A 72,089-nucleotide genomic window follows, 5' to 3' on the forward strand; every position below is an offset into this window, starting at 1 on the left:
TGGGCTCACTGAAAACACTATAGGTTGCAATATTCCAATAGAAAGCTCCCCATCTATTTGGGCACTATGGGCTAATCCTCACGTGTGTGTACTCATATACTTGTGCAGCTGTAAATTGGTGTTTCCCCTCACTGATGTTCTCAATATAATTAGCTGTTCTCAATCTGTTGCTGTCAACATAATTTAACCAACGTCCTATTATTATTCTTGTATAGCCAAGTTCATTTACATATTGACTGGTACCGAGGTAAGTTTTTTGATACAGCAGATAATTACTAAAGTGTCAGCTTCACTCTGACATTAAGGGTATACATAAACTGGGTTCCCTCAATAGAGCCTGGGGATACTTGTAACTTATCTCTGACTGTATAATTGTCGGAATGTATAATTATCAGAAAACTAGTCAGTGTCACCTTTAGTAATTGATCATAATAATCATGAGTGATGTTATTAATGAGAAGCACTATGCTGTCCAATAATACATGTATAATGACAGCTTTCAACAATGCTCACCACTGCTGTAGTGTAATATAGGTCACAGCTGTGAGGCACAGAATTTAATGAGCTATTTGAATATTGCAATAATGCAGTATATTGTGACGCTCCATCAGCTATTAATAATCATATAGCAGTATGTCCTGGCTGGCTATTTTATAGTTGTCAGCTGTATACTACTGATAATATATACCTATATATCTAGTAGATAGCGTTTGACCTAAATAGCACACAGGTTTTATTCTATGCTTGTAGTATAACAAACAGTGCTATAGAAATGTCACAGCTGCTACAATAGGCAGTGTATCTGAATCCTGCTACAATGTTGCTAGCACATGTAGCTTGCTGAGTCATATGTAATTAAATGATCATCTCAGCACAGGAAAGATTGTGAGCTCCGTCAGTGTCATGTAGCCTCACAATAGCCAGCTCTGCTTAAATATAAGTCGCACTCTATTCCTAACAACACAATTAAATTAGCACATTATTATTGTACACAGTAGCACAGTGTGAATCGCCGACAAGCGTTTCACAGTTAAGTTTTTTCAGGGCTCAAGGCAATATATATAAAGTGATACGGAAAATCATAAGTGTTAATAAAGTGTTCGGGTCTGCAGATATACGCAACTAAGATCTCCGTATTATCTGATTGTTATGTATTATTATTTTTCACTCAGTGTGCATTAGGGAACACAAATTGTTTTTTTTTTTTTTTACACAGAATTAACGCTCCCTTTAGCACCTGAGTGACATCCCAATCTGATTGAGCAGCTTACCAATAAATGTGCATTGTAGTTAGAGAGGCATGGATGGGTCAGCATTAGGAGGGATTGCTGACTCCAGAGTGCCATTGGAGAAGCTAGGGGTGTCTCCAGGTAAGCTGACTTTCAGATGCTGTAGGAGCCATTATCATGTGGCCTTACACTGGGCATTCAGATCAAGACATATGAGTAATTATTTATGGGGTGGTTGTGGGGTGCGGTGGCCCCTATGTCAGTATGGCTGGGTGTCTTCAGGTCGGCACACCCTACCACTTTATTAACACTTATGATTTTCCCTATCACTTTGTATATTTTTTTGTATTATTTTAATCACACTTCACTTACATAGCACTTATGTGCTTCTTATTAACCCTTATTAATTTTCACCTGTGTGCTGACCTGGGTTAGCCGACCTGTGCCGACATGATGGGGTCCTCCACCCCAGACACATACCTAGTATTTGGGACCCCCAGTGCCATTGGAGAAGCTAGGGGTGTCTCCAGGTAAGCTGGCTCTCAGATGCTGTAGGAGCCATTATCATGTGGCCTTACACTGGGCATTCAGACCAAGACATATGAGTAATTATTTATGGGGTGGGTGTGGGGTGCGGTGGCCCCTATGTCAGTATGGATGGGTGTCTTCAGGTCGGCACACCCTAACACTTTATTAACACTTATGATTTTCCCTATCACTTTTTATATAGTTTTGTATTATTTTAATCACACTTCACTTACATAGCACTTATGTGCTTCTTATTAACCCTTATTAATTTTCACCTGTGTGCTGACCTGGGTTAGCCGACCTGTGCCGACGTGATGGGGTCCTGCACCGCGGACCCATACCTAGTATTAGGGACTCCCAGTGATGGAGATGCCTTGCCGATCAGCCTGGGGGCTTAACCCTATATCTGCAGATATATGCAACTAAGATCTCCGTATTATCTGATTATTATGTAGTATTATTTTTCACTCAGTGTGCATTAGGGATAACAAAATGTTTTTTCTTCCACAGACTGACTCTCAAGGATTGTAATGGCTCATAACTTCTATGTGTGAGAAATGACGCTTATACTTATGTTTTGTGATGTGTAACAAATTCCTGTATATGCTTATAAGAACCCCTAGACAATAAACTGTTTGAGACTCATCTTGTGGAAATTACTTTGTGTCATGTCTACTTTGTGAGATCCCAATCAATTGGTCCAAGGTAATTTAAGCAGACAACCGAAGGAACTTGATTTAGTAGAAGGTTTTATCTCCAAAGGTGTTAAGGATGGAAGTGGAATGCTTTTCCAGTACTGTGAAGCCTCAAGTTATGCCTGAGACCCATCTACGTGATGCACTACTGACTCAGGCCATGGGAGGAATCGTTATACATGCATAGTGGAATCTCTGGTGGCTCTTAAGGCTTAGAGGCTGTAACAGAGATTTACTGCACATGTAGAGGCACTTCTGGGATCTTTACATACCACGGAGCCAGAGGACACTTGATATTTTTTTGTTGCTATATGTTTTAGTCATATTCTTTAGCGCAGCAGCCACAGCATATTTCTAACATTATTGGATACAAAAATAAATAGGGAAATATTTTACTTAAGTTCTGTACAGATTATATCCTTTCCTCATATATTGGTCCCACTAATGCAGAACATGGTTGCCTACCCTCCCTCATTCTGCAGGAGACTCCCTGATATAGTAGCAATCTCCCTGTCTCCCTGACTCCCTGAATAGACAAGCAATCTCCCTGGTTGCACCTTAACAACATTATGTAGCTGTTTCATTCTTGGGGGGGGGGGGGGAAATAAATCAGGGATACATAGATTCAAATGGGCTCATCAGTGCCATTTCCCTGTATTGGATATAAGGCACAATTATCCCTATGACTACATGCATTTTTAATATCAGTGTCTTTTCTTCAACAAGTAGATCTTACTAACTATGGGGCTCAATTACATTTGGGTGTAACTCATTTATATGACACATCTCCCCGATGTAGCAGTACACGCCCGTGTTGATAGGTGTTACTTTCACAATCTACCTGAAATGCTTTTTCAAACGTAGGCAAGTATGATGCTGAATGCTATCCCACCTGTAAAAGTAGATGTCAGTACTGTCATTGATCTGATTTAATATGTTTATTGATTGACCACAAGAGGTCAGTAAAGAAAAGCCAACAGAATGGTTTCCCATGCTGCAGCCAGATTCACGCCCGGTTTGTTATGTGCTACACGGTTCCTTCTGATTATTTCATGTCTATACTGCAATGAGAAAGTTCATGTCCCTCACTAAGGACTTTTATTATTTTTACCTATGGCTCTACTTCAAGAGAAGATGAAACCATATGGTTTTAGGTGATGAATGAAACTAAAACCCAGGGATTTGGGCAAGTTGATTATATTAAGATGTAGTCATGTGACCAGCGGTCAGCAGACTTATGGTCACAAAACATTCCCCTAAATCCCGTCCCCTCACAAACCCCACGGTTGGCATGCCAACCAATGGGGACTTTTCCCACTCGTGGGTGTCCACAATATCCATAGAGTGGGAATAGAACCCATGGTAACTGAAGCTTGCTGCACTCACCCCCCTCCTTTCCCATCACAGATTTCACTGCCGGTATCCCGGCGTCAGTATACTAACCTGCGTTCTTCTGACCGTCGGTCACACATACCACACCAGTTTATTTCATATAAAAAATTCAAACGTAGGAAGTTTACTCATTTTTGATAAGTCTGCTGAACTACATGTACCAGCAGACCATGCATGTGCTGTAAAACAGAGACTTTTTTTCAGCCCAGGTTAAATGACACCCAGTAAGAACCCCATGTGTTATTTTTGGCATTTAGATCATTTGTAATAGTTTACTGTGTACTGACACTGGGATTACTCATGGTAGATGTTTTGGAAGATACGTTACCTGTTTCCTTCTAGGTATTTAATATATGCCATTATGTGAGACCAATCAAATGCTCCAGTATGTGTGTTAATCCATCTGTTCAGCTCCATAATACATTGCTCAGAGCTCTTCAACACAAGGATCTGTTTGAAAAATCCACTGGCTGTATATAGATGATGAATGAAGGATCCAATACTGATGTCAATCAAAAGGTCTCCCTTAATGTGACCGGCAGAGAAAGATCCCAGTGATTACAGAGTGTAATATGTTATGTAGCATCTACTCTATGTATCATACTGTAATGTCCTGGTACAGGTAAGCAACTGCCTCACCACACACCTGCTGCTACTTCAGTGTAATGTATGAGGGGGTTCGTTATTAAGAACTGATTATCGGGATGGCTGCGGCCACTTGACCGATATCGGCATCCCAGCATTGAAGATCCCAATGTTGGAGGGGGCAGGTATTTTTACACCTCACCCTAACCCTTAGGGGTTGTGAATTGGACTAACACTCCATGGGTAGCAGCTAGTGCTAACCAATCTAGTGCCGTACCCTAAACCCATCTAGTTCCTAACCCTAAACCTCCCCACAAATGGCCCCAAACAGTTACTCCGATACTTTCCATCAAGATGTCGACTGTTGGTGTTCCACTTCCTGTCTCCTGAGTGGTGTCAGGTTTCCTGCATTGGTCACACGACCACCGCCATTCCCTCTATCAAGATGCTAAATGCAATGTAAATACTTATTTAAGCAGCACTTCCTGTAACTGGGGCCATATTTCCTGCCTAAACACACAGACATTTACAGACCTCAGGAGTGTCCAAAATGTGCTCTAATGTAAACTCTTAGAAGACCTGTAGACTTGAAATCAATTATGTCCACAGTGCTTATGATAAATGGAATCACTAGAAATGTGCGCCAACCCCGTGTCTTGGTTTTGGTCTTGGATCTGTATTTGGTTTTGCCAAAACCATCCTTGAGTGTTTTGGTTTTGGATCTGTCTTTTTTGTCAACAATTAATAAAAACAGCTAAAATCACAGATGTTGGGCCTGTTTTTGTTCCTATGACATTACTAAACTCAGTAACATTCATTTCCATTAATTTCCAGTCAATTTTGACCATCTCACAGCTCACAATATTGTTTTAATCCAGTTTAGGCCTAAAGGTTGCACTGCAGTGGCAGACAGGGTGGCAGTTTAATAAACTATGAAAATGTTTTTCTTCTACACAAGAAGACATGTTCAAAACAGTGCATAATGCAAATAAATAATTCATTTTGATGAACATCATCTTTTCCAGAGTTTGGGGAAGTTACCTCCTATGCTGATCATTGACAACATTTCCGGCTGCACTAAACACTCTTTATGAGTACTGTACACACTGGAGGGTGGGCAACTTAAGTAAAACAAAGCTAGTTTGTGCAAGGGCCTTCAAATTGCTTTTCTTGCCTACAAGTAGTGAAATGGACTGTCTGACATACCTATTATGATGCTATCACTAAAAAAATAATCACAATTTTTTTAAATGGTATCCATATCAGATAGTCACGGGAGACACATCACACATTGTAGGCAGTTCTTTTAGACCCAATCAGATGTCATAAGGTTTTGCTGACTGCTCTGCATCACCATAATCAAGTATGGTCACCAAAATATAGTGATATGATTTCAAGAGATAGATGACCTTTGGATCCTTGTGAAGCAAATGAAGGGCTTGATCTACAAGTCCAACATGCTTGGTGCAATCAATTCATTTCACCTCCTCCTTCAGTGTCTCCAGCTCCTTTTCGAAGATTCTAATAAGAGGAATAACTTAACTCAAGCTAGCAGTGTCTGAACTTACTTCACCTGTGGCAACTTCAAAGGATTTGAGAAACCCAACACATGTCATAATACCAAATGCAAAAAAATATTTAGTCAGAATCACTTGAGCAGCCCACACCCAGTGAATAGGTATCACCATATATCTCAGAAAGAACCTTTGCCAGAAAAAAAAAAACACTGAATATATCAGGCACTTCACACAGAAAGTTTTTCACAGAAAAATTACAAATAAGTAGGATTTTATCCAACCTGAGATCCTTTTGTACATAAGAATGGTCAACAACAATTTCCAATAAGTCCCAGCGTCTTCCGCACTAATGGTCTATCAAGATAGTAGACATCAAGGCATTTTGTACAAGGATTGGTCAAAGCCAGTCTCGATTATTACCAGTCATCAATTAAACATCCATAAAAAAGAAGAAAACTTTGAATAGTGTATTATCAAATGTAATAAATATCCCATAAAAATCTAAAAAGCATATGGTCTGAGTGGACTCTTACCAAGGGTTTTTGTCTACATGCAAGCAGAAACATAGCACATTATGACAAATCCACAGGCGTCCCTGGAAAGATGGTTCAATGTCACAGCAAAACGTCCACCCGGATCCCATTCCTCTTAACCTTGTTTCAAAACCAAACGGTTTCTTTTTCAAGGTATAAAGAGGAAGTGGAACATACAGGTAATTAAACCCCCAACTATAGTTCTAATTGTCAGCATTCATCTAACCATCCTTAACCAGGCAGAAGACACAGCACCAAGTGAATTATATTCATGCAAGAGGATGTGTTCAGCATCCTAGTGGTCAGTGTGCCGGTGGTCATGTGCTGAGGTGACACAAGGTGCAGCCCCATAAAAAGGGGGTGGGACTTGTGGGGCTTTGCAGGAGGGGAGGAGCTTTGCATACCGACCCTGTGTTCGTCACTCCGGTGGTTCGAGAGATGTGGGTTGCCTGCTGTGGCTGCAGTGCTGGCTCCTATACAGTGACAGGAGCTGAGCACATGATGTTACAGTGGAGCACCTGCCTCCTGTCACTGAGCAGGAGCTGGCATTTTGGTGCCACCCCTCGGTAAGTGACACCCATGTGCAGGTCACACACCCTTGTGATGTCACTGGTCATGTGACCAACTTCGGAATCCCAACACCACTGAGGAGACTGGCACAGAAACACTGACAAATGACATCCTGAAGGTAAGTATCAGGGTTTGTCTTTAGGGTATGGGCCTGGGGGTTAGGGATAGTCACTGGGGGTTGGTTAGCCTTAGCTTCCACCCCCAAGGGATAGCTCTAATCAACACCACCAATAAGGGTTAGCCCTAGCCACCAACACCAGAGGGTTATGGTTAGGGTAGGGGATGGAGGATGATAAAAATACTTACCCCTCCAATGTCAGGATCTTCAAAGTCAGGATTCCACTGTTGGTCATGTGACAGTCAACATCCCCGACAGCCAGGATGCCACACCGAGCCCTGTGCACTAGAATCAAAGCCATCGACAGGATAGAATTTATCTGTGCTGGAATCCATGTTGTATTACTGTTTCACAGACTGGCTGACTCTCATGTCTTCCCTTTTATTTAGTGCGTGATTGGCCCAGGAAATCTGTGTACAGTATACTCTCCAGGACCCAGTTATTTATATTCATCAGTAACCAGGATATCAGTGTTATCATATGATGGTTTATCAGCCTCAGGAGCTGTCATGGGAATGCAGGTGACAGTGTGATCATCTACTAAAATAAAATAAGTTATAATATTGATTTTTCACTTTCATATTTAAACTAGCGTGGACGTGTCTGATACTGTGCATAGGGAGTCTGTTCGCAGTGCCAGATTAAGGACCACATGGGCCTGAAGCTGAAATTTATGAAGTGCCTATTGTGTACCGTCAAAGGGGATGTGACCAGCAACAGCGGGGTTGTGACTAGGGGTTGTGTCATGCAGCGCCACACATTGTTCCTTGGGGTAAATTTACCAGAGGTTCTAAAAATGAAAAGTGGTGATGTTGCCCACAGCAACCAATCAAATTCTGTCTAACATTTCTCTATTGCGTCCTAGAAAATTATAGACAGAATCTGATTGGTTGCTATGGGCAACGTGGTTTTATGGGAATTCTGAGGTGTGTTCTGGGCATCATTATATTGGACACCTATCATTGGATCTGAACCAAGAGGCACTTCATACAAAAATTAAGGGACATATCAGTATTACTACCACTGTCTAGTGCTCAGCGTGTACAATGGCTTCAATTTGTTGTATTTTATAAATAATTTTGATTTGGTTCATGATAAATCAAGGGACCCCATTTTACTGCAAGACCTACACATTATTGAAAACCTGATAACTACTCTCACATCAGAGTCAAACTTTAAATATGCTCAATGGTTAAACGCTCACCTGTCAACTAAAATATATAGCACTTTTCTCCAAAAGAGCTGAAGATGCTTCACATTTGTAGAAAATAAAGAAACAATGAACATAATACAGAGATGATGCAGCCATTTTAAGTAATAAATTCCATGGATTCTACCATCATAGCCACAAAGGTTATTAGTCAGAGGCAATCAGGGCTGCAACTAGCAGTGGGCTAGTGGATCCTGACACACAGCGCATATGCTGTGGGGGAGTAGCAGTGACTGCCAGTACTAGAGTCCAAGGCCCTGACAGCTGAGTGGGCCTGACCACCAGCATTTTAATCATTGCACTCGCACAGTGCAAGCTTCTATCACTGGCCGGAGAGTGATATGACTCACCACATTGAGAGTGTCCCAGGCCCTGACAGCTGAGAGGTCCTGGCCACCAGCATTTTAATCATTGCACTCGCACAGTGTAAGCTTCTATCACTGGCCGGAGAGTGATATGACTCACCACATTGAGAGTGTCCCAGGCCCTGACAGCTGAGAGGTCCTGGCCACCAGCATTTTAATCATTGCACTCACACAGCACAGCACAAGCTTCTACCTATGGCCGGAGAGTGAATGACTCACCACACAACTAAGCTGTGCTACGAGTCATTTATTAATGAATTCACCAACCAGTGTTTGCATCAGCATCTGTGCAACGATCCAGATCTTATAGTGTGAATCAGAAGCACCTGCTGCAGGACCAGATAATGCATCAATTTTGCCACCATAGTTGCTCCACCTGCAGTTCTTCTCTCCTCCCCCGTTCTCATTGGCTGGTTAAGGGATCTATTCATAAAACAGACAAAGGCACTGTTTTGTGGAAAACAGGGCTTTTCTCTGGTTTGGGCTATTCACAGAGTGGGTTACTGTAGAGAAGTTTCTGAATTCTCAAGCGACACCCCTGCTCCATGCCTGATTCTCTTCAACATACTTTTGTATGGTGACTGGTTTATGAAGGAACAGAAAGCTCTACATTCCTCTTCTCCATGGAGTTCAGGTTCACCATCCCATGATGGTGTGATCTGAACTTTGGTGCAGATCTGATCAGATCCCATCTCATCAAACCATTAATACATTAACTCACTGAATGTTAATTTGCATAATAGATTTTCTGCTGCTGCAATAGTAAAATCAGCTTGATACAGTATATACTGATGTTATAATACAGGGTTTAATGAGAGCATTTGTTCTGCTGCAGTATAAAAATCAGTTAATATATATGGTGGTACTAAAAAAACAAATACAATTGACAGCCTTTATGTTGCAGTATTAAAACCAGTGTATATACATCACTCCCATCATCTGCTATTAGATCAAAAGATCTACTTGGTATTCATTGCAGCTAGAATACCAGCCTAACAGTTGTCTCTATATGAAAGAATGACTCACATTCATTATTATAAATTCATGCTGTGAATGTAAAATTGAATCTTTGATGTACATTTCGACACCAGGAGGTGTTTCAATATTGTATTTTTCATGTTTTTATATTACATGGATATTTTAAATGAAAAATGTCTGACTGTTAGCATTTTTCATTTGGATTTTTCTAAGTTCTTAAGAAATAGTCTGTCGTTCCCACACAAGCAAGGACCTGGTTTCCAGGACAGAGAGCAGGGCCAGAAAGCGTAGACTACAGAACAAATTGCAACATGAAACTATCACCGGCAAGTGAGTCCTGTGCTGGAAGCTTGATAACCGGAGCAGGCACTAATCAGGAACTTCTATCCAGCCCAGCTTTCTCATAACAAAATTAGTGCAGCTGTGTGGCTGCACGTTCTAACAGACAGCTGCTTAGGACAATGACTGCATGTAACGCACAGACTTGGAAGTGACTGCAGCCAAGCTGACATAGCATTCCGGTTGCCAGGCAAAAACCGAGGGGTAAACTGGAATGACTGCTCCTAACATTTCTAGATAATAAACATTTGGATTATAGTGATATTTCAAACTAATTGCTTTGTTGAATTAACATAACACATATCTTCAATCTGTTACTCAGTCATTCATCCTATTTAAATGGAAAAAGAGAAATCACTGCTATTTGGTATCCTCATGTGCACCACACTGATCAAGAACCAGAGAAAACAAAGGAAGAAAACAGAAAGAAAAGCCATAAACAAGCATGTTACAGGTAAAGGCTATACAACTTTTTCCAAGCAGGTTGATGTTCCTAGGACTGCAGTTGTAAATGTTTTTATGTAGTTTAAAGACCATTGGATTGTTGTCAACATCTATAGAACTAGCTGCAAGAGGAAATAAACCCCAGATTAAACAGAAGGATAGTGAAAATGGTAAAATAATAGCCAAGGAAAACTTCAAAACAGATATAACCTGTTCTCCATGGTGAAGGTAGATTAGCTTCTGATCACACAACAGACGTGACAGTGGCTCCATGGAAGGTCACTCAAAAAGACAGAGGAGGGCTCCTCTTTTGAAAAGAATAAAAAAATTAATCCAAACTGTATTTTACAAAAATAAAAACTAACACAATGCTTCTAGGAAAATGTTCTATTCACTGATTAGTCAAAACTGGAGTTTTATGACATGTTACATTGGCTCAGTGTTCACAGATGAAAAACGAAGCTGTAAATGAATAGAACACCATAGCTACAGTGAAATATGGATGAAGCTTGGTTGGGGTTTGGGGCTGCTTGATTCTGTGCAGAGTACAATGAAATATCAAGACTATGAAAGCATCTTGGAATTAAACATCCCAGTGTCATTCAGAGGTTATGAGTCCTCCAACAGGAAAAAGACCCAAAACACACAGCTAAAAGCACCCAAGAATGGATAAGAAAAGAACATTGGACTGTTCTGAATTGGCCTTTATGAGCCCTGACCGGAATGCTTTCCATCGTCTATGGAAAGAGATGAAACATTAAGGCTGAAGAAGGCACCCATCACACCTGAGACTGCTAGAGCAGTTTGCTAAGGAAGAGTGGCCAAACTACCTGCTGACAAGTGCTGAAGTTTTATAAAGAGCTGTAGAAATTGCCTGATTGCAGTGATTGCATCTAAAGATTGTACAACAAAATTTAATGTTACTGTAAGTGTCCAATCATTGTTATATATGCCATTTTCATTGGTTATTCAAAATATTATGTTGAATAAAAAATTTAAGGCAAAGTCTGATTTCTATTATATGTGGAATACGCAATGCTGGATGCAAATTCCTGGTGTCACTTGTAAGTTATATCAGTGAATAACATAGGTTCTTCTCTTTCCCCAGAAGGTGCGACCAGATGACCTCGCTCAGCCGGATTATCACAGATTTTGTCTACTGACTTGGAATAAAGGGTGGTTACTTGTCCCTGTGTAACCTGAGTTCGCTTACTGCACCATCCCTAGATATTCCCTCTCACCATCAGTAACACAGAGTACAGTATGTAGATGATTTGGAACTGATTTTTCAGCTGCTTAGTAGGGTGGGACCTATTAGAAAGACGTGGGGTCTTGCTGTAAATGTATGTTGACTGGAAGAATTGGGAAGTAACTTACTGTAGATGGATCAAAGTTGTTATTTGGTAAAATATTTAACTCAAAAATGTTACAAGGTTACATTACAGTAATACACAAACAGTCTCTTGTTCTCTGTGAAATGAATCCTCATCAATTACTCATCTCTGTGTCAGATATCATGGGATAATAAAATGATATGTGGGTTATTGTAGTAACTACGAGTCTGCAGAGCGGATGACCACAATGATCCCTGGTGGGTGACAGAAACACTCACAGATCACACATGAATCACAGGCTCTTTAATCAAACAGTAAACTGCAAAAAGTTACCAATTACTTTATGTGTTGATCAGGTTTGAGCATCAATATGGTCAGCTCAATACAAATTTATGGTAATTTATCTGATTATTAATAAAGGTTTATCATTTGCAAACTGAAAGGAATATCTGGTATATTTATGTTCTATTTGCTTCTGAGAGTTAGGGGCTGATCTGAGTCACACACTGCAGCCACTTCTTTTACCGTAGTTGCATCTGCGACTATATGCTAATGCTGGTAAAAGCCCTTCTCCCAGTGTACAAGTGTGTGTGTGACTGTGCCCGGACTGAGACGCTGACTTCAAGGGCTGGATTAAGAGCCTCATGAGCATGGGGCTGAAAATGTTCAATGGCATATTATGAGAATCAGAGGGGGTGTTTCCTGTGCTGTGTGGGTGTGGCCAGTGCTTTTTGAGTATGGCTAGTGCCATGTAGACATGTACACCCCCTATACTATCATTCCCAATGTCTCCCTAGATATGTTAAAAATGAAAAATAACATCATTTTGTGTGGGAAATAGAAATAAAATGTAATACTAATAATTTATGACCAGCTGGTGACTGGTGATGGTCAGGCCACCATGATGAAGGGCCTATTTTTCTATGGAGTCCTGGAGCTGGAGCTCCATCTGCCCCATTGTTAATCTGGCCCTGATACCACCATGTGTCTAAAATTGCTACTACAACCCTGTACAAACACAATCAGGATGCATGTGTGCTGCAATTTAGATGCATGCACAGTAAAAACAAAAAATGCTCAACTGCACAACATGAGACTCAGAACCAGGCCCTTGTTACTGTCTGTGAGCCATGATAAATATAGCTGACTCAAAGTCAGTAAGGTCACTCACTGATGTTCTTTTCTGGACTGCACAGTCGTCCATAATGAACCCCTCATCAGCAAGAACTTTTCTTACAAAGTTCTCATTATATTTCAAAATATGTACTCTGTCCGGCCCAATAGTGACAAAAGATGCATTTAAAACTCCAATTATTAGCAGATGTCCTTCAGGCTTCAGTAGCTTCGTAAAGTTCCTAAAATTCCTTATATAATCATCTTGGTCTTTGCTGATTAATTCTAACAGCACTACACTGATGACACAGTCTGCTGGTGGGAGCACCTCCGGGTCTGTCAGATTCTCTTTGTCAAAGTCACATTTCACTGTCTTTGTTATTGTTGTCTTCAACGTTATGTCTTTGTCCTGACATAGGTCACTAAAATATACAAACACAATAAGGTTAATTTGGACCTCGGACAAGCCATGCCACCACATGAGAAATAAGATATACAGGGATATTTAATTACCCGCACTTACTGTCGGGTTTAAAATATTGCCAGGGGGCTATTAAATTATCCCTGATAAGCCGGTACATGCCACAGCTTTACAGGGATTTGTTTCATCTGCCTCCAGCAGGCGGAGCAAAATCCCCCAAAACAGCCACGTTTTCACTCAAAAATGGGGCTGTTTCTCCTGAAAACACACAGGTTTCACTGAACCTGCATGTTTTTGGATGAAAAGGATTTTTTTTCTGGATGAAAAAATACCAATGAAACATGGGAAAATATCACCCAAAGCTACATCAGCGGTAATTGAATATCCCAGATAGTTTTAAGACATAGTATGTATGCAGATTATACTCAAATCTACCTCTCCTCCCCAGATTTGTCACCATCTGTATTGGGCCGTGTCACTGAATGCCTTTCTGCAATTTCATCTTGGATGACATCTCGCCACCTCAAACGTAATATTTCCAACACAGAAGTAATGATTTTCCACCAGCCAGTAGTAGTTCCCAACCTGATATCTCTATCACTCTTGATAACTCAGCAATAATCCCTACCCCACAAGCTTGCTGCCCAGGTGTCATTCTTGACTCTGAACTGTGCTTTGTTCCCCACCTTCAATCTGTCTCAAAATCATGTTACATACATCTAAGATTGTATGTATGTGTTTATATAAGTATATATATATATATATATATATATACACACACACACACATACACACAAACACACACACACAATACGACCATACCTTACACAAGACACAGCAAAAACCAAAAACTATCATCCATGCTTTCATTATCTCCCGCATTGACTAATGTAATAGTCTCCTGACTGGACTTCCCAAACATAGAATCTCACCACTACAATCCATTTTCAATGCAGCTGCGAGGCTAATCTTCCTCGCTAGATGTTCATTGTCTGCAGATCCGCTCTGTCAGTCCCTCCATTGGTTACCGGTATTCTACCGTATAAAACATAATATACTTTTACTTACATTCAATGCTATTAACCAAACTGCACCAACATACATCACTTCACTCATCTCAAAATATCTCCCTACCCGATCTCTCCAATCTACAAACAAAAGATCTGTGTTTCTCATCCACACGTATTACTTGTTCCCACTCAAAATTACAAGACTTTACCCGGGCTTCACCCACTCTGTGGAATGCTCTCCCACGCACAATAAGACTCACCTCTAGTCTCCAAACCTTAAAATGTTCCCTGAAAACTCACCTCTCCAGACAAGCCTATCAAATTCCACACCCACATAATCTTCAATGCTTCCCTATCTAATTACATCCTCTCTGTACAGTACACATAACCTCACATATCTTGTCTTTCTTTACTCTCAGACCTTCCTGACCCTTTGCCAACATTGGCCCTCATTCCGAGTTGTTCGCTCGCAAGCTGCTTTTAGCAGCTTTGCACACGCTAAGCCGCCACCTACTGGGAGTAAATCTCAGCTTATCAAAATTGCGAACGAAAGATTCGCAATATTGCGAAAAGACTTCTCTGTGCAATTTCTGAGTAGCTCGAGACTTACTCTTCCAGTGCGATCAGTTCAGTGCTTGTCGTTCCTGGTTTGAAGTCACAAACACACCCAGCGTTCGCCCAGGCACTCCCCCGTTTCTCCAGCCACTCCCGCGTTTTTCCCAGAAACGGTAGCATTTTTTCAAACACTCCCATAAAACAGCCTGTTTCCGCCCAGAAACACCCACTTCCTGTCAATCACATTACGATCACCAGAACGAAGAAAAAACCTTGTAATGCCGTGAGTAAAATACCTAACTGCATAGCAAATTTACTTGGCGCAGTCGCAGTGCGAACATTGCGCATGCGCAGTTAGCGGAAAATCGCTGCGATGCGAAGAAAATTACTGAGCGAACAACTCGGAATGACCACCATTGCTGGGTGATCATATTATACAACCCATTTAGAAGTTAGCAATCTGGTTGACCATTATGCAATAGGTAGCATCTATCCTTGTGTATCAATGCCTTTTTCCCTATAGATTGTAAGCTTGCAAGCAGGGCCTTCCTACATCTGTGTCTGTTGGTTACTACCCAGTTTTGTTCTATTACTGTTGTTCTTAATGTAAAGCGCAACAGAATATGCTGATATGCTGCGCTATATAATTAACTTAATAAATAAATAGGAGATTCAATGGTGGGAAAGTAAAATTTAGGGAGGCATTGTTTGTTTTCTTTAAGGCGTACTTGAACATGATAGAAATTGGGCACTATTATATACTTTCACTGACGCACCCCTTTAATCTTCCAGGTACATTTATATGGCAGTAGTTGGGAACAGATGGTCATTGGATACCTCTACCTGGTACACTCAGCTTTTCCAGATTTACTCCTTTGCACAAACTTATTCTCTGCTTAAAACCCAGCTATAATCAATTATAAAGCAGAGAATAAGACTGAAGATGATCAGAGCATCAGATTCTTCATTGCTTATCCTCATACAATAGAAGGACCATATGTGGATCTCAGAGCATTTGTGGCACTTTTAGAGTAGTGGGAACATTTAGTTGAATGTACTATTATGATTGGCATGTTGGCTGGGCAAGTGCGAGGTTTATAGTTACCCTACTGTAGGCAAAGATTTACATTATCACCATAATTTCACAATTTCTTTTTTAAATTCACCCCCAGCTCTTGTTTTCCTACCTGGAGCACCCATTAACCTCCAAACCCATAAGCACCTAAAAGTATGTTTGCTCTCAGCAACCAATAACCCCCTTCTCACAGCACCCATTAACCTCAATCACACACCAAGGAACCATTAAAAGTTCCCTTTGCTGCCTGGCTGCTGCTGATCATTCAGCTCCTCACTCTTGTACATCTTGTGGTTTGCATAATTCTCTGTGTCAGAGGGATGTGGAACACAGGGAAGGGAGCGGTGTGCCCACGCTGCCTTTCTGCTGTACCAGGCTGATTGCACTGATGGCCAGAGAAGTCTGCCGCAGGTATAAATTATAGATGGTCCAGCTGCAGACTGGCCATCACCAGAAGATTGCATAATAATGATGTCATAGACATCCATTGTTTTTTTCACAGGCAGCCTCAGCTCCCATGCCCTTAGGTAGCTGCCTAAATCTGCCTAATGGAAGCACCAGCCCCTTATGGTTTGTGCCTTGTAAGTGATTGCCCCTTTAAATAAATATCAGAGATTGGCCAGCATCCCACACTGCCACCAAACTCAGGCGGAACTACATTCCGACCTATTGTTAGGATTCACCTGACATAATGGTTGGCAGGTGAATTGTAAGACAGGGTTAAATGGTGGAGCAATTATTGCAGGTAAGACAATCTAGCAAGGGAGTAGTTTACAGAATAATCACTGGATACTGAGTGTCCCGGTTCTAGAACAGCTGGGAACAATCAGAATTATGATATGCAGGCTATGAATGTGTAGCTGTACCAAAGACGTAATAAGAGTTCAATAATGTGTCACAGAACTAAAGACACAGGTGACTACAGCTGGGGAATTAGTGCCCAGATCTGAATTAGAATATGGATGCAGCACGAAAGTAAAGACAATGGTGGTAATTCCGAGTTTATTGCTTGCTGACGTTTTTCGCAGTGCAACGATCAGGTCTCTACTGCTCATGCACCGCAATGCGCATACGCATCGTACAGGTACAAAGCGGAATGTTGCTGAGCGATGGATTTAATGAAGAATCCACTCACACAGCTGATCGCAAGGAGATTGGCAGGAAGAGGGCATTTGTGGGCAGCAGCTGACCGTTTTCTGGGAGTAAAATAGAGGTAAATACCTGCGCAGGCTGCACAAATAATTGATAATAATTAATAATAATTAGTAATTAAAGGGATGGTTTGTTCTGTATAAAAAGTAACAATTTATTTATAAATCATATATAGACAGATCTAAAAGAAAAAGGAATTCCTGTTACCACAAGGTGGCGATAAAACTTGAAATGTCTTTCTCAGAATAAGACTTGGTGGATTTCACATTCTCCTGCATGAAAGATTTTCATTCCTGAAGGTTAGGGCAACCTCCCCTTGTGCATTCACTGTGTTAAGTGGATAGTTACCAGATCCCCACGTTGTTAGACATCAGCATAGGAATGAGTCCATTTGTAGCTGTAGGAGTGGATCCGACCTATTTGTTTAAAGGTCCAGTGATGGGAGAGAAGTCCAAAATTTGCCAGAGAATGAGTGAGGCTGTGCAGGCCAATTAGGAGAGTGAAGTCCAATCATATGAAACAAGCTCAACGCGTTTCACTGGTATAATCCAGCTTCCTCAGGAGCGTTTTCTGGGAGTGTTTGGAAAAACGCAGGTGTGTCCAAGCGTTTGCAGGGCGGGTGTCTGAAATCAATTCCGGCACCAAAAAGACTTAAGTGATCGCAAGGGCTGAGTAAGTCCAGACCTACTCAGAAACTGCACAAAATGTTTTTGCAGAGCTCGGCTGCAAAGCCATTTGCACACTTGCAAAGCAAAAATACACTCCCCCGTCGGCGGCGACTATGCATTTGCATGGCTGCTAAAAGTAGCTAGTGAGCGATCAACTCAGAATGAGGGCCAATATCTCCTGCTATGAAGAATGACCATCCACAGGAATGATGACGTTTGTGATGACTTTATTAACTGCAGAATCTATTTCCAAGTAGTAATCCTTCATAACATAGCAAAACCACATAAAACACAAAAATCAAATGAGAGATTGCAGAGGTTAATAACTTGAGAATCCATAGAGCATAGTTTAAGTCCACAGTAAATAAATAAATAGTGTTCTCAGTATAAAGGGATTAATTGAAAAATCCACAAAGTACAGGTAAAGTTTGCAATACTTAACTAAAGTAGTCCTGGAAACATGATCAGGCAGGGACAGGAGTAGCAGGAGGGCATTGACTGGCAATCCAGACTTTCAGTATGAACTAGAGCATGGACTCAGAGAGCCAGGCAATCCAGGTAGTTCTGGCACAAAATAATTATAAAATAACCAGCGTGCGAGAACTCAGCTGGCTGTTTTATAACAGCCACACTAACCAATGAAAAAAGCCAGGCTGGGAGTGTTAACGCTAATTACAAACCCTGGGGGTCATTCCGAGTTGTTCGCTCGCAAGCTGCTTTTAGCAGCTTTGCACACGCTAAGCCGCCGCCTACTGGGAGTGAATCTTAGCTTATCAAAATTGCAAACGAAAGATTCGCAATATTGCGAAAATACTTCTCTGTGCAGTTTCTGAGTAGCTCGAGACTTACTCTGCCACTGCGATCAGTTCAGTGCTTGTCGTTCCTGGTTTGACGTCACAAACACACCCAGCGTTCGCCCAGACACTCCTCCGTTTCTCCAGCCACTCCCGCGTTTTTCCCAGAAACGGTAGCGTTTTTTCACACACTCCCATAAAACGGCAAGTTTCCGCCCAGAAACACCCACTTCCTGTCAATCACACTCCGATCACCAGAACGAAGAAAAAACCTCGTAATGCCGTGAGTAAAATACCAAACTGCATAGCAAATTTACTTGGCGCAGTCGCACTGCGGACATTGCGCATGCGCATTAGCGACTAATCGCTCCATTGCGAGAAAAAATACAGAGCGAACAACTCGGAATGACCCCCCCCTGTGCACCTGCAGAGCTGCATGTACACAGAGAGCCTAAAGCTAGGTACACACTATACAATTATATGGCAGATAATCTGACATCTAGCTGGTTGAAATGAAAATCTAGTAATGGATGAGACCAAATAACAGTTGATCATTTGCTCCCAAACCCTGGAAAACAGACAAAAACAGCTGTTCATCCAAGTTGGTTCAATTTGTGTTTGACCAATTTATATGAACGACTGGTTGTCTTCATTTTCCAGTGTTTGGTAGCAAATGGTCGATTGTCATTTGCTCTCAATTATTACCAGATTTTCATTCCAACCAGCTAGATCCGGCAGATTATCTGGCAGATAAGTGTACAGTGTGTACCTAGCTTTAGGAAAAGAAAACACAGGAAATACACTGATAGATTGTTAATGTCAGCTAACCCCAGGTGCATACTGAATAGTTAGTCAGCTGACCCCAGGTGCATTCTGAACCGAAGAAATACATGCACCAACAGAATCATAACACCTATAAGTGTCTTTAGTGCTTGATGATTTGTAGCAGAACATAGGACAGCCATATCTCAGCATATGCAATAGATCACAACAAAGTGTGTCTCAATAAATTGTGTATTATGATAACAGTGCCCTAGCTGAGAGGCTTCTATATACAGTAGGCTTCAGTATTGCCAAGACTGACAGTTGGAATGCTACAAGGATGAAGAAGGTTCCTGCAGTATGCTGAGGTCAGAAGATGTGGGTCCGGGATGGAAGTGAAATGCTTTTCCAGTACTGTGAAGCCACAAGTTATGCCTGAGACCCATCCATGTGATGCATTACTGACTCAGGCCATGGGAGGACTCATTATGCATGTACAGTGGAATCTCTTGTGGCTCTTAAGGCTTAGGGACTGTAACAGAGAATTACTGCACATGTAGAGGCACTTGTAGGATCTTCTTATAACATGGAGCCAGATGACCCCTGAGATTTTTTTAGTCGCTATATCCATTAGACATTCTTTAGCACACCAGCCGCAAAATATTTCTAATATTATTGGGTACAAAAATAAATAGGGAAACATTTTACTTAAGATCTGTGCATATTATATCCTTTCCTCATACAGTATACTGGTTCCCACTAATGCAAATTGCTATATCCCACCTGTAACAGTAGATGTCAGCCCCTTCATTGATCTGATTTAATATGTTTATTCATTGACCACAAGAGGTCAATAAGGATCAGCCAACAGAATGGTTTCCCATGTTGCAGCCACACTCATGCCCGGTTGGTTATGTGCTACACGGCTCCTTCTGATTATTTCATGTCTATACTCTACGAGGAGAAAGATCATGTACTTCACTAAGGGTTTATATTATTTCTACCTATGACTCTACTTCAGGAAAGAAGAGAATAAGAATCCATATGTATTTAAGTGATGAATGAAATTGAAACCCAGGGATTTGGGCAAGTTGTTTATTTAATGTTAAAGATTTAAACAGTAGAGGGTTTAGTAAATTTAGCTAAGTCTTCTGAATTATGTGTACCAACAGACCATGCATGTGCTGTGAAACTGATATTTTTTTCAGCCCATGCTAAATGGTGCCCAGTAAGAACCCCATATGATATTTTTGGTGTGTAGCGCATTTGGAATAGTTTACTGAGTACTGACACTGGGTTTAGATGATTTGGAAGATATATTACCCATTTCCTTCTAGGCATTTAATATATGTCATTATGTGAGACCAATCAAATGCTCCGGTACGTGTGTTAATCCATTTGTTCAGCTCCATAATACATTGCTCAGAGCACTTCAGCACAAGGATCTCTTTGAAATATCCACTGGCTGTATAGAGATGATGAATGATGGATCCAATACTGATGTCAATCAAAAGGTCTCCCTTAATGTGACCTGCAGGGAAAGATCACAGAGATTACAGAGTGTAAAATAATATGTAGCATCTACTCTATACTTCATTCTGCAATGTCATGTTACAGGTAAGCAACTGCCTCACCACACACCTGCTGCTCCTTCAGTGTAATGTATGAGGGGGTAAGTTATTAAATACTGCTCATCAGGGTGGCTGCGGTCACATGACCGATATCGACATCCTGGCATTGAAGACCCTAATGTTGGAGGGGGTAAGTATTTTTACACCTCCCCCTTCCTAACCCTTCGATAAGACTAACACTCCATGGTTGTGGCTAGTGCTAGCCGGCATTCCATCTATCAAGATGCTAAACGTAATGTAAGTACTTATTTGAGCAGCATTTTCAGTAACTGGGGTCATCTTTCCTGCCTATACACACAGACATTTACAGTCCTCAGAAGTGCCCATAATGTGCCCTAATGTAAACTCTTAGAAGACATGCACACTCGAAATCAATGATGTCCACAGTGCTTATGATAAATGGAATCACTAGAAATGTGCACCGACCCTGTGTTTTGGTTTTGGTGTTGGATCTGTATCTCCCTCGTATTTTGGATCTGTATTTGGTTTTGCCAAAACTACCGTTGCTTGTTTTGGTTTGGATCTGTATTTTTGTAAAAAATTCATAAAAACAGCTAAAATCACAGAATTTGGGGCATGTTTTTGTTTCTACGGTATTACTAACTTCAGCATCATTCATTTCCATGCATTTCCAGTCAATTTTGACCACCTTATGCTGAGGCTTCTAATACTATGCTGTAGAAAGAGAGATGCAGATGCACACTCTTAGCACTAAGAACACTGATAGTAAAAATAAACCCTCACAATTAGCATGGAGTATAACTGAAGTTCATAGCAAACATTTGTTCAAATATGCTGTCCCATGTACCGCCACCAGGTGACTTCATCACATGAGTCCCTAACATTCCTAATACTATCACATTATATAAATTTATCCAGGACTTACCTCTAATTGTGCCCTTATCAATGTGTGATCTGAAGCCTTGCCTTCCAGTGTACAATATATACACGGGTGGCAGTTTTATAAGCTATAAAAATGTTTGTATTCTATACAAGAAGACAGTCATCAATGTTCCACACAGTGCATAATGCAAAGAATAGAGGTGTAAGCTGGAATTGTCCTTGGGCCCTCTAAACAGTACATGCACAGTTTAACAATCCAATAATTTAAGTGACAGGGACTGCCACTTGTGACTGAAATGATTGGTTTGTTTGGGCCACCACAAAACAAGTAGCCAATGGGCACTGAACATTGCTGGCAATGATCTCTACATATGTCTACATAGGCAAGATGAGGTCATCATCATCATCATCATCATCATCATCATCATCATCCGATTCCTCATCCCCATCAGTGTATACATCATCTTCTTCATAAAATATTAATTTGTCCCAGCTGGAATACATCATTACAGATGCCTGTAATTGCCATTAAATGCTGCTTCTTTTGGTGCCCCTGAAGACAAAAAACCTACACAGTGGGCTGTCCCAGTCATGTAATCTTTAGTTAGCCCTGTTCTGCTTGTCCACATATCTGTTGTTAAGTGGACAGTGGGTACAATGGCATTTTGGAGGACACTTATTAAGTTTGTGTTAATATCCTTATACATACTAGGAATTTCTTTTCTAGTAAAGTGGAATCTAGATAAGATTTGGTATCAGGGACATAGGACCTCAATTAACTATGTTATATCCACTGCACTAATGACAGAAACTTGACACACATCTAATACCAGCCTAGCAGTTATTACAACAGTAATTCACTGTGCAACTGGGTGACTGCTGTTATATCTGCTTCCCCTTGCAATGGATTGTTTAACAGTCAACTGTTTGATAAACTGCTACGAGTAGTCTTCCTGGTACCTTTCTGGGATGAAGATTCACTAGCAGCAGCAATAGGTGTAGCACTCAAGGATCCTTCTGAGGAACCCCGGATAGAAGCGGAGTCAAACGTGCTTATGAGATTGAGGTTATTGATGATGTAGGTGTTGGTGCTAGATATTTCAGGCACTTGGAGAAAAGGGAGCTTGGTGACACTGGACTGATTGTAGTTTTGTTTTTAGCCAATGTTTCTGAATTTTAAAAATAATGTTTGATGAATGTGCTGAACAGGGGGGAGGTTCCTAGATGGTTAAGGTCTATACCTCTACTTAAAATGTCTTTTAATGGCTACAGATGGCTTTACACTTGTTGTCTGGATTTGCGTAGAAATAATTCCACACAGAAGAGGTAGATTTTTCCCAGGCATTTGTCAATGGGCTTTTTCATATAATGGGCAACAACTGTTTCCATTCATGCCTGATTTACACAAACAACATCCATATCAACATCCTTATTAGCCCAGCTACAGTACATAAATATCCTCCTCATCCTGCTGCACTTCCATAGAAGCATTCTAAATTTCTATTTCAGCATGTTGACTTGTGCTGCTCATTCTCATATTTAAGAGGGCGCACAAATGGTGGAATGAGCCTCCTCTTGAATACAGTATTGAAAAGGTCAGGCTCAGCTTCCTGCTCTCCTCCTAATTGTTGATCCTCCATATCTATCAACAAACATGAACGAAGTGGGGTACAGCAAATGCCACAATTATTTACAAAGCATGTACCACCTATAGTGTACAATAAATGTACGGGTCAGAAATAATAATCTAACACTCCAGTTTACGTTCACCTACAGTGTCACACAATACGTGTATGAGTCAGAAATAATAATGTAACACTGCAGTTCACTTTCACCTACAGTGTCACACAATATGTGGCCTGACCGGCAGTGTCACAGAAAAATAATAGTATAGTACACCTCAAAAAAAATATTATTTTTAATCTAGATATTGACTTTTAATTTCGATTAAACAGATACAGAGCACCTATAGATTGACAGAGCACCCCTACATTGACAGAGCACCCCTGGAGGACACAGCACCACTTTATGGATGGAGAGTAGCCCTTGAGGACACAGGACCCCTTTATGGACAGAGAAAGCACCCACGGATGACTATCACCCCTTTATGGATGAAGAGATTTCCAGTAGCATCCCTGGATGGACAATACTGCACCACTTAATGGACACTGCATTGACACGTCCATTCAATACAAGCTCCACCGCAGGAATGAAGATGGCACGATCACCGAAAACCTTTATAGAATCCAAAAACTGTGAGAAACTGACATCAAGAGGGTGGCGTTTTGCCTCATTTTTGAATACGAGTCAGATGGTAAACCCAGAGCCATTCTTGTGGGGTGATTCAGAGTTGATCGCAGCAGCAAATTTGTTAGCAGTTGGGCAAAACCATGTGCACTGCAGGTGTGGCAGATATAACATGTACAGAGAGAGTTAGATTTGGGTGGTGTGTGTTCAAACTGAAATCTAAATTGCAGTGTAAAAATAAAGCAGCCAGTATTTACCCTGCACAGAAAGAAGATAACCCACCCAAATCTAACTCTCTCTGCACATGTTATATCTGCCCCCCCCCCCCCCCCTGCAGTGCACATGGTTTTGCCCAACTGCTAACAAATTTGCTGCTGTGATCAACTCTGAATTACCCCTTTGGATCTCAGCTCAGATTGCAAAGATTTGGTCTGTCTGGTTCCTGGAGAATTGGACCTGCTTATCTCTAGAAATCACTATTTGGCTTCTCAGTCCTTGCACATTTAAGGATGTACACCAGAGAAGGGTTTGTAGTGCAATTTGCAAAAAGTGGCACAAACTAGACCAGCAAATGATGCAATCACAGATGCTGTAGGGTCGAACGTAGAATAAGGTCATTCATGAGCTTTTATTTAGTACATACTTTACCCAGCATTTAGCATTTACAAAACTTAATATGCAACACTTTGATATCCAGAGGTGACGAGAGGGGGAAGCAGGTATTATTTACCTGGGCTCAGGCCTGTCAGAGGGGCCCAGCAGGGGACCAAGTTGCCATCTGCCCTCCTCCCTTACATGGCAACAACAGCTGCAGCTCTTCTCCTCAGTCCAGCATACGATCCTGTGTGTTGGTCTGCACTGTGGCCAGGGAGATGCTTAAAGTAATGTTTTTCTATATTTTTTTCAAAGGAAGCAGGGCCATGCCTCCTGTGATTAGGCCACCATGGCCTCTGAAAAGTACCTGGGCCCAGCCAGGCTCTCAACTGCCCTGTGTATATCTGTGTGTAACTGTGGGAGTAATTCAGAGTTGATCGCAGCAGCAAATTTGTTAGCAGTTTGGCAAAACCATGTGCACTGCAGGGGAGGCAGATATAACATGTGCAGAGAGAGTTAGATTTGTACAGAAACAGAATAACCCACCCAGATCTAACGCTCTCTGCAAATGTTGTATCTTTGCCACCTGCAGTGCACATGGTTTGCCCAACTGTTAACAACTCTGAATTACCCCCTGTGTCTCTATATGAAGCACAAACAGTACGTAGCATGAAACAAACGGTTGCCGCTGCTTTGTAGCACTTTGTATACAGATTTAGATGCTATTTATTAAAACATAAATATCTCATAGAAGCTGGAAAATGTGATATTTATGTTTTCTGGACATGGAGATAATGATCTCCTCAGCAGAGGCAGTTGCAGTGCAGTCCACAATTCAAATAGGGGAGCCATGCCAACTGCCACCCCAAACACTGCCAGACATGGCTGTTCGGGACTCACTGGCAGTTGGTGTGCCCCCCTCACATGCGCACACAGGGGGGGTTTCCGAGTACCTTGAAAAACCCCTGGACGTCGATCTATCATGCAGAAGTTGACAACAGTTGACACCATCAGGCTTTCTTCCTCCACCAACACGTTTATGACAATGGTCCTTCCTCAGGGTGACACCATGAGGAAGGACCATTTTCAGAAACGCACTGGTGGAGGAGGGAAGCCTGATGCTTTTGTGGACCTGAATCCTTTTTGTCATCTCTGGAAGACATTCTTGCACCACTCAGACCGGGTGAGAGGAAGCAGTGTTTGTTGCCAGGTTCTCACCTGCACAGGTTTTTTGGGGTGATACTTTTGTAACTTTTTCACTTTATCTTTTTTCACTTGTTTTTATCTTGCTTGTGTATATGATTGACTTGTGTATATGATTGACTGTATATGACCACCTTTTGCTGTGGAATGAATGTTCATTTTTTTACGAATGGAGATGTTTTGGACCTTTTTCTAAATACATTATTGAGAGACCAGCACACAGGGAGGAAAGGTGAATTATTATTTTAATATTACACTGGGGAAGAGACCCTGGATGGATGGATGGATGGACAGATCACCCCTTTCTGTCACAGCAGGCAGAGACATCACCCCTTTTTCATATACAAACAGGATTTTGGTACACACTTTCAGTAGCGCTCCGTATAACAACAATACCGTAAATGAGATAAATTATAAATTCTCGTGTGATTCTAGAGGGTTTTTTTCATAAAGTCTTCTACTGATGAGGTATTTTCCAGCCGTCTCCGTCAGTTCAGATCATGGGAGGGAAAAAAAAAGGAAATAAGAAAGAAAAATCTCAGTCCCTATATCCTACACGGTTTGATATGAATATATCAAGGAGTGAATCCTCAATCTTCCTCCATATGGGTGGTGTTTGTTTCTTAAAGTTCTTATGGGGTCACCCTTGTGATAAACAGTCAATTGTGTGCTCACAATGTTCTTACACGGAGCATAGGAGAAAATTCTTGTAAAGGTTTCTTTTCCCGTCACTATTAACCGTACAGAGACTAGGGAAATGCTCACATGTATGCTTACATCAGGTAGAGTGTGGATAAACACATCAAGGTATCTTTTATTGATCCTCCCTGGTTCCTTCAGATAATTCCTCGTGATTTCCCAAGTGGGGCCACAGAAAGTAAAGCAGAAGGAAGTGGTTAGTTAGAGAATATCTCAAATAGTTATTCACCTGTTGAGGGTACCCTTATTTGTCAAGGAAATGGTGCAAAGGAATATATATATGGGACCACCTGTTCAGTGAAGTTAGATAGAAGAGATAGCTTACATGGAGGCTTACATGTAAACATATATGAAATCACACATAAAGGTATCTTGTTTCCAAGAGTTCAAATCTCACATTTGATAATCTGAAATGCTTACTTTATCTGCTTACATCAGCAGGAGTGGTTCAAGCTCATAAAGGTTTCTTTTCCCAGTATCAGATGGGTTCAGACGGTACCAAAAAAATGTTATGAAATCCTCGTGATAAAAACAGTTCTTTGCATTTATTCCAAATATAAAAGTACAAATAACACAATAAAATGTGAAAGACCTCTGGGTTAGATGCCAGATGGAATCACTAACCAAAGGGGAGAAAAAAAGTTTTTTTCTCCCCTTTGGTTAGTGATTCCATCTGGCATCTAACCCAGAGGTCTTTCACATTTTATTGTGTTATTTCCTGATACTGGGAAAAGAAACCTTTATGAACTTGAACCACTCCTGCTGATGTAAGCAGATAAAGTGAGCATTTCAGATTTTCAAATGTGAGATTTGAACTCTTGGAAAAAAAGATACCTTTATGTGTGATTTCATATCTGTTTACATGTAAGCCTCCAAGTAAGCTGTCTCTCTATCTAACTTCACTGAACAGGTGGTCCCATATATATATTCCTTTGCACCATTTCCTTGACAAATAAGGGTACCCTCAACAGGTGAATACCTATTTGAGATATTCTCCAACTAACCACTTCCTTCTGCTTTACTTTCTGTGGCCCCACTTGGGAAATCACAAGGAATTATCTGAAGGAACCAGGGAGGATCGATAAAAGATACCTTGATGTGTTTATCCACACTCTACCTGATGTAAGCATACATGTGAGCATTTCCCTAGTCTCTGTATGGTTAATAGTGATGGGAAAAGAAACCTTTACAAGAATTTTCTCCTATGCTGTGTGTAAGAACATTGTGAGCACACAATTGACTGTTTATCACAAGGGTGACCCCATAAGAACTGTAAGAAACAAACACCACCCATATGGAGGAAGATTGAGGATTCACTCCTTGATATATTCATATCTAACCGTGTAGGATATAGGGACTGAGATTTTTCTTTCTTATTTCCTTTTTTTTCCCTCCCATGATCTGAACTGACGAAGACGGCTGGAAAATACCTCATCAGTAGAAGACTTTATGAAAAAAACCCTCTAGAATCACACGAGAACTTATAATTTATCTCATTTACGGTATTGTTGTTATACGGAGCGCTACTGAAAGTGTGTACCAAAATCCTATTTGTATGTCTAACCCTTTGGAGTGTATTTGGTGATATACTCTTGTCCACACTAACTATAGCTGCCCCTAGAGCGCAGGGATTTTCTCTAAACTCTACTCTTTCCTTTTTCATATACAGCAGAGAGAGAGAGCACCACTTTTCAGATACAGCAGACACAGAGAGAACCCCTTTTTCAGATACAGCAGACACAGAGAGCACCTCTTTTTCAGATACAGCAGACACAGAGAGCACCCCTTTTTCAGATACAGCAGACACAGAGAGCACCCCTTTTTCAGATACAGCAGACACAGAGAGCACCCCTTTTTCAGATACAGCAGACACAGAGAGCACTCCATTTTCAGATACAGCAGACAGACAGAACACCCATTTCAGATACAGCAGAGAGAGCACCCCTTTTTAAGATACAGCAGACACAGAGAGCACCCCTTTTTCAGATACAGCAGAGAGAGAGCACCCCTTTCATTTACAGCAGACAGAACACCCCTTTCAGATACAGAAGCACCCCTTTTAGATGCAGCAGTGCACCTGCCCCATGCCACGCCAGACACAGTACTGGAGACGGAAACATCCGTCCAGTACACTCTCCAATGCCGTAGTGAAGATGGCGCAATCACCGGTGACTTATATAGAATCCAAAGCCCATGAGTATCCGACTGCAGGATGATGACATTAGGCATCGCTTTGGGATCCAAGTAAGGCAGGAAGTCCCAAACCAGACTCGGATCCTGGCTCAGAACACAAAGTTTGGGGTGGTTCCGTTCCTCGGGAACCGAGCCCTTTAATCCCTAATATATATATATATATATATATATATATATATGTGTGACACCCATATACAGCTGATATAGATTACTGTGAGCCAGCAGCAGGTCACATGACATGGAAGCTACTAGAACCAGTTGCAGCCAGCTGAGGTAGACAGGGCAGTTACAGACTGTCTCCTGAGGGTACCATTTTATAGGAGAGAGCTGTTTAGGCTGAGTACCACCTCAGGGCGCATTGTGACTACTTAACCCGGGTAGTGAGTGGGTGAACACTGGGATTAAGCCGCAAGAGGAGTGTGGAGGAGGACAGAGATGGACCAGCTGGCTCATCTGTCAGTGAATGCAAACTTCTGAGCAGGAGGCAGTGCTGCTTGTTATTGAGATGCAGGGGATCGGGCATAGACTTCTACAAAAGTTGGAAGCAAAATCATCCATTCTCCAGAGACCGACAGAGAGCAGGAAGGAGGTGGGGCAGAGACATGGTTAATGGAGGACACTGGCAGTGTGGAGGACACAGCACCAGCACCTAGAGCAGTCTGTAAAGCATATTTGTCCTAGCCTCAAACACAGCCATTACTCCCCCTGTTTTGAGGAGCATACAGTGACTTACTAGATAAAGCAAAGTATAGTTAAAGCTTCAGGAAATACAAGGCTGGCTCTACCATTAGGCAGCTTTAGGCAGCTGTCTAAGGGCGCTGACATCTGGGGGGTGCCACTGAATTCATTGAGCAAAATACTGTGCACAGTCTCCTCCTTTTACCCAGTGCTAGTCACTGCTCATGTCTAATCAGGTGCAGCTACCACTATCTGGCTCTATCACAGAGGGTCTCGGTGCTTCCACTGTGCTGACATGTGTAACATCATGGTTAGAGTTCGAGAAGCTCCCGCACCAGAATATTACATAATTAATAATTTATAGGGAATATTTTGCACGTGATATATTGTATTAACAGAATGAGTGTTTTAATATGAAACACGTGTAAGTGGTGCTGCTTGCTGATTCAATATACATATGAAGACTTTGAAGAGAGAAAAAGGGAATCACCTTGATAACAGCAGCACTCCTTCCCTTCCACAAGAAAAATAGTTTTACTTTTTAATAATAATTTTAATCTTTTATTAATAGACTGTATAGCAGGGATGGGGAACCTTCGGTCCTCCAGCTGTTGTTGAACTACACATCCCAGCATGCCTTGCTACAGTTTTGCTATTTGGCCATGCTAAAACTGTTGCAAGGCATGCTGGGATGTGTAGTTCAACAGCAGCTGGAGGGCCGAAGGTTCCCCATCCCTGCTGTATAGTATCTCAAGGAAATTCAATACCCATATGTGATGTGTATCTCTTTAATGGTGTCACATATGATGTATTATATCTCCCCTTTCCATGTAGGGGTCATGCAAAGTGAAATATACAATTTGATAGAAATAGGATAACGTAAAAAAATAAAGGAATTTTTTTTTTGGTGCTGTCAATAAAATGTGATTTAAAAGAAAATGCTTGTGCACTGTCTTTATTCTGTGTCATATTTTTTCTGTGATGTTTCAGATTTATTGTTTTGCTGTAAAATAACTACTTAGTTGTTTCCAGCAGTAGTATCTAGTAAAGATTACAAATGTAGCAGTACTGCTCAATATTTACTCATTCTTCCTTCTGTGGTTCTAAATGTTACATTTGTTTCTTTCATGTGGCATAATAGAAATATTTCTGGAAACACTGCAATATTGGTTGTATTCCTGCTGTGTACTGGATTTATTCCTGATTATTCAATACTGAATAATTCCAGTTATTACTATAGCTGCTGATTCCTGTATGGGGATAATTTCTACTGTTCATAAACGTTATACCCAGTTATTCATAAACATTTTATCCAGGAATTATGGATAAGGATATCCAGAGTTACGGGGCATAGTCACGCACTATGGTTATTATAAAAAAGAGGGGTAAATCGTAACGGCAGTCATCAACTTCAGTCAAATTTTTTTTATAAAATAATAGTGCATAGGAAACCACAAATAGGTTGAACTTGATGGACAGTTGTCTTTTTTCAACCTTAGATACTATGTTACTATGTTACTATGCCACCATGCATGGCTATACTCCTTACAATTTATTATATACAAAACAGGCTTGTTTCTTCCTCCTATATCCAGATAACAGTAATTTCTACTGCATACTGCTATGTGAATCACAGGATTATTTTATATTGAATGACATGGGTATACATTTGGTACCTCTTTATAACATATTCTTTCACATTAGGATTTTGATATGAGTTCACTAGTGTTCTTAGTATAACTAACTATATTACAAATGGATCATGCTCAGATCCTTATGGTGGCCCACTTAACTCTCATATAATCAGGGAACTGCGCAACACAAATGTTCGTGTTTCACATATACATAAATGGATACACAGTAGCACATTTGTAATAGCTGTTCCATAGGAGGATTTCTAGTTATAAGCTAGATGATTGTGTAGGAAACGTGGCATGACACGTGGAGATTTAAACTCCCCTTTTTACATCCATATTGACAGTGTTAATCTACCTGCTACATACTTTACACAACACTAGTAATTATTATTATTCATGTTCTATTATAACAGTGCAAAGAGCACACAGCAATGTGTAAACTCATGTCATGAGAGTGCACATGGGAGGCAAATGTTTGTGTGGCTCCTGAGGGGTACTTCCACAGTCTCTCATCATAGCCCTTTTGCAACTCCTCCAGGCCCCTGTATCCCAGCTTTCCAGCAGCAATCAGCACATTCTGCACTTGCAGTGGAGATTCATAACTCCAGGCTTTCTGGATTGCACAGCTGGAAGTAAAAAAAACAGAAGTCTGGGTTTTCCAGTTTTCCCAGAGCTAACAGTAAGTCAGAAGCAGGAGAGGAGTTTAAAAGTCACATTCACCTAGAGTTCTGTTCACTGATTCCCTTTAGGGTCCAGCGAGTAGGACACAGTTTTATAGTGCCAGGCAGGGCTGCCATCAGAAATTGTGGGGCCCGGGATTGACAAAATAGGTAGGGCCCCTCCCCCCCACTCTTCCTCCTATTCTTTACACAAAATCATCCAATCTATCGGTCCATGTCTGGACTATTGACTACTCTAGTGGTGTAGAGTATCACACCTAAAAGAGTCATCCAAGCAGCACACAGGACTGGACTATTGTGTTTTAAATTGTGTTTTATGTTCTTATATGTTCATGTAAGTGATGTATAATGGTATTAGATAATTTGATATATATTTTTTTAAATACAAGAGATATCTTATGAATAATTTTTAGACATCTGTATCCTATATTAAACAAATAGAATTTGATACCAATTATAGAAATGTATAGCGGTCATTATATGGTTGCAAAGTGAGCGCTGGGAGTCTCCCCTTTTACAATATAACCAATTTCTGGGAAGGTGTTCCCTTTTCTCCCTTAGCAGCCCCTAGTCAACCAGTGGAAAGCGTAGCCTTCTGACCCCCCTATTGATGAGCCCTGCACTGCAAGTAGAGCCCCTGAGCCATAGACGTTTATTCCCAGACAGCCCTCGGCCCCCTTCGGCTTCTCTCAGCAATTACACAATTACCACCCTTATTGCGTCTTTCACTGGCTGTCTGACTCCTATTTTTCTTCTGTACCCAGCTGCAGTTGTTCCTTTTCTTGCAATTCTTCCTTTTTTTTTAACTTAATAATAAAAACAAATTCCTGATTAAAAAGAAAACCCTATGGTTAAATTATCTTGATATTAATAATTGCATTAAGAACTGTGGAAACGGTGATACATAGGCTGCCATACTGTATCTCTTATTTATTTTCACTGCAAGTATCAGCAAGACCAAATCTACCGCTATTACTCTTTATGCAGACTTGAGAAACAACTGGTAGGACTACAGAGCCCAGCATACTGTCATGCCTCAAATACAGCTCTGTGTATTGTTTATATGAACTAAACAGTGCCTGAGGTGGAATTACTGGGAATGATGGGACCTGTAGTTCCACAGCATCTGGTATCACAGGCTGCAGAGATAAAACAGTCCCTGGAAAGCACAGAAAGTGACTAGAGCTACATGAACATCCAATGTCTCCAGTACATGGGACATTTTCCCGTGGCTGGCTGTATAAGGAACCCTGCTCTGTGGACTACAGGCAAATGGTGGCTGCTGAAATAAACTGGAGACATTGTCCCTCATTCCGATTTGATCGCTCGCTAGCTATTTTTAGCAGCCGTGCAAATGCATAGTCGCCGCCTACTGGGGAGTGTATTTTAGCATAGCAGGAGTGCAAACGCCTGTGCAGCAGTGCGGCTGCAAACACATATTGTGCAGACCTAGACCAGCCCTGTAGTTACTCATTCTGTGTGATGATTGCTGAGACGAATGACTCGGTAATGACATCAGGAAATGCCCGGCCACACCTGCATTTTTCCAAACACTCCCAAGAAAACGGTCAGTTGACAGCCAGAAACTCCCATATCCTATCAATCTCCTTGCGACCGCCTGTGCAACTGAAAGTGTCGCTAGACCCTGTGCAAAACCACGATGCTCATTGTACCTGTACGACGTGCTTGCGCATTGCGGTGCATACGCATGCGCAAATTAGCCCCGTTCTGCCATAATCGCTGCGCTTCAAAAATCCGTAGCGAGCGATCAACTCGGAATGAGGGCCATTGTGTAATCCCTATACTCCGCACTCTAGCAGTGTAATCATGTTGTGATTGTGCCAGGCCATTCCCCGAGCACCAGCATCACCAGTGCCCACTTCCCCGGATCCCTGCAGTGCAGATGAGTCTGGGAGAGATGGGACTGTGCCTACCATGGAGAACTGGCAATGGAGCCGGCAACAGCAGCAGCGGCAGGCATTATGAGTGGCCCGGGCCCTCCATCAGGGCTGCCATCAGAAATTATGGCGCACAGGACTCACAAAATAGGCAGCCCCCCCAAAAAAAACATACAAATAATAATAATAATAATAATAATAATTTATATATATATATATATATATATATACACATTTAAAAACAAAAAGCATAAAAAAATAAAAACATATACACATACACACACACTTTCTCTCTCCCACTCACTCTCTTACCTATCACGGGCTGGCCGAAGCTGTAGCAGCCTGGTCCTGTGTAGCTCTGCTCCTCCATTCATGTAGCTCCTCTCCCTTATCATGACAAAATCTGGCACTGTCACAGGAGGGGGACAGTATGCTGCAAGCTTCTATTGAAAAGTTCTGCCAAAATGGCCGCCGCCTCAGAGGAGACAATTATTAAACATACTAGAGGAGCCTTCTCTAGTATCTTTAATAATTGTCTCCTCTGAGGCGGCGGACATTTTTGGAGGGATGTTTACAATATAAGCTTGCAGCATCCTCTCCCCCTCCTTTGACAATGCCAGAACTCGGTAATGAAAAGTGGGCGGAGCATCGCGGCGGGCAGACGGCGGCATGAGCATCCCGGGCCCTCTCCTCTCTGTTAGAGAGGCCGGGCCCGGGACATCTGTACCCGCAGCACCCCCCTGATGGCGGGCCTGACCTCCACTTTCTGTCAGAGTGGCCAGGCCCAGGACAGGTATACCCACAGTACCACCTTGATGGCGGCCCAGGTGCCAGGGACTGATGACATTGGCTGTGCTAGGAGAGCATGGCAGACTGCTGAGCACAAGGAGTGCTAGTACTTTTTATGTTTGTTGGTTTATTTTCTGTATGTACCATTGTGACCAGGCCCAAGCCTGAGTATTCTTTGCACAGTGTCTGATGCCAGTAAACATAGTAACATAGTAACATAGTATCTAAAGTTGAAAAAAGACAATTGTCCATCAAGTTCAACCTATTAATGGTCTCCTATGCAGTTTCATTTTAGGACTAATTTTGCCTCATGCTGATGTCAGCCGTTTTGTTTTAGTGACAGCCGTTTTGTTTTAATAACTATAGTGCGTGACTAAGCACCATAACCCAGAATATCCTTATCCATTAGGAATTTATCTAACCCATTCTTAAAGGTGTTGACTGAGTCTGCCATTACTACTTCCTCAGGCAAGGAATTCCAAACACGTATTGTTCTTACTGTGAAAAACCCTTTTGCCGCATTCTGCGGAATCTCCTCTCCTCTAACCTAAGCGAGTGCCCACGTGTCCTCTGAGCTGATCTTATCAAAAACAGGTCCCGTGCATGCTCTGTGTATTGTCCCATTACATATTTGTAAATGTTGATCATGTCCCCTCTTAGTCTCCTCTTTTCCAGTGTAAACATGCCTAGCTTTGCAAGCCTTTCCTCGTATTCCAGATTCTGCATTCCCTTAATTAGTTTGGTCACCTGCCTCTGAACCTTTTCAAGCTCCATGATATCCTTTTTGAAGTATGGTGCCCAAAATTGTACACAGTATTCAAGGTGTGGCCTCACTAGTGATTTATATAATGGTAGTATAACACTCTTGTCCCTTGCATCAATTCCCCATTTTATGCATGCTAATATCTTATTAGCCATCCTTGCTGCAATCCTACTTTGGGTACTGCTACTTAATTTGCTATCTATGTGAACACCCAAGTCTTTTTCCAGTACAGAATCCCCTAACATTACCCCATTTAGTATGTAGGTATTGTTTTGTTCTTGCTACCTCAATGCATTACCTTACATCTCATTCTCCATTTAGCTGCCCATGCGTCTAGTTTCACTAAGTCACACTGAAGAGACTCGGCATCCCCCTCCGTATTTAAAACCTTACACAATTTTGTATCATCTGAAAAGCTTGACACCATGCTCTCTAGACCTACTGTTAGGTCATTAAAGAAAATGTTAAACAATAGTGGTCTAAGTACAGACCCTTGTGGTACACCACTTAGCACTTCAGTCCAATTTGAAAATGAACCATTAACCACAACACGTTGCTCCCTATTATCTAACCAATTTCTGACCCAAGTGCATATTGTGCTACCTAGCCCTATTTCCTGTAGCTCATAGATAAGTCGCATGTGCGGTACTGTGTCGAAAGCTTTTGCAAAGTCTAAAAAGATTATATCCACCTCCTTACCCTGATCAATGTTCGCACTTACTGTTTCATAAAAGCCAAGTAAGTTGGTTTGACATGATCTGTCCTTTTACAAATCCATGTTGGTTCCTTTTAATGATCTTATTGTCATCAAGGAACTTCTGAATACTATCTCTTAGAATACCTTCCAATACTTTCGCCACTATAGATGTAAGACTAATTGGTCTATAATTACCCGATTCGGCTTTACTTCCCTTTTTGAATATTGGCACCACCTCCGCTATATGCCAGTTCTTGAGAACCATACCTGATATAACTGAATCTTTGAAAATCAAAAATAGTGGTCTTGCTGGTTCAGAATGAATCTCCATAAGAACCCTTGGGTGAATTCCATCGGGACAAGGTGACTTATTACATTTTAATTTTTTTAATCGGTCACGGACTACCTCCTCACTTATATAAGCATTTAGCAGTGGGACATTATTTTTGTTGAGATTGTGTGTTAGACCCTGCATTTGGTCTTCTCTGGTAAATACCATTGAAAAAAACTCATTTAGTTTGTTCGCAATGTCATTATCATTTCTGATTAAGACCCCCAACTTATCTTTTAAAGGGCCTATACTCTCCTTCTTTAATCTCTTGCTGATGATGTATTTAAAAATATTGGGATTTGTTTTGCTTTCCTTTGCTACTAGTTTTTCAGTTTCTACCTTAGCCGCTCTAATTTTTTTTTGCATATTTTGTTACAATACATATAATGCTGAAATGACTCCACATTCCCTTCAGATTTGTATTTTTTGAATGCTCGACTTTTTTTGCCCACTAGTACCTTTATCTTTTTGTTAAACCACATTGGTTTGGGATTTTTAATCCCTTTTGTGCTGCTTGTGGGAATAAATTTGTGAGTATTTTTAACAAGCAGTGATTTTATTACCTCCCATTTCTCCGTAGTATTTTCTTCTTGAAATAGAATCTCCCATTCAATGTCCCTTAAAGCTTCCCTCATCATGGCAAAGTTGGCTTTGCCAAAGTTTAAAGTCCTAGTTGAGCCATTATAGGACTGCTTATGAAAACTGAAAATGAATGTGTTTTAACCGGAAGACCTGCCTCACAAGTCCATTACCCATTTTACATTTGGTGGCCTGTACGAGAAAAATGTTGCTATATTGAGTAACCGCACAATAGCCATACACCTCTGACGTGGCACAGTATTTAATCACTTGCCTGTCATTTTCGCATCAGATGCAACCATGCCGACAAGTGCTTTATCTGACCTGGTTGCACAAGATGCAACCAGTCAGATAAACAGTACTAGCAGCGGCAGGGAAGGAAAACTTCCCTCCACTGCTGCTGTCAGTGGGACTGGCAGGTCCCTCTACCTCTCCGCACTCTCACCTACTGATTACTGTGCTGCCAATCACTGCTGAGCGGTCAGCACAGCAGGACCCCTCTTCCAGCGGCTGCTGATAATAGCAGCTGATGGGGAAGTGTAAATGAACCCCCCCAAGTCCCCCTGTTTACCTGGAAGCTGTGCCGGCTTTCAAAATGAATTTCGGAGCAGTTTTTTGGGGAAAAAAAATCAGTTAAAAAATAATCAGTTAAGTGGTTAAAGTAGAGATGAGCGGATTTGGTTCAAGTTCGGTTTTACTCGGATTTACTCGGATATCAAAATGGCATCTTATTGGCTCACGGATGTCACGTGTTTTGGATAGCCAATCAGAAAAATCCAGATAAAACCGAGTAAAACTGAACCTGCTCAGCTCTAATTTAAAGTTAAATATTCCACGTTTTCCGTAGTCATAGTAAAGCACTGAGTAATCTGAGGCATAGCCAGATTAAGGGGGGGTGCAGGGCATACTGTACCCCGGGACCCCTCTGTCAAGGGGCCCCCCAGCCAGAGCACACTAACATCACTAGCTCTCTATCTTGTGCAGCACAAGAACCAGGCTATCAGGATGTGAGCAGGGCAGCATACATTGCAGGCAGAGACAGGTTTCATAAGATACTGAGGAAGCTACCTGACCAGAGGAGAGATAGAGCAGAGGGGAGAGAGCTGTAAGTGACCCAGGGATCCCAGATTCTCCTCCTCCCACCTGGGTGTCAGGGTCCTTTGTAACCTGTTATCTAATGAGAGCATTCACGTCTAGAGAGAGACACACAGAGAATCCTCCTGAGTCCTGTCCCAGTGTGTTAGTAGTACAGAGGCTGCTGCTACTGCATTTTGCAAGATAAATTATAGATTTTTTTTATGTGTACTTTAAGGTTTTTTAAACTGTCTTTTTTCCACTACAGGAAAACATTATAAAATATTTGTATCTCTATTAGGAGGAGATATAAACAGTACCCAGGCCTTATTAAACTATTAGTTTAAATCTAATATACACCAATGGTTTATATTTAATATACACAATCCATACCTCCCATTCCAGGAGGGACAAAATGCTCTCTACCTGGACTTTCTTCTTAATTATGATTGTTATCACTTTTGTTGAAATATCTTTTTTATCAATGAAATAGTTCAACACATGTGATGCCAATCATATATTAAAAGGGAGGTCCAGGTAGAGAGAATTTTGCCCCTCCCAGAACGGGTCATGTTGAGAGGTATGCACAATCTAATATACACCCTCCCCCTTCACCAGGGCCCCCCTGTCTTAAGTGCCCTAGGCCACCTCAAGGCTTAATCCGGCCCTGATCTGAGCTATATTATTTTACCTTGCCACTGTAAAGTTAAACAGTTGCTTGTTTTTTTTACCTTTCTCATAAATTCAAATGCTGTCTGCGATTCGAAAGCTAAGTTTGGCTGCTGGGTAATCAAATGCACCTGATAAGTGAACAGAGCAGAGCACAAATATTAAACACTGCACTGCTGAATAGGAAAAACCACAATTTTTTTCTATCTTCTGTTTAACTTATATAATGCTGAAAAGAAAAAAATCCAGTGTTTTGTTTTTGTGTGCAGTACTAAAAAGCTATTTGTGAATATTAGCTTAATATTCAAAAATACCAAAGTTTGTGTATACTCCTCCCACTGCAAACATAAAGCAACTTTTTTGCACTGTAGTACATTTTCTAGCTTCAGATCAACAGACAGAGGAGCAGATGTTACATTTAGTGACCCAATCAATGGGCACAACAATATTGTGCCCATTGATTGTGGCACAGCACTTAAAGGGTGAAACAGCGCTTATAGGACCTAATTCAGACCTGATCGCTGCCCTGCAAAATTTTTCAGGGCTACGATTAGGCACACTGATATGCAGGGGGATGCCCAGCACAGGGCTAGTCCACCCCGCATGTCAGGCCCAACCCCTCGCACAGAAGTACAAAAGCATTGCACAGCAGCGATGCTTTTTTACTTCATGAGTAGCTCCCGACCAGCACAGCTCCTGCGTGCTGACCGGGAGCTACTTGTCGCTGCCTGGGTCGCAGCAGCTGTGTGTGAATTCACGCAGCCGCTGCGGCCCGCCCCCCAATGGTCCAGTCACACCTGTGTTGGCCAGACCATTCCCCCTAAATGGCAGCTTAATGCTGCCTTCCTGCCCCCTCCTGCCCAGCGAACACCTCTGCCTGTCAATCAGGCAGAGACGATCGCTAGGCTACAAAAGCCGTCGGCTGTCAGCCATGCACCGGCGCACTGCGGCACCGACGCATGCACACTTCAGACCGATCGCTGCTGTGTGAAAGCGCACAGCAGTGATCGGGTCTGAATGACCCCCAAAGTGTCTAGTTGATACTTGGGCTTATAACTTTGCCAATATATTACCAGTGAGGCTCAGAAAGCATATGCTTAGAAATATGACATGGTTAAAATACTATTCTGGTGCGGTCAGATCTTACTCTTTCTGGTAAAGCACAGCGCTTCCACGAATGGGCACTATTACCAGGTGTCCCAACTCAGAAGCAGGTGGCAGAACTAGCCAGACAGGGGTGGATTTGACCCCAGACAGAAGAACGCACTGCTGCTCAGACTGTAGAGATGGTGTAAATCAGGGCTGTCTTAACAGCAGTGTAGGCCCCTGGGCACAGCAATGCACTGGGCCCATACCCATCCTCCAGCAGTAGGGGTGGAGGATGCTATCAGTGGCAGCTTTGATGTCCAGCGGGGGTGTTCTATCTTCCGCTCAGCATGTAGGACCTGGAGCAGTAATTTCTGCTAATTACTCCTATACTGCACAAATGGTGGAAGATGGGGTGGTAGGGAGAACGCTAAACTGTAGAATGGGGCATTGGACTGAAAAGGGGCCCTAGTACATGACTTCCAGGGTGGTAGGGGTGTTTAATATGTAGGGTAGGGGTGGATATTGGAGTGGGCATAATATTCATCATTTTCCGGTGGGAGAGCAGCTTACTTGACTGCAGATATCTCAAGTAACTGAAAATAGATTTCTTAGCTTTGTATTGGATAAAACACTAGAGAGTCCCACCTTTCATAAGGTTTTGGGGACTTGGGGATCAGACTTCAGGAGCCAGAGCAATCCACCAACGAAAATATAAAACTGCATACCAGGCGTGTGGAGCTGGAGCAGGGACCAGCTGCTGGAAGGCTGATATCTCTGGTTCTGGGCATAGTAGAGACAAACTGACAGAGTCCACCAAAAGGGGAGAGTCCCAGCTTTTAGAGAATGCCATCAGAAAAACTCTAAGTCAGATATAATTCGAGATGTATGGCTGGGAAGAGCAATTAACAGGCTTTGACGGCGACCACTGCTTTGAGGTCAGATGTCTCCGGATCCCCAGTGCCAATTTTCTAAAATCTGGTACCACTGTTAAGAAGGGACCCTCAGCTATCGTCCTAGGGCCCTTATACTCCTGGGATCTTTGGGCAAGACATATATATTGGTAGATGCTCAATTAGCTTAGTGATATCATTCAGGTGCTCGAAAGGGAGGGGTATTTCTAAGCAAGAAAAAAGTTTTGGGGTGCCACACCCTGCACCTAGATATAGCGTTAGGGACCCCAAATATACAGAGACGCCTTGATGCGGCTTTGGGGCTTATTCACACATTTGCGCAAATATGTGTAACGAAGATCTCTGAATTCTATTATTATGTGGAATTTAAATCTGGTTACGGTTATCATTCAGGGTGCTGGGGGAAACAAATGGCTTTTTTTCTTGCTTAGAAATACCCCTCCCTTTCGAGCACCTGAATGATAGCACTAAGCTAATTGAGCATCTACCAATATATATGTTTGTTGTGAGAGGCAGAGAGGTTCCTGCATTAGGAGGAGGTGCAGGCCCTGCCACATGGAGCATTATGGGGTTGCTCCAAGGTAGGTAGCTCTTAGCTTAGACATATTGTAGTAAGGAGCCATTATCATGTGGCTCCTTGCTGGTTAATCTTAGACCCAGATTGGGGTAATGGAGGTGTGAGGTGTGGTGCCTCTGGACTGGCTGAGCTGGATGGCCTTAGTGTGGCATACCCTTACATTCTATTAACACTTTTCACTTATTAATTTTTTAACACTATTTCTCTATTTTAATTGCATTTCATTTTTGTATCACTTTCTCTATAGCTTCGGCTTCTTAAATACTAATTTATTAACACTATAGTTTTTTCACTGGTATGCTACACTGGGCTTTCTGGCTTATGCTGGTGTTTTGGGGTGCCACACCCTGCACCTAGATATAGCGCTAGGGACCCCAAATATACAGAGACGCCTTGATGCGGCTTTGGGGCTTATTCACACATTTGCGCAAATATGTGTAACGAAGATCTCTGAATTCTATTATCATGTGGAATTTATATCTGGTTACGGTTATCATTCAGGGTGCTGGGGGAAACAAATGCCTTTTTTTCTATCTTTGGGCAAGAGCCCATTGAGCCCATACAAAAAGATGTCCTTGTTGGTAATTGAGCAGTGTATAAGTCCACTATGTCATACATGCTGATCCTCAGTATTTAGAAGAGACCTCTGGAAATACAGTATGACAAAATATGTCAGAAATTAAACCAGGGAATGACTAGTTAAGATTGCACCCCAGTGGCCTGTGTCCCCGTATGTCACACTCCTCAAGGAAAAAGCTCTGGAGATTCCACGGTCATTTGTTATGAATGTGGAGAGCCAGGTCATATAAGGTGGGACTGCCTCATAAAAATAGAGCCTGGGAAGTGTGGTTGCCAATAAGGGCACTGCATATCCCGCTTTTTGCACAACGGTACCCCTGAATTTCAGACCCCCATTAATGTGAAAACTGTGTTTCTAAATGGCTGAGAACTCCCAGCTATTATAGACTCAGAGAGTGAGCTGACCCTGATCTCAGTGGCTGTGGCCCAGGCCACTGGAAAAGGTGCCATGGTAAGTTGAAGTACATTGCATCCATGGGTCCACAGAAAACTTCTCCAGTGTGCACAAAGGGGAGCACTTATGAGGTGGTTTCTCAGCTCCCCTATCCTCTCATATTGCGACACAATTTACCAGGATTTAATGAGCTAATAAAGGAACCAGAGACAAAGCCAATGTAAAGTCTTCTAAGCCCTACCTTGTAAAAGAAAGAAGAGTGGGAAAGCAAGGCCAGTCCTATTTGAGAAGGAACATCTGACTTACTACTTGTGAATGAGGATGTCCCCAGTCTGGATTGGGATATTCTGCTAGCTGACATAGACCTGAGGAGTTTTACCCGGGATCAGCAAAATGATGCTGTTATTGGGAATGTCATGTCTAGTGTTATAGAAGTTTATGGCATGGGAAAAATTGCCTACACACACTCCATATTTTGTCCTAAAAGCTGATCTTGTATATAGCATCAAAGTGGAGCAAGAAAAGAAGATTAAGCAATAATTGGGGCACAGGGTAATATATCACTAGTGTAGCAGAGGAGCCTCCACTATTATCTTTAATAACTGTCTCCTCCGAGGCGGCGGACATTTTTGGAGGGACATTTACAATAGATGCTTGCAGCATCCTCTCCACCTCCTGTGACAGTGCCTGAACTCGGTAATGAAAAGGCGCTGCAAAACACATGTGGCGCCTTATAAATAAAATTGAATAATAATAATAATACTAATAATAAGTATCTGTTTGCTTTAGGGTTTTGTCACAGGGGGTTATGGTTAGTCACTAGGGGGGTGTTTAGCCCTAGTCAACCCTCCAAGGGTAGGCCCTAGCCACCAACCCCAGAGGGTTAGAGTAAAGGAAGGGGAGGATAAAAATTCTTACCCCCTCCAATGTCAGAATCTTCAATGCGATAATCTTGACCAGGGAAATGCAGTGGATGTGATCTATTTAGATTTTGCAAAAGCCTCCTACACAGTGCCTCACAGGAGACTGATTTTCCAACTAAGTGAGCTTGGTTAGGAAACACTATTTGAACTTGGGTAAGTAACTGTCTGGATAACAAGGAACAGCAAGTGGTGGTTAATGGGATGTTTTCCAAATGGGCCACTGTATTCAGTGGAATACCACAAGGGTCAGTACTCTGGCCACTACTGTTCAATATATTTAATAATGACCTAAGAGAAGGTCTGGAAAGCACACTGTCAATTTTTGCAGATAATGCTAAACTGTGTAGGGTAATTAATTCTGATGTGGATGTTGAGTCTCTTCAGAACGACTTATTTAAACCGTAAGTTTGGGCTGCTAAGTGGAGAATAAGGTTCAATATATAAAAATGTAAAGTTATGCACTTCAGGACTAAAAATAAACATCCTACCTACTGTACAAATTAAATGGGGAAAATATAGCCAAAACCATAATAGAAAAAGATTTTGGGGTGCTCATTGATAATAGACTTAACAACTGCATCCAAAATCAATCTGCAGCAACAAAGGTAAAAATGGTGTTAGCATGCATAAAACGGGGAATTGAGACCAGGGATGAGAATCATTGGTACGGCCACACCTTGAATACTGTGTACAGTTCTGGGCACCTCACTATATAAAATATATCTTAGAGCTTGAAAGGGTTCAGAGGCGAGCTACAAAATTAATAAAGGGGTTAGAGGCACTGGATTATGAGGAAATGCTTAATAGGTGATATATGTTTACACTTGAAAGGAGGCGTCTAAGAGGAGACATTATTAATATTTATAAATATATAAGGGGACAATACATGGAGCTATTAGGCGATTTGTTTAATGAGAGATCTCTTCACAGGACATGTGGACACCCTCTGAGTTTAGAGGAGAGAAAATTTCATACCCAACGAAGGAGCGGGTTCTTCACAGTAAGGATTTGGAAATCTCTGCCAGAGAAGGTAATAAAGGTGGACTCAATCAATATGTTTAAAAATGGATTAGATACATTTCTAGCTGAAAAAGATATCAAGGATATAGCATTTAAAATGAATGTACTTAGTAAAAATATGCATTATAGTTGTCAACACTTGAGTCAGTATGGTTAAACCTATGGTTACATCCGGAATAGTGTAGGGTAATTTGCACAGGTTGAACTCAATGGACAACTTGTCTTTTTTCAACCTCATTACCTATGTTACTACTAGGTGATTCATCGCGCCCTACGGGCGCTCTTCACACCGTCGTTAGGGGCTACGCCCCATTAACCCCTGCACGCCTTTGAACATACGCAGGCCGGTAGATAACAGAACCAGAAATGCAGGGCAGTATAGAGGGCATAAAGAAATGGGTTCCGGTTGAGAAAAGGTAGACCGGTGTAGGGGTGGAGAAAGGGAATGTACAGAAAAACGCGGTGCGATGGGTAAAAGATAGGGAGAGGCAGGGTGGTAGGGAGAGGATAAAAGAGAGGGAAGGTGTTAGACAGAAAATAGCGTTGCAAGAGGCTACGACCTGTTAAACCCTGACCTGTTAAACCCTGCACGGGCTTCAGCTGTGCTATAATTGTTATTATATGGAGTATTACCTTCACAAAAGTTTCTGCTATTGGGTAAATATTGCAAGGGGGAAAGGCATGCAATTGTCAAGGGGACATAGCCCTTTGTGAGGGCGTGAAGAGTGTCCGCAGGGCACAATGAATAACATAGTGTAGTATATACTGCTAGTGTATGTAGCGCAGCTTATACACACAGTGGCCACAGGTATCAGAGCCGCATATGCACACAATGGACACAGGTAGCTGACCTGCTTATACACACAATGGCCACAGGTAACGGAGCCACGTATCCACACAGTGGCCAGAGGTAGCAGGCCAGCTTATACACACAATAATCACAGGTAGCAGAGCCGCTTATACACACAATACCCACAGGTAGCAGAGCCGCTTATACACACAGCGCCCACAGGTAGCAGCGCAGCTTATACACACAGCGCCCACAGGTAGCAGCGCAGCTTATACACACAGTGGCCACAGGTATCAGAGCCACGTATCCACACAGTGGCCACAGGTAGCAGGGCAGCTTATACACACAATACCCAATGGTAGCAGAGCCGCTTATACACACAGCGCCCACAGGCAGCAGAGCCGCTTATACACACAGTGCCCACAGGTAGCAGAGCCGCTTATGCACACAGCGCCCACAGGTAGCAGAGACGCTTATACACACAGTGCCCACAGGTAGCAGAGCCGCTTATACACACAGTGCCCACAGGTAACAGAGACGTTTATACACAACGTGCCCACAGGTAACAGAGACGTTTATACACAACGTGCCCACAGGTAGCAAAGCAGTTTATATACACAATGACCACAGGTAGCAGTGTTGCTTATACACACAATAGCCCCCGGTAGCAGTGCCACTTCTACACACAATTCCCATAGGTAACAGAGGCGCTTATACACACAGTGGCCACAGCTAGCTGAGCCGCTTATACATACAATGGCCACAGGTAGCAGCACCACTTATACACACAATGGCCACTTTTAGCAGCACCGCTTATACACACAATGGCCACTGGTAGCAGTGTCACTTATACACACAATGGCCACAGGTATCAGCACCACTTATACACACAATGGAGACAGGTAGCAGTGTCATTTATACACACAATGGCCACTGGTAGCAGAGCCACGTATACACACAGTGCCCACAGGTAGCAGCGCCACTTATACACAATTGGCACAGAAGCAGTGTCGCTTAGACACATAATGGCCACAGTTTAACTTTTTTTAATTAATCCAATGTCCACTGGTGGCATATATACTCACAGAAGTTCAGTGTGTGTGTGGGGTGTTTGGAAAGGGGGTGGGTTCAGTGAGGTGGAGGTGCCTATCCATGCCGCTGATCACCCTGATTTAGGGAATCACTTGTAGCGGCTGAGAATGGTGTCCGAGGTGCTACGTGTGGTGGAGGTGTGGGTGCGGGAGGGGGTCCAGAGGTGTTGCGGGTGGTGGAGGGGTGGGTGCAGTAGCACGGATGGCGGAAAGGGTGCAGAGGTGCTGTGGGTGTGTGAGGGGTAGATATGGAGGGGGCGCGGATGGGGGAGGGGGTGCGGGTGGGGGAGGTGTGGGTGTGGAAGGGGAGTGTAGATGCTGTTGGTGGGGGAGGGGTGGGTGTGGGGGGGCTGTGGATGAAGGAGGGGGTCTGGAGGTGGTGTGCGTGGGAGAGGGGCGATGTAGTGGGAGTGTGTTTGGGGAGGTGGGGTTGCAGGGGGGGTGAGGTTGGGTTCTAGAAGTGCTGCGGGTGGAGGAGGGGTGGGTGCAGGGGAGCCGTGGATGGGGTCCGGAGGTGCTGTGGGAGATGGTCCAGAGGTGCTGCGGGTGGGGGAGGTGTGGTAGGTCCACGAATGGGGGAAGGTGTCTATAGATGATGTGGGTGGGGGAGGGGGCCGAGGGGCTGGGGTTGGGGGAGTGGTGGCTGCGGGGGCGTGGTGGGGGTCCGGATGCACTGTGGGCAGGGGAAGGGGCGGAGGGTGCTGCGGGTGTAGGTGCTACGGTTGGGGGAGGGGGCGGGAGTGCAGCGGGTGGGAGGGGGATGTTGTGGATGGGGGGCGTGTGCCGCGGGTGGGGGGCAGATGTGGTGGATGCTGTTGGTGCCACGGGTTGGGGTGGGTGGGGTGGAGGGTGTGGGGGTGTAGCGGGGGGGAGAGGTGGGTATGGGGGTGCCGTGGGTGGGGGAGGGGTGGCGGGTGCTGCAGGTGTGGGTGCTACGGGTGGCGGAGGGATGTGTTCCGCAGGTGGGGGGCGGATGTGGTAGACGCTTTGGGTGCCGCAGGTTGGGGAGGTGCGGGTGGGGTGGAGAGTGAGGGGGGGAAGAAGTGGGTATGGAGGTGGGTTGGGGGAGGGTGGGGTGGAGGGTGCGGGGGTGTAGCGGGGGGAGAAGTGGGTATGGGGGTAGGGGAGGTACGGGTGTGCCGCGGGTGGGGGAGGGGCGGGGGTTTTGCGGGTTGTGGGTAATACGGGTAGGGGTGGGGGCCAGATGTGTTGGGTGATGCGGGTGGGGAAGGGGCGGGGGGTGCTGCGGGCGGGAGTGCCGTGGATGGGGGAGGGACGGGGGGTGCTGCGGGTGTGGGTGCTACGGGTGGGGTAGGGGACGCGAGGCGGATGTGGTGGATGCCGCGGATGTGGTGGATACTGTGGGTGGCGCGGGTGGGGGAGGTGCGGGGGTGCAACAGGTGGGGGAGGGTGCGGGAGTGAGGCGGGAGTGCCGCGGCTGGGGGAGGGGCGGGGGGTGCTAAAGGTGTTGGTGCCGCCGGTGGGAGGGTGCGGGGTGGCGCGGGGCGATGGAGGGTGCGGGGGTGTAGAGGGGGGTGCTAGGGGTGGGCAGGAGTGCAGCGCACGGGGGAGGGGCGTGTGCCGCGGTTGGGTGCTGATGTGGTGGATGCTGTGGGTGCCGCGGGTTGGAGAGGGGCGGGTGGGGTGTATGGTGCGGGGGTGTAGCAGGGTGGGGGAGGTGCGGGGGTGGTGCGGGTGGGGTAGGGGGTGCTAAGGGTGGGGGAGGGAGTGCAGCGGGTGGGCGTGTGGTGCTAGTAAGGGGCAGATGTGGTGGATGCTGTGGGTGTCGTGGGTGGGGGAGGTGCGGGGGGGAGAGGTGGGTATGGGGGTGGGGTAGGGGCGGGTGGGGTGGAGGGTGCAGGGGTGTAGTGGGGTGTAGTGGGGGGGAGAGATGGGAGTGGGGGAGGTGCGGGGGTGCTGCAGGTGGGGGAGGGGCTGGGGTTTTGCGGGTTGTGGGTTATACGGGTGGGGGAGGAGGTGGGAGTGCCTGGGGTGGGGGAGGAGCGTGAGCCGGGGTGGGGGATAGATGTGGGGAAGGGGTGGGGGTGCTGCGGGTGGGGGAGCGAGTGTCGCGGGTGGGGGAGGGGCGGGGGGTGCTGCGGGTGTGGGTGGTACAGGTGGGGGAGGGTGTGGTAGTGGCGAAGTTGGGGGCGGATGTGGTGGATACTGTGGGTGCCACAGGTGGGGGAGCCGTGGGTGGGGGTGGGGGTGGGGTGGAGGGTGTAGCGGGTGGAGAGGTGGGTATGGGGGCGGGAGAAGGGGGGGGGTGCCGCTGGTGGGGGAGGGGCGGGGGGTGCCGGGGTTTGAGGGTGCTACGGGTGGTGGAGGGGGCGGGAGTGGTGCGGGTGGGGGAGGGGCGTGTACCGTGGGTGGAGGACAGATGTGGTGGGTGTTGTGGGTGCCACGGGTGGGGGAGGGGCGGGGGATGCCGCGGGTGGGGGAGGGGGTGCTTCAGGTGTGGGTGCAATGGGTGGGGGATGGGGCGAGAGTGCATCGGGTGGGGGAGGGGCGTCTGCCGCGGGTGGGGGAGGGGCGGGAGTGCCGCGGGTGGGGGAGGGGTGGGGGGTACTGCAGATTTGGGTGCAATGGGTGGGGGAGGGGGCGAGAGTGCCGCGGGTGGGGGACGGGCGTCTGCCGCGGGTGGGGGAGGGGAGTCTGCTGCGGGTGGGGAAGGGGCGGGAGTGCCGCGGGTGGGGGAGGGGCGGGGGGTGCTGCAGATGTGGGTGCAATGGGTGGGGGAGGGCGTACCGCGGGTGGGGGAGGGTCGTCTGCCGCGGGTGGGGGAGGGAGTGCCGCGGGTGGGCGAGGGGCGCTGCAGGTGTGGGTGCCGCGAGTGGGAGGGTGCGGGGTGGTGCAGGGCATGTGCGTGCAGGGCGGGTGGGGGGCGTATATTGTGGAGGTTGTGGGTGCCGCGGGTGGGAGGGGGGCGGGTGCGGCAGGCCGAGTTCGTCCACAGCATTCTCAGCCGCACTGTCTGGCAAGACTCACCGGCTGCAGTGTCACAACTCACCAGGGTGCAGGGTGTGTACGGGGAGGAGGGAAAGAATGGACTGGGCGAAGATGGGGAGGGGACTGGGCGGAGATGGCGAGGGGAATGGGCGGGGATGGGCGGACCGAGGGATGGGACTGTTCCTGGCCGGCATCCAGCCACCCAGATCTGTGCCTGTGACTCCGCCCAGCGTTAGAAAGCCAGGCACCGAGTCACAAGGCTATTATATAGGAGATGTTACTATGTAAGGATGCTGCTGTCGGTCATGTGACAGCCGACATCCCAACAGCTGGGATGCCATGCACCAGTTTTAAAGACCTTATTAAACCTGTTGATTAAACCATCTTGATGCAGTGTTACATGTTCTTTACTCAATTGCTTTATTGAGTTTAAAGTTGTTATTGGGCAAAGTGGAATTTAAAAGGGTAAAGTAACGTAAATGTTTATTGTGATTCAGTGACTAGTCACTATACTTGGAATGTGGAAATAACCACCTTTAATAGAAAAATGTTTACATAACTAAGCAAGGTTGGTAATATTAATCCTTTTTACAGGCATTTCAAGTAGCAGAGAAAATGACAGGTTCCCAGTAAATAAAATTGCATCTTTTGTTTAGTATTGTATTACTGCTATATGATTAGAGTGTCATTCCGTGTATACAGCAGAACATCAATTAGCTTTAGTCTTCTAAAAACATGTGGTGAGTTAGAAACATTGGTATCCCCCCAGCACACTGAGTGACATTAGCAACAGGATTAGATAATTACAGTACATGGTAGTAGACATTTTACAGATCTCAGTTGCATACATTTGCAAAGGTATGGGAAGCCCCCGGGCAGCTTCAAGGTGTCTCCGAGTACTGGGGGTACCTAATACTAAGTCTAAGTCTGGGGCGTGAAACCGCAAACACTGGAAAGGGCTAGACACCCCAAGGCAGCACACCAGTGTAAGGTTAAAGTGTAAATGAATAGTAGGAAGCAGAGGCTATATTAATCTCACACAGGTGTGCTGCCCTGGGGTGTCTGGCCCTTGTGGGGTGTGGGGTGTCATACCCCAGACTTAGACTTAATATTAAGTCTCCCAGTACTTGGAGACACCTTGAAGCTGCCTGGGGGCAAATGTATGCAACTGAGATCTCTAAAATTTCTACCACCATGTAATGTAGTTATCAAATCCTGTTTCTGATGTCATCCAGTGTGCTGGGGGTATACCAATGTTTCTTTTTCTGAATAACCCCTCCCTTTCATGCACCTGGATGACATTAATAATTGAATAAGAGCAGTTACCAAACTTCTTAAACATGTGGTGCGTTATCTCATCCAATAAATAGAATTAAAGTTCAAAATTCTTGCCATTAATTTTCAAATATATATGTATATATATATATATATATTTGTATATATTATTGTATATATTGATTATTAAGTTATAAATATATATTCAAACTTCAAAAAATTTTGCAATAAAAAAATAACCATTAACTTTTATATAAACATAAAAATATATATGATACTTCCATCATAACATATCTTTATTATTTATTTATATCGCTCGAGCATTTTAGGCAGCATTGTGCCAAGAATATGTGTGTCATGTACAGTACATAAGTCCCTCTCCCACTGGAGAATAAAGTCTAAATCCTCTAAAACAACTACACACATGCATGCACCTACATTAGAGTAAGTTGGTCAGTACAGTATACATACTGTCAGTATAATATACATACCATCACTGAAAGCACGGTGTAAACATTCCATTGGAAATTTCATTGTATCATCTAAAAAGCCCATTTCTTGTTTGTTAGAAAAATATGTTTCCAGTAATTCTCTAGAATCAAAGCCGTGTACAGGATAGAATTTATGGGCGCTGGAATCCATCTTGTATTACTGTGTCACAGACTGGCTGACTCTCACGTCTTCCCTTTATATAGTATGTGACTGGCTCAGGAAATCTGTGTACAGTATACTCACCAGGATCGAGTTATTTATATTCATCAGTAACCAGGATATCAGTGTTATCACATGATGGTTTATCAGCCTCAGGAGCTGTCATGGGACAGTGTGATCATCTCCCGAAATAAAATAAGTTATAATATTGATTTTTCAATTTTATATTTAAACTAGCCTACTCGCCATTGCTGTGTGACCATTAACTTTTTTCAATGATAATTTTTTTTTCTTTCACTTTTCATTTTTTTTAGTTCACTTGTCTGCCTGACTATCTTCTGGTTATTTATTTGCAGGGCTGCCATCAGAAATTCTGGGGCACGGGACTCACAAAACAGGCAGCCCCCCCCCCCCCCCAAAAAAAAAAAAGAAGGAATAAATACAGGCTGATCCAACTTTGATGTAATGTCCTCAAAACAAGTCAAAATGAGGCTCAGTAGTGTGTGTGGCCTCCACGTGCCTGTATGACCTCCCTACAACACCTGGGCATGCTCCTGATGAGGTGGTGGATGGTCTCCTGAGGGATCTCCTCCCAGACCTGGACTAAAGCATCCGCAAACTCCTGGACAGTCTGTGGTGCAACGTGGCATTGGTGGATGGAGCGAGACATGATGACCCAGATGTGCTCAATTGGATTCAGGTCTGGGGAACGGGCGGGCCTGTCCATAGCATCAATGCCTTCATCTTGCAGGAACTGCTGACACACTCCAGCCACATGAGGTCTAACATTGTCTTGCATTAGGAGTAACCCAGGGCCAACTGCACCAGCATATGGTCTCACAAGGGGTCTGAGGATCTCATCTCGGTACCTAATAGCAGTCAAGCTTCCTCTGGCGAACACATGGAGGGCTGTGCGGCCCCCCGAAGAAATGCCACCCCACACCATTACTGACCCACTGCCAAACCGGTCATGCTGGAGGATGTTGCAGGCAGCAAAATGTTCTCCTTGGCGTCTCCAGACTCTGTCACATGTGCTCAGTGAGAACCTGCTTTCATCTGTGAAGAGCACAGGGCGCCAGTGGCGAATTTGCCAAACTTGGTGTTCTCTGGCAAATGCCAAACGTCCTGCACGGTGTTGGGCTGTAAGCACAACCCCCACCTGTGGACGTTGGGCCCTCATACCACCCTCATGGAGTCTGTTTCTGATCGTTTGAGTAGACACATGCACATTTGTGGCTTGCTGGAGGTCATTTTGCAGGGCTCTGGCAATGCTCCTCCTGTTCCTCCTTGCATAAAGAAGGAGGTAGAGGTCCTGCTGCTGGGTTGCTGCCCTGCTACGGCCTCCTCCACGTCTCCTGATGTACTGGCCTGTCTCCTGGTAGCGCCTCCATTCTCTGGACACTACCCTGACAGACACAGCAAACCACCTTGCCACAGCTCGTATTGATGTGCCATCCTGGATGAGCTGCACTACCTGAGCCACTTGTGTGGGTTGTAGGGAGGTCATACAGGCACGTGGAGGCCACACACACTACTGAGCCTCATTTTGACTTATTTTAAGGAAATTACATCAAAGTTGGATCAGCCTGTAGTGTGTTTTTCCACTTTAATTTTGAGGGTGACTCTAAATCCAGACCTCCATGGGTTAATAAATTTGATTTCCATTGATAATTTTTGTGTGATTTTGTTGTCAGCACTTTCAACTATGTAAAGAACAAAGTTTTTAATAAGAATATTTCATTCATTCAGATCTAGGATGTGTTATTTTAGTGTTCCCTTTATTTTTTTGAATAGTGTATATATATATATATATATATATATATATATAAAAACATACAAAATAAATACACACACACACACACAGACACACACACACTTTCTCTCTCCCGCTCTCTCTCCTTCAACTTATCTATCACAGGCTAGCCGGAGCTGTAGCAGCCTGGATCCTTTGTAGCTCCGCCCCCTCCATTCATGTAGCTCTGCCCCCTTTTCATGACAAGTTCTGGCACTGTCACAGGAGGGGGGAGAGTATGCTTAAGCTTCTATTGAAAAGTCTCTGCCAAAATGGCCGCCACCTCAGATGAGACAGTTATTAAAGATACTAGAGGAGCCTCCTCTAGCATCTTTAATAACTGTCTCCTCTGAGGCAGCGGCCATTTTTGGAGGGATGTTTACATTAGAAGCTTGCAGCATCCTCTCCCCCTCCTTTGACAATGCCAGAACTCGGTAATGAAAAGTGGGCGGAGCATCACAGTGGGAAGCATGAACGATCTGGACCCTCTTCTCTCTGTTAGAGAGGCTGGGCCCGGGACATCTGTGCCCACAGCACCCCCCTGATGGCGGGCATGTTTATTTGAGTTATACTACCACACCATGCAGATGAAGGGGCCCACCCAGAGTGGCTCACGGGACCCCTCCTCTGTTAAAATGCTCCTGTGTGAAGGAGTTCTATATTTCAGTGAAAGCCTAGCTCAGCTGTCATCTGTTGTCTTTCCTTCTGAACCCTTACTTTCCTTCTGCTACCATTGAAATATCCTGTAGACCAGAGGTTCCTAAACACAGTCCTCAAGGCATCCCAACAGTCCAGGTTTTAGGTATATCCATGGCTCAGCACAGATGGTTAAATCAAATTGACTAAGGTGCCAATTAAGTCACCTGTGGCCAAGCTTGGATACATTCAAAACCAGGACCGTTGGGGTGCCTTGAGGACCGTGTTTGGGAACCTCTGCTGTAGACAATAAACACCTGAATAAGCTGATCAGACATGCCTGCAATTACATATGAAATTGCCTTTGCTTGTTGTCAGCCATTCCCTTATCTGTACTGGCAATCACAAATAGAATTAGTCACACATATGCCAAATGGAGTATTTGACAAGCATTTTACATAATTCCTTTAGGGCCTACATAAAGGTTTGGGAACCCTGGACCTCACACTTTGGTACTCGAACCCATTTTCTTTGTAACTATCAACTTTCTGTGTGTGAGGACAGTGCTCTACCCCCACTACCCAAACTTTTACTTTTCTTTTGTTGGCAGTTAGCCGCAGTGGCGTAAGTTTGCATCAGTCACCCGGAGGCATGATAAATGTTGGTGCCCTCCCCTACATATACACATACACCATATGTAGCTATCCGGCACTCAGGGTGAACAGTAGCAGCGTGCTCAGGTGCCTTTCCCAAAGTAATAAAGATACACAAGCAAAGTGGACGGCACTCCACATAAGTAATCACAATAAAACAGACACCAGCATAACTTTATAGCACACCTACAGTGCTCCCTCACCCGCAAGCGGGTATCGATGGAGATGCTTTGGTGCAGCGGTATGCCGATACATACAAAAAACACACAAACTCCTCAGTCACTTAAAAATACACACAAGCCTCTTTCACTTACAACCCACATGCCTCTTTTACTTAAACACACACACAAATGCCTCCTTCACTTAAAAACACACACACCTCTTTCACTTAAAACACACACACGCCTCTAAATTACACATGCCTCTTGTACTCACACAAACACGTGCCTCCTTCACTTAAAAACACACACGCCTCCTTCACTTAAAAACACACACATGCCTCTTTCACTTAAACACACAAGCAAACATTTCCTTCACTTAAAAACACACACACACACACACACACACACACCTCTTTCACTTAAACACAAGCAAACGCCTCCTTCTCTTAAAAACACACATACTTCCTTCACTTAAAAACACATACATGCCTCTTTCACCTAAAAACACATACACACCTCCTTCACTTAAACACACACACGCCTCCTTCACTTAAAACACACACGTCTCCTTCAATTAAAACACACACATGCCTCTTTCACTTAAACACACACGCCTCCTTCACGTAAAAACACACGCAAATGCCTCTTTCACTTAAACACATGCAAACGCCTCTTTCACTTAAACACACATAAACGCCTCTTTCGCTTACAAACACACACACTCCTCATTTAGACACACACATATGCCTCTCACTCACTTACACACACACCTCTCTCTCACACACACCTCTCACTTACACACGCACACACACACACACACACACACACACACACACATGCCTCTTTCACTTGACCACACAATTTCCCTTAAAAAAACACAGAGACTCACACATACCTCACTTAAAAACATGCACACACAAAACACAGTGCTGCCAACATTTATTAAAGACCCCCCAGCACCACCTCTCCAACTACACCGCCCCCCCACACACACACTCAGTGGAGCTGAGGTTGAACCCAATGGGCATTTTGCCTCTTTTCAACCTCACTGACTATGTAACTATGTAACTAAGTGCTGCCACTGACTACCTGTTGCTATCAGTCCAATGGAGGAGCAGAGAACGTCACTCGGCCAGCTCATCTGGATGGGCCTGGGAGAAGCTGAGCTCTGGAGCTCCCCCTAACTGCAGCCAGTTCCTGCTCTGTATCTGAGAGGAGGCACCTTCCGTGTCATGAACACAGCTCCTCCATCTGATTTCTTTCTCGCTCTCTTTCTTTCCTATATGTATTTAAATATGAAAAATACTGTAAGCGACATTATGCTCGCACTCCAAATTCTTGGGTCTATCACCTGTCTAACCAAATATGTTAATACTTTATCTGTTCTGGTGTTCTTGACATGTATATCTTGTTTTCCAAGTACATATTTGTTGTGTTACATTTTCTAATTATGAATAAAGTCTCTTTAAAACAAAAACAAAAAAGCTGCAAGAAGCAACAAAGCTGCAGTTGTGATCATTGGGTCTTGTGGTACTTGCACATCTTTGAGCAACTTAGGGGTCTGTTCATGAAGCAGTGAAAAGAGTGGAGAAGTGAGCCAGTGGAAAAGTTGTCCATGTGCAAACACAGTAATAAACAGTTGGCAAAATGACAACCAGAACCGTCAGGGTGCATCCAGCACACGTTCCCTAGGTAAATGCAGAGGAACACAAGAAAACTAACATGCAACTCAAATACAGTATTGTGGGATACGCTGACTGCCCAACTGCTGTAGTACTACAAAGCCCAGTATGCCAGTCATGACCTAGGACCAATTAAAGATGAGGAGTACCAACTTTCTGGGGAGGAGTGACACACAATGTGGGTTATCCTGGCTGCAGAGAGGAGTCCCTAGGACTGGCTGGTGTTATATACCTGATATAAGCCATGCAATCACTGTATCACACACACTCGGGAGGGGGGGGGACTCCAACTTGCCAATGCTGTAGGACTACAAAGCTCTGCATGCAAGTTGTGACCTAAGACCACTTTTTGAGCGGCTGTCCTGGCGTATAGAGACCTCACCTCAATGACCATACTAATTATCAGCTGCTGCTGCTTCCTTTCACACTGTCCTCCTCTGGTGGAGCAGCCATACAGGAAGAGGGAGGCCCTGAGGTACAGGTCTGGGCAGACATAATTTACACAGGCACAGGAGTGCATGAACAGCCATGGACCAGCGCTTGGGAAATGAAAGGGGGCAGCTGGAGAGTCCATAGTCCCCCGGCCCATTCATAACTGTTCTAGTTGCTGGGAGGGTTTGATTCCCTGGAGTCCACATTGGTGGTAATGGAGAGCGGGGAACTGCTGTGAGGGTTCTGGGACCAAGCAGTTAGTAGCCCCTTAGGGCCCTGTCCTTCTCTGGTGGAGCTGTGTGTGGGAAGGGGGAGGTGCTGGGGAACAGGCCTGGGGGCAGACATTGCTTACACAGGCATAGGAGTTTGTGAGTGCCATGGACTGGTGCCTGGTAAAAGAAAGGTGGCAGTTGGAGAGTCCACAGTCACTGCCCCTGCCCATTTATTAGCATTCTAGTTGCCAGGGAGGGTGAGTTTCATTGGTGGTGCTGGGGAGCAGGTACCTACAGTGAGGGTTCTTGGACCTGGAAGCAGATAGCCCCTTAGGGTTGATAGGAAGGAGGGGAGGCAGAGTAACCATCTCTGTGCCCTCTCAGATTTTGCACCCAGGGCATATGTCCCCTTAGCACACACACACCTCCACCACCCCCACCTAGTTGCGGCCATGCCTTAATTTGCAGCGCTGTGTAATCTGTCAGCATTTTATATATAACAGATAAAAATGTATGGAATACGTATTAGATATATTATATCTGTGGCCTCTTAGTTCAGAAACTTTCTTTGACACATGAGAACAACTGACAGCCTCCAGGTGGTTTCTTATCCATTTCTTCAGTTCTCTGAGCGAGGATTCATTGGTCTCTAATACTGTGATATTACAGAGTCTCCTCTAATGAGATCTGCATAAGGATATAAGGGATGTTTCATCATAAACTGATCCCAGTCTCACAAAGAGCAAAAGATAAAATAAATAAGATGATGTTTATTTGTCATTATGAGATGATTTGGAGGTTGTTCTGTGTTGGTATCGAATAGATCATCACCAGGTTTTTTTGTGTCAGTATGAGATTATCAGGTGATAGTTTTCTGTTCATAAGAGAGATAATGAGATAGTCTTGTGTAATCTTGTGTTCATGTGAGATGAGCAGTAACTGGTTTCTTATTAGTACTGTACTGTATGTGGTAATAATGATCTCTTATAAATAGGAGATGCTCAATAGATGTTTTGTGTCAGTGTGAGATGATCAGCAAGATGATCTTGTGTTAGTGTGAGATTATTGGGAGATGATCTTGTGTCACTGGGAAATACTCAATAGATGTCTTGTGTCAGTGTTAGATGATCAGGTGATGGTCTTTTGTCAGTGCAAGATGATTGATTGATTGATTGATTGATTGAAAGATAGATGGTCTTGTGTCAGAGGGAGTTGATCAGGAGATAACCCTGCGTCAATGTGAGATGATCAGGAGATGGATTTGTCCACAGGGGTTGCCTTTCTCTTGTCACCAGCTGTAAAAATGATGTCAGTCTCCGCCCACTATCCTGTAGCTGCAGCAGTGATTTTGGCAAACACGGAGGTGCACGGCTTAGCGCAGCGGGACCGCCTTTGGACTTTGCCATCTGTCCAACCCGCCATCAACTTAATCAGCCCGGCTGGTATAAGCGTCAGCTTCAGGGGCTAGATTCGGGACCCTCCTTTGTGGAACATAATTTTTACAGCTGGTGACAAGAGAAAGGCAACCCCTGTGGACACACAAATTATACCCGAGGACGCTCGGCTTTGGGGCAGGAGCACACCGCTGTAATTATAAAAGGAGGTAATTGGACACTTTGCACATGCTTCTCGCAGCCATCTATCTCCACACATTTAATGTGCAACAGTCTCTGTTACTGACAGATACAAAGTTATAAACGTGGACTGATACAAAGTTACTATAACTCCGATAGTGTAACAGATCAGTTTTTCAAGTACACGTTCTCTCATCTGAGGGGAGTTTATATTCATTCTTGCCACTAGATACTGCTGGCCAGCAAGTTAATCATTGAGTCATATGGTGTTTTAATATGTTGTATTATTTTATTATTCATTTATGTTAATTTTTAGCAGATTTCAATATTAAATATTTGAATGAATTTAATTACCGGCTCTGAATCTATTTATGATGTACTCAGTATGATCCCATGAGCGCTTTCTCTTTTTCTCTTTTTTACTGCTTAACTGAAAGGGGTTTTGTTTGTTTTATACAGAGGGATGTGTCATCCGCACAACTGATAAGTGGTGTGTTTTGGATGGAAATACATACCTTGCTGTAACACTTATTTAAAGTGGTAAAAAAGAAAAAGGGAGTACATACAAACTCCAATATTTTCTTTATACAATAGAAATTTATTAATTTCATATTTATATATAGAAAGAAAAGATACACACACTACAGCACTAGAAGGAATACCACATTCAACCCTATGCTGTGACAATTCAAACAGCAAATACCACTAACAAAAAAAAATCAATTATAAGATAAAACTTAACGTAATATTGAAGGGGATTTAGATGAAAGCAAAAAGGCTACTCCCAATTCATGGAATTCCACAATGATACATTGTAAAAAACAGAAAAACACATAATAGTGCAGACTGTCATAACAAGAATAATGTTTTATTCATGAGATCCACTTACAAACAGAGGATTAATATCAGTGTGATGGTTATCCAACAGTGGTAATACAGCATATAACAGGTGTATCGTTCCAGAAGATAACAGTCAGCCTTTCATTTAGACTCCACGATAATGTGAAGGATACCATAAAAAAAAAAATGCAAATAGTGCAAATATGTAAAAACAAACAATGGTTTAATACAGATATGCACTTACAAACGTGTGTAGTATGAGTGGCCGGCGGCCGGGATCCCGGAGGCCAGTATACTGGTGCCAGGCTCCCGACCACCGGTATACTGTCAGCTTGGTGAGTGCTAATGAGCCCCTTGTGGGCTAGCTACACTCACCACGCTGCGGGCACGATGGCGCGCTATGCGCGCCACACTATTTATTCTCCCTCCAGTGGGGTCGTGGACCCCCAAGAGGGAGAATATGTGTAGGCATGCTGGCAGTCGGGATCCCAGTGCCGGTATGCTGGTCGCTGAGATCCCAGCCGGTGCCATACTGAAGACCACCCCTTACAAACAAGTGTTAAAAACACAGCCTGATAGATTCCTTAGTGGAAAACAGCATAGGCAGCTCCTGATGTCCAAGATGTTCCAAGGAATCAACCATAACACACTTCCGGATTGTGTGTAAGCTACAGCAGCACACCCACAAGTTCAGCCAGACAAGGAAGCCATTCAGAGACACACTAGACGCATTTCTGACTCAATGTCCTTCATCAGTGGCGTTTCTTGCACTATCAAAACTGTCCTTATATCCCCTCAATATAAGTGGTAACAGGTGTCTCCATTCACCGCTGTTCGTCGCCGTTCGCGGACTGCGCATGCATGATGTGTCGAAGTCAAAAATATAGCAGTACACACATCACATACAAACTACACACAGATGGCCTCCGTGCGTGCACTTTTTCTGCCGTGCATGCACAAATTTGCAAGTTGCGTTTGACCGTTCACACGGTCCTGCGTATTAGCGCGTGGTATGAGTAATTACGGTAGTATTTGTGATCGCATGGAAGAGCCATAAAGACACTTTTCATATTTAATACACATAGTGCACGATTTACACATAGTCAGCATACACCACACCAGGGAGTTACACTTGCTTAAAGGGTATAATAACAAAGGGATTCACCTTTACAGGATATGAGGGGACAGAATTAGGTTAGGAGGTGGTGTTTGGTATCCAGCTGTAGGGTATTTTAAGAGAAATTTTCCGGTGTTGGTTTGTGGAAGATAGCACGCTCCTGCGAATAGATATGTGCAGGAGCAGAATATTAATGTTAACTGTATTTACTGGTCTCCTGATATTCGGCGGGAACCCAGTTGAGAACATCTGCAAGTGCACCTGGACCAGACATCGCCCACCTATTCAAACTGACCTATGACCTCTCCTGTACTGTAAACAACCATCCCAGTAACCAATAGATGAAGAGATTACAGATTCCAGTGTGTTAGGTTTTGGACAAATGTATAAAAAGCCAGCTGCAAGCCCGGTCCCACACAATCTCTGAAGGTCATCTACCTTGATGACTGAGGACCGGACCGGGAAGCACAGGCGAACAAACATATGTACCATTGACTGTAGCCTTTTTCTCTTATTGTATTGTATTATTCTTGTAACCCCCTGCTAGTAAAATAACCGTTGGTGGGTTGGACCCCAACATAGTTTTGAAATATAATTGGTGTCGTGTCCCATTTCCTGCTAAAGGTTTAAGGTGTATTTCTATCACACATGTATCTGCATTGTGCTATCAGCATGTTGGTGTGTGTGTGTGTGCATTGCGTGTACTTTGTACGTCCATCGCGGCGTGTGTATGCAAAGTGCGTACACGGTATGGGCTCTTGTACGCTAACTGGGTTAAAAAGTACGTAGCGTAAAAATTACTTATAGCGGCCGCAGCTGCTCGAATTTAAGTGTATTAAGGTATTGCTTTTGTATTGTAAAATAATCTGCATTCACAATTGGGGGCTCCTCCGGTCCACTACATACACATAGATTTGCAGCTAATAGAACAGACTTTGATCTGTCAACAAAGGGTGGAGACGCATCATAACATAAACCTTTTTCTGGTTGCTTGGGTGTTTTTAAACCCTATAATTCTGTGTTGTTAGATTACGTCTGTGGCTACAGTCTTAAGAGGTGCTAGTGTGAAACCCGGATACAGGAAGAAGCTGTTTATTGTCTCAGTGACATTTTTGGCACGAAAAAGCGTACACAGGGCGTACCTATATTTTGCATACCCTCTCATATATTGTTGCCACAAGGTATAGATTTTTAAATCAGTTTAGATCTGTGTGAATTCGGATATATTTGTTTGCTATATAGATAAATTTGAATTATTGTGTTAAGGGAGTAATTATAAAGACACAAAACACAGCTCTGGCCTGGTTGTAAAGGTTTACACAGAACAAGTGTGGGTTGTGTTTGTGGGCAATTATAATTTGTATTACTCACATTTATAGAGATTGTGTGGATTGTATTATTACGGATGCACATTTGTACACGTGGGCCGGACAAAGTACAGGACCGCGCACGCGGCGTAAAAGGCACATACGGTCGCTTGTTTAAGCAAGGTTGCGTAGGAGTGTGGACACAAAGTACAAATCACATGATAGTTGCTCAATTAAAGGTGGGATAGTATACCTTAAATACAAATAGCACATAACTATCCGATTTCAAAAGCAGATTAGTGTAAGACTTTTTTCTAAACTGTAAGTGCCTCTGGGGTAAAGCTGCCAATCAGAAAGAGCAGACATTTTCTGTACAGAAAAACACTGTGTATTTGTGTGATCTGAAAGTAGGAGAGAGTGTATTGAACCCTGGGAATTCGGGATCCCGTCGTTGGTACACCAAGTAAGTGAAGGCTTGGCGTCTTGAGGCGGCTGACTCACGTTAATACAGATAGTGAAATATGCAAATTGTGAGGAGATTTTCAGAGGAGCATAATAGGGAATTGTGCATTGTGTAGTATTGAAGAAAAGGTTTTTTGTTATGCTACGGCTGGGGAGCGCAGCTTGTATATTTGACTCCAGTGGTCGTAGAGCGGATAGGTAACAAATACCTATACGCTGTGCAATTGGACCGCGCATTTGTGGGTGCAATACGTGACACAACTTGATACCTTTGTGTGAACTTTTTGCGCAAAACCGCAGTATCATTAGCGCCGTGTAGAGCATACACAAGCGTGATTTGTGTATAAGTGTATAGGGAGTTTTCGCTGGTCTCTCTCAGGAAAATCTCCAACAGTAGATATTCACTGGAAAAAGTAAGTCACTCCTAAAAACTTCCAGTGAATATAATCCAGTTAGGGCCCTAAGTTCGGTACATTGCCTTCCACTATCAACAGTGTATTGTAGTACTGGCCAACGTGGGTGAGAGTGGGTGAAGAGCGCTTGGAGAACTTTCACCGTCTGTTTGCATTATGTATTTTGGTGGTGTTTGTGAGAAAGGACCCACAATAGGAGCCAGTTGCTCAAGTAAGAGACGTATGGTAGCCAGGGTTCAGGATGAAGAATTGCGGCCAAGAGGGTCGGCGAGGTTTATTATGTGTTGGAAATATGGTCCATATGCAGAGACTTTTTGTTCTGAATGGGTACATATGACTGCGGAAGATAGGGAATCATTCCCTAGGATGGGAAGCTTTGAGCCAGAGGTATTACAGAACATAAGGATTAGGATATGTCTGATAAAATCTAGAAAACAAAGGATTAATCATACAGATTGTTTAAACTTGTGGCAGCAAGAGGCGGATGTGCAAAGGGAATTGGCTCACACAGCAGGTTCCAAACCTAGCGGGAAAGCGATGGCGACCGCACCACCACCACCATATGTTGATTGGAAGAAATTGGCTACAAGCAATGGTACATTGGTAAAGGATAAGAAAGTCATTAATCAATGTACTAACCCTAACCCTTGCCAGCTGTATCCCGTTTTAAATTTTCTCCAGGACTGTGAGCAGAAAGATGAGCCCAGCACGATATTGGCACTCTCTCTAGCAGCCACCATACAGAATACTCAGGTGGGCACGGCCCAACCACCAAGGGTTGTAGCAATGCCCCCAGCGGAGGGGTAAGCGAGGTTGTGTCAAAAGGTAAGTAAGGAACCATACACTATGCAGAAACGATAACTCCCTGAATTATAGAGTCAAGCTAAAATTATGTAGTTGAATTAAATCCTGTTTGGGTGATTGCAGTTTCCAATGGGAGAACTGATAGTCAGGGAGTAACTCCCATCAGGAACATTGCCATACATTGTCCTTGGTCTCGAGCAGAGTTAAGGTCACTTATGTCAGAATTCCCCGATCCCAGAAAAAATCTAGTCGGATGCCAGAAATTCGTTAGAGAGTTACGTAACGCCCATGAACCCACAAATAAAGATTGGAGAACAGTGCTACGGGTGTGCTTACCCTCAAATATTGCCATCACAAAATTCATAATGGATTGTAAGTTAGATGCAAAAGTACCTTTCACTGATGAGTACAATCAGGAGAACGTAAAGCAAATCAATATGCAATTAGGAGTATATTTCCCTACTGTTGTTAAATGGAATAAAATCTTCTCCATAAGACAAAGGAAGATGAAATGACATCTGAATATTTCCATAGAGCACTGCAGGAAATAGTTAGGTACACTGGGATCGAGGACATTAAGGATAATGCACATCACAGGGAGGTAGCAGTCTTGGTGTTAATGGATGGTTTAAAGGAAACACTGATGACTAGGGTGCAAACCTCTTTATCTAACTGGAGAGGTATCTTGGTGGCTGCGTTGAGAGAGTCCGCTATCAAACATGATCGGAATATCACAAAATACAGGGAGTCGCAAGGGGATAAGCTGATGATGGTAAGTATACAGGCACTTACAGGAAAGTCCCATCAGCCAAAACCCCAGACCCCTGATGGTAAGTCACGGGTAATAGTATGTTACAATTGCCAGAAGGAAGGGCATTACTCAAGGGAATGTAGGTATAAAAGGAATGTATACAGACCCTCTAGGCCAGGATACGAACCATGCTATAACACACATAGTTGGAAACAAGGACCACATAGAGGGGAAACACAGATGTACCCACCTAGGAGGAATTGTCAGACCTCTGAAAACTCTCAGTTATCCCCATCACATATCATAGCTGCCAATGCATTGAGGGAAGGTCCCACTATACAATAGAGGTCAGGCCACACCTGTAGTCTACAGCCAGTGAGGTTGATTGCTAGCCTTGGAAAGGAACCTGAGGTCATGGTTGATGTAGCTGGTGTACAATTGCCTTTTCTTGTAGATACAGGGGCAGCCAGGTCAGTTTTGAATTCCACATCAGGTGTGAAAACCATGGGAAAAGCGATTTCTACAATGGGAGTAACAGGAACGGTGCAACAATACCCTTTGAGTAGACCTGCAGAGGTTACGATAGGGCCCTTGCAAACCAAACATTCTTTCCTGTTGGCAGCATCAGCTCCGACTAATTTACTTGGCAGAGACTTATTGTGTAAAATGAGGCGTGTCATCTATTGTACTCCTGAGGGTGTCTTCTTGGATATACCTGAGAACCATGCTCAAGAAGTGCAAGATATACTAGACACCCCTCAAAGGCTAATGTTGTATTCTACTGTTATAGACACGTGTCCATCAAAGAAAGAGGAAATGATCTCGCAAATACCGAGATCCCTTTGGACCAAAGATGGACAGGACACTGGATTGATGGTGAATGTAGCTCCAGTAGCAGTACAAGTAAAAGATGGCAGGATAGCTCCAAAAATTGCTCAATATCCTCTGAAGCCAGAGGTAGAATTAAGAGTGTACCCCATCTTAGAGAGGCTGCTACAGCAGGGCATCCTAGTCAGGTCGTCCAGCACCGCCAATAGTCTCATCTTCCCTGTGAAAAAGAGTGGGGGAGGGGTTACAGGCTAGTGCAGGATTTAAGGGGGATAAACAAAATAGTTGAGAGCCAATTCCCAGTAGTGCCCAATCCAGTTGTCATCCTCATGCAAATTCCCCCTACTGCAAAATTCTTCACTGTCATTGATCTCTGCTCTGCTTTCTTTTCTGTCCCTCTTCACCCTGAAACCCAATACCTCTTTGCCTTCATGTACAGGGGAGTACAGTACACCTGGACTCATCTACCCCAAGGTTTCATTGACAGCCCAAGTATTTTCTCACAGGTCTTGCATGACTGTTTACAATCCTTTCAACCTGAGAGTGGATTAGTGCTAATACAATATGTTGATGACTTGTTGTGTTCTGACACACTCGAATCGTCCTTGAAAGATTTGAAACAGCTTCTGTTTCATCTTTCCCAGACAGGACACAAGGTTTCAAAGGATAAGTTGCAGTTGTGCCGGACCAGGGTTAAATACTTGGGACATTGCTTTAAGCAAGGACTTAGACACCTCACCGCTGATAGAATACAGGTGATTTGCGACATGACTCTGCCACAAACTCAGCAACAGATCCGCACTTTCCTCGGAATGTGTGGGTACTGTAGGAACTGGATTCCAGGGTTCTCCATACTGGCTTAACCTTTGCAAGAAATGGTCTCGTCAAGCAAACTGGAACGGATCTCTCACACAGATGAGTCCGAACTGGCGTTTGAGAGACTAAAACAGTATCTATCACAAGCACCTGCATTAGGTGTGCCAGATTATGAGAAGCCCTTTGAATTGTATGGTACTGAAAGTGCTGGGTGCATGGCAGGAGTCTTAACACAGAGACATGGTGATGCCAGCAGACCGGTAGCCTACTACAGTGAACAGTTGGACACTGTAGCACTGTCTCGCAACACTTGCTTGCGAAGTGTTGCAGCGACAGCTTTGCTGGTAAGTAAAAGTGAGGACGTAGTGTTAGGACGTGACTTGACCGTCCATACACCTCATGCAGTATCAGCCTTGCTGAACTCTGCCCAAACCAGACATGTCTCATCTGCTTGATTTACAAAGTGGGAATTATCACTGATGGCTCCTGTAAACATCACCATTAAGAGATGCAGCTCACTAAATTCTGCAACTTACTTGCCAAGTGTGCCTGGTCATGCACAAAGTGTGGAGGATGAGAACGATGGTGAAGGAGGATTTAGTGCAGATACTGATACGCATGATTGTATGGAATACCTGAACCAAACTTTCACTGCGAGACCTGTCATCAGTGACAACCCACTGGAAGGAGTAGACTTTACCTTCTACACTGACAGTAGTTGCCACAGACAGATGGAATTGGAAGACTTGTGCACCGGATATGCGGTTGTAGATGACGGAGGTATCATAGAAGCTGAACCCCTTGGCCCAGCACACTCAGCACAAGTCGCTGAGCTGGCCTCCCTAACCAGAGCATGTAAGTTGGCCAAAGGTAAGTCAGCTAATATATACAAAAACTCTAGTTATGCTTTTGGAGTGGTGCATGATTTTGGAGCCCTATGGTGCATCAGAAATTTCATGACGGCAGCTGGCACACCTGTAGCGCATGCGTCCCACATCAAAAGGATCCTGACAGCAATACAAGAACCAGACAGAGTGGCTGTTATTAAGTGTAAAGCACATACTTACAACCAAGACCCAATATCACTTGGTAACAGCCGGGCAGATGAAGCTGCAAAATCAGCAGCAAGCACAACCATACAAACGAACATCACATCACTGATGACATTTGAAACAGTTAACATGCAACAGCTAATCGAAATGCAAAATTTGTGTTCCCTACAGGAAAAGGCAGTCTGGAAGGTGAAGGGATATGGTCAGGAGTCCTCAGGACTTTGGACAGATGGACACGGTAAGCCAGTGGCCCCCAGAGCATATCTTCCAAGTCTAGCTGAGGCGGCACACGATCTGACTCATCTGGGTAAAGATGGTATGTGCAAGCTGGTAAGAGCCTACTGGAGTGCGCCGGGATTCTCTTCTCATGCAGGTAAGAAAGCAATGACATGTCTTACTTGCTTGGGGAAGAATATTGGTAAGGCAATACCAACGGAGCCATCCTATATCCCTCCTACAGATGGACCTTTTCAGGTAATACAAATCAACTTCATAAAGGTTACCACCCTGTAGGAATTTGAAATGTGTTAGTATGTACCGATGTGTTTTCCAACTGGGTAGAAGCGTTCCCTGTGGCCACAAATACTGCTGTGTTCACTGCAAAGAAAATCGTGCAGGAATTTGTGTGCAGATATGGTATCCCTAGAATGATTGAAAGTGAGTCATTTTACAGGTGAAGTCTTGCAGGTCATGTGCAAACTGATGGGAATTAATAGCAAGCTGCATACTCCGTACCAACCACAGGCGAGTGCGAAGGTGGAGAGAATGAACAGCACTATTAAGAACAAGCTGAGCAAAGTGATGGCTGAAACTGGATTATTGTGGCCAGAAGCTTTGCCACTAGTGTTGTACAACATCAGAACCACTCCCAGGTCACCGCTTAACTTATCACCCTTTGAAGTACTTTTTAGTCGACAACCCCATGTAATGATAGACCCCCAGGATGATTTGAAATGCAATAATGAAATAACTGAAATATTTGGTTAGGATGAGCCAGCAGCTGAGAAATCAACAAAGAAATCTAAAGCTGGTGATTCCTGACCTACCAAACAGTAATTGTCATTACTTTGAGCCTGGGGATTATGTGATGATACAAAATTTTCTATGCTCAGGTTGCCTCATAGACTGGTGGGAAGGACCGTAACAAGTCTTGCTAACCAGCAAAACAGCATTAAAGGTTGCCGAAACAGAGACTTGGGTCCACTCATTCCACTGCAAGAAGGTCGCTGATCCGGAGAAAACTCGTGATAAAGATCAAGGTGAAGAGAACTTCATATCAATGGAGAGTCTATTCCAGGAAAGCTGAGAGGCAGGACTGTTGAGTGGCATCTGAGCACGGAGAGCAACAGGATCAAGGACAGTTGTCGCACCATTTTCTTTTTTCACCTCCCCACTCCTTATTTTCCTTCTTTCCCCTAACGAAATGGATCTATCACAAGAGACTGCGTTTCGGGTTCTGCTTGTAATTCTGTTTTTGCTCAGGACAATTTGTTTTGGTGAGGGTCCCAGAGAGGTCGAGCAAGGATCTGGAATGGGTTCTGATGGCGAGTACGAATTTGTAGGATCTCAGGAGCAGTAAATCACTCGAGTAAAGGCTGGTATCAGTAAGCGCTCTGGTAGTCATGGAGCTCGGAGGCAATGTGAGGGGTTATTGTCTGATGAATATTGTATTTGTAAATTTTGCGAGAACATAGTAGAAGATGGGTGCATCCAGAGATGCCAGTCCAACAGTAATATCGATATGGACTGACATCCGTTGAGTGATTACCACTCATTAGTGGGTAAGGTCTTAAACCAGATAGAATGATGGGTGTGCTCACAAGTACCTCAAGGACAGAGTAAGTCGGGATTAGTGCCATATCCTTTAACGTTAGATGAGGTACTCAAATTACGGGGTGGGAGACCGGTGGACAAGAAATTCAATATATCTAGGCCCCCTAGCTTGAAGCTCCACCAGTATCATGTAGATAGATCACTAATATGCTTTAATGTGTCCAATTTCTGAAAACCCGGAAAATTGGAAGTAACCTGGAATAACGAGACAATGACCTTATCACACAGAGCTGATAGGATACCTATGGACTCTGAACTTGTACGCAAGATTACCAATTGTGGGAGGTATTTTTGGTATAGGCATATACGTGGGAGCAAGACCATGTGGGTTGGAAAAGTGTCACCAGGGTATTGTGCCCACATCATCCAGCCTGGTATGTGTACTGAGCAGATGAGAGAACTGGGGACTGGTTTCTTTACCTGTAAAATTTGCAATATGGTGTTGTTGCATTTTGTCCCCTATGTTCTCCCAGATGATGCCTATTTCATATGTGGGAGGAAAGCGTACAAGTGGCTTACTGCAAGCTCTGAGGGATTGTGTTACATGGGATGGGTACTACCAGAGGTCATTACCTTAGAGCACGATAAAATGAAAGACATTCACTGCAACGCTCAGACTCCTTATACTCATACTCACTATGAACACATCAACAAGAGACACATCATAGATAGGGCAGAGCACGCAGCCTCTGATTTGATCAATGAATCCACCGGGATTCAAATTCTTCTCACATTAGACCTCACCCGTACTGCCAGAGGAATTATACATTTTAAGTATATCCATGCGCTTGTGAACTTGATAGATAATATGACTGAGATGTATGATGACACCTTTAGGTATACGTGCAGGGAGTTACAATCCTACAAGATGGAGTTGGTCCAGCACAGGATGGTCCTGAATTATGTCACGGCAGTGACGGGTGGATATTGTGTCCCTTTGGCAACTCAATATGGTGTGAAGTGCTGTACATACATTACGAACAGCACTGACAACCCCACAGAAATCATCAATCAAAGGATGGACGAGATCTTGCAGTTGAAGTGGGAGTTCCGGTGGAGATACAATCTCACCTTGACGGCTGTGGGTAATGAATTGACCGGCTGAGTCTCATGGTTAAACCCACTCAAATGATTTTCTGGATTAGGAGAGTGGGTATAGAATGTAATTGCAAGTGTAGGAACTGTCGAAGTCGAAAATATTGCAGTACACACATCACGTACAAACTACACACAGATGGCCTCTGTGCGCGTACTTTTTCTGCTGTGCATGCATATATTCGCAAGTTGCATATGACGTTCACGTGGTCCTGCATATTAGCGCGTGGTATGAGTAATTACAGTAGTATTTGTGAGCGCATGGAAAAGCCATAAAGACACATTTCATATTTAATACACATAGTGCACGATTTACACATAGTCAGCATACACCACACCAGTGAGTTACACTTGCTTAAAGGCTATAATAACCAAGGGATTCACCTTTACAGGATATGAGGGGACAGAATTAGGTTAGGAGGTGGTGTTTGGTATCCAGCTGTAGGGTAATTTAAGAGCAATATTCCGGTGTTGGTTTGCAAAAGATAGCATGCTCCTGCGAATAGATATGTGCAGGAGCAGAATATTAATATTAACTGTATTTACTGTAGTCCTGATATTCGGCAGGAACCCAGTGGAGAACATCTGCAAGTGCACCTGGACCAGATATCGCCCACCTATTCAAACCAACCTATGACCTCTCCTGTACTGTAAACGACCATCCCAGTAACCAATAGATGAAGAGATTACAGATTCCAGTGTGTTAGGTTTTGGACAAATGTATAAAAAGCCAGCTGCAGGTCCGATCTCACACAATCTCTGAAGGTCATCTACCTTGATGACTGAGGACCGGACCGGAAAGTGCAGGCAAACAAACGTATGTACCATTGACTGTAGCCTTTTATTCTTATTTTATTGTTTTATTGTTGTAATCCCCTGCTAGTAAAATGACCATTGATGGGTTGGACTCCAACATAGTTTTGAAATACAATTGGTTTTGTGTCCCATTTCCTGCTAAAGGTTTAAGGTGTATTTCTATCACACGTGTATCTGCATTGTGCTATCAGCATGTTGGTGTGTGTGTATGCACTGCATGTACTTTGTACGTCCATCGAGGCGTGTGTACGCAAAGTGCGTACATAATACGGGCTCTTGTATGCTAACTGGGTAAAAAAGTACTTAGGGTAAGGATTACTTACAGCGGCCGCAGCGGCTCGAATTTAAGTTTATTAAGGTATTGCTTTTGTCCTGTAAAATAATCTGCATTCACAGATGAGACTAGAACCGGAAGTCACATGCAGATTTGCATTCCATTTTGCCGGAAGTAGTCACCATGCATTCCATTTTGCCGGATGTGGTCACCATGCGTGGTGGTGAATAGAGCGACCATATCTCCCTATGTAAATCTAGTTACAGATGAACTCTTGGGAATGTTTTTTTCCGGATACTTAACCTTTATATTTTTGTATTCTATAAGCAAATCAATACTAGATTTATTATTTGTTTCAATATTAACTCCTATAAGTCGCATAAAGCCAAATATTTTATAACAAACTATTAAAAGCTAATATTTAACAAATGATTTCATAAGTGCGCCCCAGAATAGGCATATCGTTTTCAGGGTGGAGACGGAGCAATGCTGGGGAGTTCGTCATGAACAGGTGGTAAAGACGGATAAATGGGAGGGTATCCGGAATCCAGGTCGACAACAAAAAAGGTCGACACGCCTTAGGTCGACGTCAATTGGTTGACACACCTTAGGTCGACATGGACAAAAGGTCGACAGGAACAAGGTCGACATGGAAAAAGGTCGACATGCGTTTTTCACAATTTTTTTTCTTTTTTGGAACCTTTTCATACTTAACGATCCACGTGGACTACGATTTGAACGGTAATCTGTGCCGAGCGATGCGGAGCGGAGCGAAGGCACTATGCCCGAAGCATGGCGAGCGAAGCCAGCCATGCGAGGGGACGCGGTGCACTAATTGGGGTTCCCAGTCACTCTACGAAGAAAACGACACCAAAAAAAACATAAAAAACTAATGTCGACCTTTTTCCAAGTCGACCTTGTTCCTGTCTACCTTTTGTCAATGTCGACATTTTGTCAATGTCGACCTAAGGTGTGTCGACCAATTGGCGTCGACCTAAGGTGTGTCGACCTTTTTCTTGTCGACCTGGAGTCCCAGACCCAATGGGAGCGTGTTGGGGGCTGATTACGGCGGTTGCATGATGTCACATGCAGCTGCCGTGATCGAGAAGATGGTGGCGGGCCTCCTGTGGGTACAGCGAGCAGGAGGCTTCACTCATTTCTACTATGAAGCAGAAATTGTGAGGCAATCACAATTTTTGCTTCATCAAGGGGGGAGGCGGCAGTCAGCATGCTGGGTGGCCTTGCCCTGTGATGGGCAGCACCCAGCATGCTAGGAAATGTATTGCAAATTCTGCTAAGTAGCAGATTTTTATAATCCTTACTGAATTAGGCCCATTTTACATGCACAGCAGAATCTCTGGTGGCTCTTAAGGCATAGAGGCTGTAACTGAGATTTCCTGCACATGTAGAGGCAGTTCTGGGATCTTCTTCTACCATGGAGCCAGAGGACCCTTGAGATTATATTTTGTTACTATATGTTTAGACATATTCTTTAGTGCACTAGCCACAATATAGTTCTAATATTATTGGATACAAAAATAAATAGGGAAACATTTAACTTAAGGTCTGTGCTGATTATTTCCTTTCCTCATATACTGGTCTCACTAATGCAGAATGCTATAGCCACCTGTAACACTAGATGTCAGCACTTTCATTGATATGATATAATAAGTTTATTCATTGACCACAAGAGGTCAA

General features: G+C 43.7%; 1 protein-coding gene across 1 annotated transcript; it reads right to left on the reverse strand.

Annotated features, from left to right (window-relative positions):
- Positions 1-11,911: 11,911 nt before the first annotated feature.
- Positions 11,912-50,870, reverse strand: LOC134965640 (indolethylamine N-methyltransferase-like). Its single transcript, XM_063941975.1, has 3 exons — positions 50,682-50,870; positions 20,711-20,918; positions 11,912-13,372 (listed from the first exon to the last, which is right to left on the reverse strand). Exons 1-3 carry the CDS (start codon positions 50,830-50,832, stop codon positions 12,952-12,954), a joined length of 780 nt encoding a protein of 259 aa, XP_063798045.1. The 5' UTR covers positions 50,833-50,870; the 3' UTR covers positions 11,912-12,951.
- Between the last annotated feature and the right edge of the window lie 21,219 nt (positions 50,871-72,089).

Source organism: Pseudophryne corroboree, chromosome 10 (genome assembly GCF_028390025.1).
Source record: "Pseudophryne corroboree isolate aPseCor3 chromosome 10, aPseCor3.hap2, whole genome shotgun sequence".
NCBI lineage: Eukaryota > Metazoa > Chordata > Amphibia > Anura > Myobatrachidae > Pseudophryne > Pseudophryne corroboree.

What these genes read in the sequence shown, in the direction of transcription:
- LOC134965640 (XM_063941975.1), bottom strand. Translation starts at nt 50,832, where the DNA reads ATGGATTCCAGCGCCCATAAATTCTATCCTGTACACGGCTTTGATTCT. An exon ending in ACACCGTGCTTTCAGTGATG is followed by an intron (nt 20,919 to 50,681) that starts GTATGTATATTA and finishes CTTTCCCTGCAG; the next exon opens with GTCACATTAAGGGAGACCTT. An exon ending in AAATGCCTAGAAGGAAATGG is followed by an intron (nt 13,373 to 20,710) that starts GTAATATATCTT and finishes TGTATATTTTAG; the next exon opens with TGACCTATGTCAGGACAAAG.